The sequence below is a fragment of the Trachurus trachurus genome (genome assembly GCF_905171665.1).
Source record: "Trachurus trachurus genome assembly, chromosome: 22".
Taxonomy (NCBI): domain Eukaryota; kingdom Metazoa; phylum Chordata; class Actinopteri; order Carangiformes; family Carangidae; genus Trachurus; species Trachurus trachurus.
Genome location: NC_139907.1, coordinates 21,750,116 through 21,811,063, shown reverse-complemented (window position 1 = coordinate 21,811,063; position 60,948 = coordinate 21,750,116). Strand labels below are relative to the sequence as shown.

The following is a 60,948-nucleotide window of genomic DNA, read 5'->3' as shown; positions in this document are numbered from 1 at the left end:
ATGCCTAAAATGTTTCTGTCGCATGGGCACCTGATACAACTAAAATAACTACTGTTACTGTTTTGCATTCAAAATGTGACTTCAGTAACAGTACATCAGTATTATCAGCTACATCCCTAAATAAGTAAACATGCCCCTCATGTCCATTTCTTTTAGAGTCATTAATCCACTATTATGATGGTTATGTTTTGCAGTGGTGAAAGTGGTACAGATACTAAGAAATAGTACAAAAATCCTTCATTTAAGTACATTATCAGCATGATGCAAAAAATACTTAAGTGATTTGCACTAAACATCATGGACGGATGTGGATGGACCAGGCAAGAGCCTGTTCAGATATGGTCCGGGAAGGTTTTATTACTCCATGATACCATCAGTTTCTCAGGAAATAATATTTGGAGTTTGATACACCCAAAACAATTGAGACAAACTATTATTATCATGTTTGTACAGTTTCTTGCAGATCCTGATAAGAATCCGTATCTGGTCAAATGTTTGACCTTGGTGGAGACGTGTGCTCTGACTGCCTCTCTTGCTGCCTCTAAAATCTAGTAGAAGTTCAAACTGCAAACAAATGTCTGTGTAGTTTTAAAGTAAGTGTGTTGGGGTAAAAAGTATGACTGTGGTAGGTTAAAGGTGTCTGGAGGACATTTTACTTTGTTGTCAAAGTAGCTCAAATCAGAAATAATGACCCTCAGCCCACCACCCATCATAATTGACTTTGGTACCTTATGCTTTGGTTTTCACACCATTAAACTGCCACACTTGTCTTCCAGTGCATGGAAACCTTATTTATCATGCCCGACCTGAACCAAACACAGTTGCATCATTCCATCTATTTGACAGCTCTAACTGTAGCAGCTACCGAGCCTTCATCATGACAGATTGATCAGTTATTTGTCACAGATAGTGAACTGCAGTGATTCCAGAGTGGTAAAGGAGCACGAGATGCTGCCCCTGTCTGCCAACACGATCTGTCAGAGCATATTTGAATGCTTCATCATGATGCTTGGCTGTCTGGTTGCCTTCCACAGAAACTCACTATATCTTGTCAAAACGTTATGCGAGTCAGTGTTAAACTTTGCTAAGAGAAAAATACTTATCATGGTTACATACTGTAGCTGGATAGTGAACAGGTGGTGGGTGTGCAGCAGGTTGTAAAAAGTGAGTAAGAGGAAATGTCAAAATCAACATATTTCTAATCATATATATATATATATATATATATATATATATATATATATATATATATATATATATATATATATATATATATATATATATATATAAGATTAGAAATATGTTCATCCTACAAATAATATGTGGCCTTCTATTACTGCTGCAGCTGCTGTTATGACCATATAGCTACTGTACATGACGACTTAGAGCTAATTTTATTGAATTATTATTATTACAGTTTAGCAGACGAGTCGGTTAAATTATTTGTATGATGCATCTCTGTATTTAGGCAACATGCTACAATTAGCATGAAACCTAATTGTCACATTTGGCTACAGTGGCAGTTGATGTCAAATGTTACATCACCTACTTAAATGCACTATAATTGAAGTTAGAAAAATAAAGCTAAAACTAGTGTAGTCCAAGACTAAATGGACTGAAAAAAAACATCCATTAATTAATGATTAGGTTGTTTTCAGTCTGCTGACTTTAAGATAATTAAGAATAGAAAAAAGAAATTATATTTGTGGAGTTGCTAAATGTGCTTAGCCAAGAGAACATGTCCCAGTATACAGCACGTGGAACAGCACACATCAAGGTACTGCAGTGAAGCTATTTCTCAGCCTTTCTTCATATAACTGGCCCACTTCTGTCATATAATTATGTATTCTGTTGAGGATATGCCTTTCCTTCAGATACTAGGATGTAGAAGTGTGTGCTTCGTATGACAGCTAATCAGGGACTGCTGGCAAGTCTAGTCCTGGGACTGAACCTGATAAGACACTTACAGTAGCTCCCTGCACTGCTTTACCTGTCAATAGAACATAAAAGATATGCAAAACTGAACCAACAGACTTTGAAACTGAAGTTGAAAGCACTGTTCTCCAGGTGTCATTCACAAATAAAACTTTTATTTATAAAACAATTCCATAAGAACGGAATAATGGGGCATTCACATTCATTGGTATCCTAGCATTAAAGGCATGGTAAAGTTGGGCTAAGAAGGTAAAAATGTAGTAGTGGTTTGCCTTTTTCATAGCACCTCAACATTACTTTATGCTATGGCAAACAATGCTTTACAAAAATATCAGTTGCATTTATTGCAAATTCCTGCCTTGTTTCTCATCTGTACAGTGTCAAGTATGTGAGAGAGAATACATAAATGTGTCAAAGATAGAAAAGATTATATATATATCTATATACAGGACACATAGAAACATACAAAGAAACATTGGGTTTGAAACATTATTGCAGTTTAAAATCATTCAATTAAGCAGCCATTCCTCAAACATTTGTACATTCAAATGCAAACACTGGAAATTACAATCTTCAGCAAAAGACCGCCAAAGTCCAATGGGCTACATTTAAAGAAAATAAACGCCAAACTGTATTACATATGTTTTTTTTTATTATTTCAGAGTAGACCAAATCTTTAGCCAAGTGTTCAAGCCTTCACCCCAAAAAGTTACTTTGCTAAGATATACATAATCAAACCTATTAATAAATAAAAAAACAGCATTAATAACATTAAAACCTGTACAAATAAAAAATATTTCAACTATATAGGCAAACAGTGTACTTTAGTGCACAAAATACCGCAAAAAAGGCTTAGTTGCAAAAGTCGGTCTACTTCCTCTCAGCTGGAGGTCGGACATGACGGCCACAGCTCTTTGTATTAGTCTGTGAAAGCTTTTACCCACTGCCTCTTTTCATTTAACGTCTGGGAGAAATTACAATTTGCAGTAAGTGGTGACCTACAGTCTTTGGCTCTGTGAGACCAAACATACAAACAAAAACTTAACCAATCCTGAACCCATGTGAAAACATGCTGTGCTGAAACTGCTGCCAAATCACCAGTGTGGATGGCTGATAAATCTTATTTTACCTCAGTATCTCCCATGATGCGCTGTGGGACTGTGGTCGCCCTCTTTTGGGACTGACAGACCAAGGACATTCTCCTCACTTCTTTGTAGAAAAAGGTCAAAAGCTGAATAAAAACTGCCAGTCAGTGTGAGCTGCAGGGGAAACTTGGATGGAATACGTCAGTCAAGACAGTTTGCGGGGAGGAGGGCGAAGCCCAGAGAGCCGAGGCGATCGCTGGGTACGCATCAGTGCTTGGCAGATTCATTGCAGTCATCATCACGGGGACAGAAATCACCTCGCTTCGCCTCTCTAGGGAGAAAAACTGGGTCTGTCAGCCAATGGGTTTTCATTAGAATACATCATTTACACCTAACCCTTTAGCAGGCAGGAGTGAGGCTTACTAAACCGACTTTAGAATCGAGGCACAGCTTCACAGCCACTCAGGTGCAGCCCACAGTGAACGACAAGGGCTTCCCCTGTTGTGATGTATGGGCTTGGGTCAGCCCCCACTGACCTCTTATAACCACTAGCCTGTGGCCAAGGTACAGTCCAGTCTCATCCGCCCCGCCCCTCCTAGGAGGAGGAGGTGGCGTTTCCAGAGTCAGAGGCACAGCTCTCAGCCGGGTCATAGAAACAGTCTTCATTCACTACGGATGTCAGACTTTGAACACTAAACTCTCGCTCCAGCAACACGTTGAAGTCCACCGCCCCAGACGATGGGGCCGCATCCGTCTGGCTGTCCAGTGACCTGCTGTACTCCTTCATGTTCAACAGTGTAGTTGGCTGGCTCCTTCTAAAACTGCTGGATTTCTTCTTAACAGCATTGCAGTGCTCATGTGTGAGTTTGGGTTGCGTCTCCGGAGTGTCCCCGACTCCCTCGGGTTGCACGCAGGGTGCCGGCGCACATTTTGATACAGCGTCCTCAGAGAGCTTAAGTTGGAGGAATTGAGCCTCAATGGCGCTAGTTGGGGAGTTGCTGTCTCCACTTTCCCTCCTCGTTCCCCCCTCACTGAAGCCGTCATCATCCTCATCACTTAAGATATCAGACTCCTTTACAGAGGTGGAGCGGGGGGACTGAGAATTTGAGCCAGATGTCTGAGACCAGTTCTGCTGGACAGGAAGAACATGAGAGTCCGAGGAGGTGCAGGGTGTTGCGGCTCCAGATAAACCGCAGCTTCCGCAGCTCAGACTTCCCTCGTCTGAGTCAGGCCCCAGCTTGATACTCTCGGGCTGGGTGGAGAGATCTCCAAGTGGCTGCTTACACAACCAGGAAGCCCTGGAGGAACCTGGTAATGAAGGTGGAGACAGAATTTAGAAATGCCACTCTTATCTGAGCAAAACACTTGCACCATAAGCCCCCCCTAGCATTTTATGGCCTAAAAAGTAAGATATGATCATCCGCAAAGTACACACATACTTAACGTTAACACAGCTGATGGTTTTTTTTTTAAGCCAAATGACCTTAAAGGGTACATGCCAGTCAGCAAGAATCCCTCCTGTGTGAACATGTTTTTTCTAACAGCGTTCGCAGGAAGCAGCGCCTGGTACGCAACGCAACCGTCAAGTGTTTTCACAGATGTTTAACTAGAAGAACCCTTTCCATATAACAGAGATATGTTTGGTAAGAATCCCTCTGAACACCCACCTAGCCTGGCGGAGGATGGCCGGGTGCTGCGCAGGGGGGCCACCCGCTCCTTCCCGCTCCGGTCCATTGTGCCCTCGCTCTTCATGTTCCTCCTCACGTTCTCCCTGAGGATGGAGCGGATCACCTTGATGATGTTGACCTTGCTCTCCGGCAGACTGAGGAGGACACAGAGGAAGGTACCACAGTAGCATGAGCACAGGCCACGTTAAACTTGATTTGAGAAGCTAAATATAGATTAAGAGGATTGTGAGAGAGCTCCATTGTGTCTCCCCGGTGTCATGGGTGATTTAATTCATTAGGAGTGATCCCAATTTCACAGTCTGTAATGAGAATTACCAATTTGGTCACAGGCTTCACCCACACCACAATTCACAATGTAAAAGGTTTTCACTATTACATGGTAAATCCACAGTAAACATGGCAGAAAATGCAGGTTACTGTGATGTGATTTGTGTACTTGGGGGACTATGATATGGAAACAAGTAGCTTTACAAGATTAGATTATAGGAATGTATGTTATATGAATGGGGACAGAGTAAAAGGATTAACTGTATTTTCTATTGAATTTTAGTGAATTTTTGTATTACAAGTCAAGAAATACATGGGTTCCTTTCTTGAAAGATAGATGGATCCCACATATCTGGTCACTGGCTATGAAACTAGTTTATTTTAGCTTTTTTTTTTTTTTTTAGCTTAAATGCCTAAAACTGATTCTTGTTGAAACACAGATCCCTCTCCCAGGACACCACTCACTAAAACATCTCTCATTTGTTTTATCTGTACAACAACAAAGATAATGTGGACGGAGCCAGGCTAGCTGTTTCCCATTTCCAGTATTCATGCTATCTAGAGCTTCATATTTAACATATTTGACACATATGAGCAGTGTTGTGCAAATGTACAAATAAGAAAAGGTATATTGTCCACACATTTCATAAAGTGATACTTGACTCCACTGCTGTGTCCCTTAAGAACACACCCACTGTAATACTGGTTTACCTTAAGGAAGGAGCTATTTAGAGAATGATGATTCCAGTTTATCGCAACTTGGATCTTTTATTTTGGAGCCTCTCCCATCCTTTCTGGCAGTAATAGCAGCATTAAGATCAGGAAACATGGCAACATTGCTCAAAAGAATAGTTGTGTGTGTACGGTCTGCACATCCTGAGTCTGCACTCTTGTTTCTTGCCATGTGTGACTTCATTTGAACAATGCCACCAGGCTCCCAAGTCTCAGTAATTACTTTGTTGAGCACAATGTCATCATAAGCAACATGGTGGCCTAAAACCACAAAAAGACCAATGTTGTAATTAACTTCAATTACCCCTTAAACTTGCCCTTATTTTATTATATGTAATGGATAAAAAACAACTCTTTCTGAATGAATCAGCAGTGATTCCACCTGACAGTTTAATCTCTGACCTGCTATACAGCTGGAAGACAGTCTCCGGTCTCCCTTTCACTTCAGACCTGGAGTGAATCAGCTCCCAGATGCAGCTGTTCTCCGTGCCTGTTCCTGGGAGAGCGGAGAAATAAAGGAGAAGCTTTTAATCACACAGTCCAAATATGGTTTATGGTTTCAGAAGGAGATAAAGACGGAGGGGAAAGGAAGGGAGGGGAGGGGGCTGAATGGAAATGCCAGAATAAGTGTGTGCATACGTGTGTGGATGTGTGGGGAGAAGGAGAATGAGCTTAAGGGTGTGTGTGTGTGTGTGGAGGGGGAGAATTCGAAGCCAGAAAAAGAACAAAAAGATTTAGAGGATGTACTCTGTGAGTGATTTAGTGGAGGTAATGTGGCAGTGTGCCGGGCGGCCCTCTTACCTGCAGTATTTCCCAACCTGACCTGCAGTGCAGAGAGCGGGATGAGCCATCGGAACTTAAACGGATCCGAGTCCGCGTGAGAAAGTGCTGAACGAGGGTTTGCCTGGTGATCACATGAAACAATGCCACGTAAGGCGCGGGGGAAGAGAGAAAAATGCATTTTTTCACACCAAAGACAATATTTATAGCGTGTGAGAGTAAATGAGCACAACAGACACAATACTTACCATCTTCTTTTTCAGCTTGTTGTTTTCCCTGTAGACCAATATCACCGCTTTCTTGAAGACTGCAGAGAGAGAGCACATCAGCATCTTAGTTCTGACTGCGAATGCCTCTTGGGGAAAGCCGACGAGGAGTGCAACCCACAGAAGCATTTTAGATGCCAGCTTGAAGCCTTAAAGCATACAGTATATCAGCGCTACAGCTGTGGATATTGAAATTCACTGAGATCTGTTTGAGCGCTGCTGCAGACAGCTCCTGGTCGCTCTACAGTAAACCCAATAAACTTGGTCTGAACTGATTAAACATTTTAACTGCGAACACGGGCGACATTAAAATGTCTTTTTTGGTCATTTGTGCTGAGAAGAAACAGCATGTAGAATGAGTGAGTTGGCAATAAGAGCCAAGATATCAGTTGCCAAGAACCCTTTTGATTTCTGGCGAGGTGGGAAGGGGGACATGCACGTTCCCACAATGCAACAGTAACAGTGGCGGAGGTGGTGTTGCAGACTCACCAAACACGGTCATTTCAGGGTCTTTTCTCATTCTACCCAGCGATGGATGTGGGTTGAGCCAGACGACGGAGGAATGCATGAGAAACTCTCCCATCGAGATCTCTGTGACCTGAGAGAGAGAGACACACATGAAGGAGATGTTTTGGAAGAGAGCGAAGACAGAAAAATAACAAGCCAGACGTTTTGCCTTTTGACTGCTGTATGTGAGACACATACTAAGCGTCAATGTCTGTGAATTGCGTTTCGACAGACACTGGAAGTCGGTGCTGGTGGTATGTAGGGTGAAAGCTGATTTTCAAGCAAATCTTCATTTTAACTTTTTAACTGAGAGCTGTTTAAATACATTGAAAACATACAGTACCCTAGACAACATTATTTAGCATTCACTTTGAATATTTATACTGCAGTGCTTACCAACTAAATATTCCATCAATTTGTAAATATATTCAGTCCCTAGAGGCAATGCACAGAGGACGGCGTAAACAACATAAGAAGCTACACAAGTCCACACTCATGTTTTGATTGGTTGCAAGTTTGATAACCAGCTGCGTAGTAGCACTTTTGTGCTGAATTGCCATCGGGACAACCAGAAGATGTCCCATCAGCGGCCCAGCCAGTAAGCCCAAGTCAACTGACCAACAGGTTGCCCTGGACAGCTGTGTGCCAGCCTCATTGAGTATAGGCTGATGTTAGTCATTCATGTTCTCATGAAAATCTCCAAGGTCTCCTTGGATTATTTTAATGTAACAGTCCAACCATTATTTATACCACTTCTTGCCTCTCTACATCTCACTCATGGTTGCGATAGTGACGCAGACTCTCATCAATCCAGCCTACTAAATGATTTTTGTTTAGCCTCCTATCTTTATCTAATTCTTTTTGTTCAGATACCAGAATTTTCATGACCAAACATAAAATAACCAGCAATGTTTGTTCGTTCTTAAATTAATGTAGAATGGTGCAAAGCATCATGGTTAATGGGAAACGCGCTAGCCTATCACTGAGAAAGTTATCATTAAACTAGCGGCTACGGCTAAAAAATAGAACGACTCACGGAAGCCAAACAGCAAAGCATATCAGTCCTGCCCGTGTGTCGCGTTATTTATAAGTTATATTAATTTAACAAGACAACACAGTCCGTGCTAAGTGGGCCGGTACGTCGGTACGCGGTACCGTTACTTCTGGGTTGGTGAGTAGGACAAGACCCGAAACCGTGGCATTTGCAGCGCGTTGTCGGTAAAATCCATTCGATCCGACAAAGGCACTTAGGAACATCGAACAAATCCATGATCTAACTGGTGCCCACTTCTGAAGGAAATAGCAAAATATAGGCCGACCCATATTTCTTCTTTTGCTAGCCTATAGCTAGATAAAAGTAACATGTGTTAAAATGCACCAGAATATGGGAAATGGTGTCTAGCCTTTATAGGCTATTAAAAATTCTGGGGGAGGACACCCAGACCCCCAATTAAGTTGTTTCACCCACATTTTTTTTTTTTTTTTTTTTTGCTTCTGGCACCCATAGACTTTGCCATAATGTCACATAAGGCCACCTTATTGTCCCAGCTCTGTTTGAGCAGTACAGAAATATGTAAATGGTGTGTGTGTGTGTGTGTGTGTGTGTGTGTGTGTGTGTGTGTGTGTGTGTGTGTGTGTGTGTGTGTGTTTTGGGCCGACGGTGGGCCAGTGCAATCAGATTTTTCCTGGTAGATTTTGGTGCCCCCCGACTCCGCCCCTGTTGTTAAGTCTCAAGTAGGCTATTTAATTTAATCCTTTGTGAGAGACCCCGTGTAGCAGGTGTCCTGTGAAATCCAATGTGATATCAATGCAAAACTGATGCTAAGCCAACTTTTTTAATATACAAGTCTATTCTTGGTGATTATACATCCGATTCTGAAAACGTGTATCTACCTCCTTATCCAGGCCGGTCTGCTCAGTAACTAGCTGATCAAACACGGAGCCGTAATCCTCGTAGATCTTCTGCATCTCATTGATGTGGCTGGCCACCTTCTCCATGGCTTTCAGAGCCTCTGCAGGGACGAGAGCAGAGCACAAGTGTTGACTGTATATGTAGCTGCTTTGCATTACAGTCGCAGATTGTATTTGCTCATTGTGTATATGTGTGAGTGTATGTGTGTGCATTGTGTGCGGGAACAACTCCAATCCTTATGTGCCAAGATCTGTTACTTAATGTTCCTACGCATGGCAGCATAACAATGTGACACTGAAATGACAAGTGTGAGTGCTATGTATTTTTAGGAGGATGTGCGAGTATGTGTATGAATGTGAATGTATATGTATTTCCCTCCGTACCGGTGAGGTGGTAGTGCTCCTCGCTGTCTGCGTCGGTGAGAGAGACCAGCTCCCTGAGCAGCAGGGGGTACTTGAGCACCCTCTGCACCGGTTTAATCAGGTAGGACTCCAAGGTGGATGAGTGCTGCTTGGTGGGGTTCCTCGCATCCAGGAATTCCTTGAAGGCCTGATCCGTCTTAGCTGAAATAACACATGTATTGTGTTAATGGGGATCTGTGGGTGGTCAGTGTGTTTTAGGACAAAACAAACAAACTCAGAGTCATGCGGCTGCGCTGTGAGCCCCACAGTGTGATGTGATATAGAAAACTGTTGCATGTTATTAGTCCTAGTGCAGAATGATGGTGCAATAACATGTCTCCAGCAGGGGGTGGTGTAGCCTTCTCCTCTGCCCACCACAAAAACTGCAGTATTAAACTGTAAACATCTGTTAACGAATCTATTATACCATCATGTCTGAGTATCGTAATGAAGTAAGTAAGAGTTCTCACGTGGCTCAGTGAAATTAATATCCGTCAGAACTGTGGTGAGTTATACTTGGAGAAGCTGTTTTGTTTACAACCTGGTGAAATGATCACGTTGGGACTGCTGAGTTTACACTGAAGTCAGCAGCATGGTGCCAACTAGCAGGTATAATAAAGAACAAGCCTTCTGTAAAGGTGATGACATTTTCCCAGAACAGTATGCTTCCACGACGCGTTCCGAGGGGGGCCATTAAAGTATTAATTATAGCACTCCCAGCCACAGACAGGCAGCCGCATTGACACCTCCCTGAGTAATTGGCAGGCAATTAACGAGTCGACAAATAAACAGAGAAACTAAGGCAACTCGGGGGCCTTCGGCGTGATGAGGAAGGGAGGGGAGCGATGAAGACGGCAGAGATGGGCATATAATTACTTAAAGGGTTTACAAACGCCCACAGATTTCCTCCCGGTGTCCTTGGATCAGCTGGTTGTGACCAGACTGTGCTGGCTGTTCTGTATCATGCTGAGCCACCTACATACTGAGTGTAAGCGCCGTGCAGCTATCGTCTTGTTATACCCGACTGTTCTTATCTGTGCCGTGCAATTATTGCAGTGCATGTTGCTCTAATATTACACACGCTTAAACATTTAAAGCTCTGGTTAGAAGAACAGGGTGTAAAAAAAAACCCTGTGGATACTGGTGCTTTGAGTCTGGCATCTTTTCTCAGCACTCAAACATTTGGAGCCATTCTGCGTCAAGTTGGCACTGCCCACAGACTGAGGCACTTGACAACAATCATTATGCAAAGACTTAAGTGGTGTTTTGAAAAGGACATCCAGTCATTTTTTCTCCATATAAAACCTTAGACGTGAGAGCTTTGAGTCTTCTTAGTAGCAGGGGTTGCCCTTCTGTTTACATTTCACTGTCAACAGCTCAACAGAAAGGTTCTCCTCCTATGTATTTACAGCTCTTTGGTGGGATAATATCTCATTAATCCTCATTAATATTTTTTATATATACATACATACATACATACATACATACATATATATACACACAGTATAATATGTATGTATGTATATAAATACATACAGTCTATATAACTGTACAGAAATCCTTCATTGCACCAGTGTTGCTTTGATAACCACAGTCCCCACATGTTATTCTCCTCTAGATGATTCTGACCCATGAGAGACTTTTCATCAGCCTGTCTAATCCTATTAAACATCAATCCTGCTGCTTACTTCGAGGAATATCCTCTGCAATTCTGGTAATGGGGCAGATTTAAGCAGCACAGGGGGGACAATTTGCCCCCCCTCCCCCCAATGTCAGGAAAAGAAGCCAATCTTCATACATTTCCTCTCTGTAGTGGGCAACATTCCCAAGTAGCGGCAGAGAGGCTGGCTTCTCAGTGCACGTAAATCAACTTTAAAATTTCCACTCTGTCACATGCTGAGGGAGACGCAAGGAATTATTGGGTCTCTCAGGTTGTCACGGTCACATATCTGCCATTAGTGGACAAGGTTATCCAAAGTCTGTGCATAAATAGATGCGTGTATTTGTTTTAAAGTCCCCCTGCTTGAATGTTAAGAAACCACAAATCACAAAATGATTTTTTTGCAATGCTAATATCTTGGCTGTGTCTTGTGGATGATGCTGGAGATGGAACAGGGTTTGCGGTAAATTGGGGAGACATCACTCAGCTCACTGTCACCCACTGTGTTTGTCTGGGACATTTGCTTTCCTATATAATTGATCTGTCTCCCGAAAGACGGGACAAAATCTGTGGAGCTGTGAGGTGTCTCTGATGCAACAGAGGTGCAAGGAAGCTGAATTTAGCAGAGGTGTGGTGCATTTTGGATTAGTATGTGTCTGCAGAATATGTCTTTATTTCATGCCAATCTTCACCTCCCACCTGTGCAGCAGGACTGAAATCAGGTCACCATGTATACTTCATGTGCTTAGGTGTGTGATGTACCTCTCTCCAGGACCTTCTGGACCTTGATGTGGTTGGCACAGAAGCCGCTGTAGAGCTTGAAGTGGTCAGCGTAGTAGAGGAACGAGCCCCCAAGAGAGAACAGCAGCTTCTGTAAACAGAGGAGGGTGTGAGAGGAAAAACAGAGCGTGTGAGCAAGTGCTGCACACGGATGGAGAAAGAGCGATGCTACACAAGGCTGGAGAGAGGATGAGAGAGTGCGAACATGTGAAGTCGTAACAGGACCTCTGTCTTCCCTCTCCTGGGAGACTATTCGTACGCCCCCTCTGTCCTCGTCCCTCTTGCCTAACCTTCTGAGCGTACTCGCTTTCAGCGGCTCGCAATTCAACCAGTGAACCACTGCCTCAATCAATAGACCCCACATCTTGTCATGTCAAGGCTATAAATCAGCTGGCAGTGCTCATGTCACATCTCCTCTATTATTTATAAACCTCAAGATCACAAAGATCAGGCATTTCTGTGGAATAGCAGCTAAAAATCACCTGAGTTTCGGTATAATGATGTTCTGTATCAGTCTGATGGAATCTAAACTGAATCTTTGGACATTTAATCAATAATATAATACGTTACTCTGCGTTTGTGTGTGTATCTCACCTTGAACTGTGAGGGAGTCTCCAGGGTGCTAAAGTCAGGCGAGGAGGCGATCCTCTCCTCCAGTGTCTGCAGGAAGACCCTCTGGAAGTCCAACATCTCTGGCAGGCTGCCAAACAGGCTCTCCATCTGAGGAGGAGAAACGGGGGTAGAGGGAGGATGGAGAGACAGGCAAAGAAAGGAAGAGGCAGTTTGGAATAGTGGGGAGGTGATGGAAAAGGATGTATGAGAGGAAAATAGGCAAGAAAGCGTGAGTGGGAGTGTGGGGGGAGGAGAAAGAATATGAGGCTACAAGGAAAAAAGAGCCAAGATAGCTTGTAATTCATAACAATCAGCGAGACAGGCACCCTGGAGTGATATAAAACCTCCTCTCTCATGGCTCCATCTCCGACAAAGGCACTTAGGGACAAGCTATTAGCCCCGCTAGAAATACTCTGCACACACGTGTACAAACTTTCTGCAGCCTTACACCCCCTCGCCAACACACACACACCTAGGGTTAACACTTCCCTTCATTAAAAAGCATTCGAGGGCTAACATGCCCTTGTCCATTTTGTGTCTGAACACGTTCCACTGTCCCATAATGGCCTTTTAATTTGCACCAGTGCTCAGTGGCCTATCGACTAGTGTGTCTTGGGAGAGACGTCCTGTGTTTGAGGTCACACCTGGCACAGCGCTGCACACCACAACACTGAGGTCATTAGCATGCTGCGGTTCCGCTATATGTTGTCACAGGGACTCAAAATCTCACTTTAAAGTGTTATTTAAATGAAGGGAAATCACAATTTTCTTAGTGAAAAGGATACTCTGAGATCAGTGGACAGCTATAAGGTGGTAATGAAATGCGAAACAGAGGTGAACGCTCACAGGGTAGGCTTCTTCTAAAGCTGGCCTTTATTAGTGGGTCCCACAGGGACACTAGAAGGTCAGTGTAGGGGAAATGCTAATTTGTCCTCCAGCCTATCACAGTGGTAATGAGAGATATGCCCAAACAGAGTTCATCACCACCACCTTTAGGTAATAAACACTCAATGAATTCAATGTCCCATGATATGCTTCTGTTCACGTTTTATTCTTTGTGCAAACACACACACACACACATACACCACCACCACATACCTCGTCCAGTGTGAGGAAGGTTTCATTCTGCAGGGGTTTCAGGTAGATCTCAAACAAACAGGCCAGGTCCTGCAGCAAAGATCCAAAAGGTTAGTGACAAGGAATCAAACACCGAGAGTAAACATTATTCCTTAACCTGCGTGTCCTTTAACATCCCTTTCATCATCAGATGCCCCCTTATTTCTCACTTCATAACCTCTGTGCGACTGCCTCCCACAATCCCCCATCTCATTCCTCCACCATCTCCCCTTGCTCTCCCCTTCTCCCACCCCCAGCCCCCTCTCCTTTAATGTGGCTGTAGCTTGTCTTGGTATCAGTGGGAATATTCTCATTAGGTTGATTTATGAGCTCCCTCCTGCTCCTCCACTTGCCTCATCCCCCACCCTTAGCTACCTAAGGCAGTAGTGGTGCACAGATTCGGGTGAACATTCACTCTGGGAAGACAATCTCCTCCCTCAATTACAAATCAACAGCAAGTTGAAGATGAGGGGTGCATGGGGAAAGGAGCTCAATGAAAAATGAGGAGATGAAGAAGAAAGGGGAAAAAATGCCAGACACCTCATGTGCCTCAGTCAGGAGAAGATCATAGATGCGGCTCTTTCATGTACACCAGGGAGAAAAAGGTCGGGAAACCACGAGGGCAGCAAAATGATTGGGCGGGAGGAAGATGAATTAGGCCAGATGGGAGGAGGAGCAATATAACTGTGACACAGGAAACACCATCTCTTTTGGTTCATCTTGATCTTAATGTCCCATATCATTTCTAAGCACAATATCTTGCATTAAGAGAACAGCATGACATTGTGAAATATACTTGTTCGCCTTCTTGCTGAGAGTTGGATGAGAACATGTCTGTGTGATGAATATGTAGCTGCAGCCAGCAGCCATTTGACAGAATGGAAGGGAAGTAGAGGGAAACAGCTAGCTGGCCTGGTTCTATCCAACAGTAATTAAATCTACAACGCACCTCAAAAGTTGACTGAATATAATATTAATTAATTAATATTAAATTATTAAATCAGTACAAAAAACCAAGTGTAAAAATGAAAACTTGACATTTTATGGAGTTATATGCCAGGATATTTCTTGGCCAGGGGCGGCAACTTCCTGTAGTCTTTAATGTTGCTAGCCAAGAAGTAGTCAGACACGTTACTCGCCATAAAAGCTCTGAAAGTAGTTGTTTTTACACTTTATTTCTTAAACAGGTTAAACTGTTTTAAAAAAGGCAGACTTTTCACCTTTGAACAGAGCCAGGCTAAGTTGAGGTCAGTGACTATTGGCCCCTGCTACATATCTTCAGGCTTATTTTGGTTAATGTAATAATATTGAACTAAAGGAGTTAAGGCCAATAAAACATCTTCCATGAAGATATGCTGAGAGGACACTGAGCTTTGTGGTCTCACCTTCACATAGGACTTTTCTGTGTCCACCAGCTCCTGGATGACCTTGCGTAACCTCTCAGTGGCGCTCATGTGCTTGGGGCAAGGTCTGATCAGGGTGGCCTCTCTCGTGGAACCCAAACCTGACTCCCCTCCCTGCTTCACCCGAGATTCCTTGTTGTCCTCCATCAGGCCGCCGGCGCCTGAGCCCGTCCCTTCCTGGAAGGACTGGTAGAGAGTGCACACTGTGTCCACGCTCTGTAGGGGGCGACAAAGAGAAGGGGGGGCTATTTAGGTTAGGTATCTCAGGGATTATAAACAGCCAGCTGGATAAAATGAGGATCACCCTTGTGATAAGACACTACTTTGCATGCATGCAAACACGTTTGTGCATGTGCCCACAAACATATTCTCTGAGATGCATTAAAATGCCTTTTACCTCCTTGATTTAACTATTCACCACTAATGACTTCAGCTCTGAAGCTGTATGCAGTAATGATGTATGTACAGTAGTTGTACACTATACATGGCCAGCCAATCCCCGGAGTATACTGAGGGCGTTATGGAGATTTAGTTAGCACTCTATGCTAATTGGCTTTGCATCAAAGACTTTACAGCGCATCTGAAAGACTGACTGGATATCCCAGCAGATAGTATTATACCACATTACATTCTTCTAAATCCATAACGGACAGTTATGCAGCTTTGTGTCACATCGGTTCCAGAAAATTTGAAATGCCAAGAGATCCCCAAGAGGTCATGTATTAGTTTGTAATAGTTTGTATTAGAGGGGATTGGAGGAGGGGTGTTAGTGGCATGTAATTTTCTAAATTTCATTGGTAATACCTCCGCTCATTCACAAAAAAGTACAATCTCCGCCAGCTCCCTTTGTACTTCTTTGATAGGTGGAAACCCCATGACGAACTTAGCGTCATACCATTTACGGAGGTGTTTGACTGAAAAAGATAATCCGCATTATTTTATACCGGACTGCATTGACTGGGGTAAGGAAATTAACATCAGCTCTGGGCGCCATACTGAGAAGCCTTGCCTGTGGCGGGTACAATTTTGTAGTCTCTGAGCAACTGTGGCAGAAAATGAACCATTATCAGCCTCTCTGTTCTTATTCCCTAGGACATGAAACAGAGGCAGTGGGGAAGAAGTCTCTCCTTCCTCTCTACGTTACACCATGGTTACCATTCTGCAGAAAATGCTTTTCAAATCCTACAGCAAATGTATGCACAAAATACAATCTAATTCGTTACCGGACAACTGCACCAAGCTCTGCTACACTATAGTGTGCAAGGCAAGCCATCAATTATCATTTCTGTGCTAAAAATAGCCCCATGATGACCAGTGCTTCTTATTCCAAGTAAATGACATGATGTAGCATTATAATCTGTGGCCAGGCACTAGAATCAGCGGAGGCTGATAAGTGCCCGTAATAGCAGGTTCCAATCCGCTGCACAGCAACACAGTGCGGTGGGATGGCCACGATGCCAGGCAAAACAGCTGCTCAGCACTCTCCATATGTGTGTGTGTGTGTGTGTGTGTGTGTGTGTGTGTGTGTGTGTGTGTGTGTGTGTGTGTGTGTGTGTGTGTGTGTGTGTGTGTGTGTGTGTGTGTGTGTGTTGTGCTGGTATTGAAAATATTGCATGAGCAAGCATTCAAGTACAATTCACCGCTGAAAGACTGCACAGGAACACACATGGATCAATGCAGCCTTCTGACACTGCAGGCATCAGTGCGCACACATGCACATACACACACACACACACACACACACACACACACACACTGGGCAGTCTGTCTGAGCCACTCAGCTTTGATACTGGTGTGAGCTACCACCCACACACCCCCAAATTCCACTCCCAGGGAGCCCAGAGACAATCACGGCTTCCGTTAATAAGTCCGCAACTCATCAGCTAGCTCATTATAACATGGTCACTCAGGAGACAGACCCTCAGTGCTGCGACAGACTGCGTGAGAGTGACAGACTGAAAGACAGAGAATAGAGAGAAAGAGACAGAAGGGGAAAATTCCTCTCCGTGTCCTCTCCATGTCTGGGTTAAGACTCTTTCAAGTGATCCACCACCCACAGCAGCGCTCCTCTCTGGATGTCTTTGAATGTGGGCTGATAATTACAACTGGGCCTTGATGCCTCCCTGTGCTCTGGTGGAGGGACCAAACATCTGAGTGAAGACCCAGACACACTCATACACTACAAACAGACGTACCTGCAAACACGCTCGCACACCGGCTCTGGGTCAATACTTGACAGTGTTAAGGTGTTGATGGCATTTTAGCTTACTGAAATCACTTTATTTTTAATATATCCTATTTTTATTTTTATTATCAAAATTGCTGCTGTCTTTTTTTAAAAGAATTATTGTCTTGTCTTAAATGTGTCTCCTTTTCATATTTGTCGAGCATACGACATGACATACGAGGGCAGCAAAATGATTAGGTGGGAGGAAGATGAATTAGGCCAGACAGGAGGAGGAGAGGAGGAGGAGCAATATAACTGTGACACAGGAAACACCATCTCTTTTGGTTCATCTTGATCTTAATGTCCCATATCATTTCTAAGCACAATATCTTGCATTAAGAGAACAGCATGACATTGTGAAATATACTCGTTTGCCTTCTTGCTGAGAGCTGGATGAGAACATGTCTGTGTGATGGATATGAAGCTGCAGCCAGCAGCCATTTGACAGAATAGAAGGGAAGTAGAGGGAAACAGCTAGCTGGCCTGGTTCTATCCAACAGTAATTAAATCCACAACGCACCCAGGCTAGCAGCTCTTTAGGTTAACACCAGCATGCCAATACTGCTCACAATGGCAGTGTTGTCAGTGTTGTAGAATGGCTTCTCGCTTCCATGTTAATGGGGTTTTGGAAGTTACATTAAAATTTAACTGAATTGAATTGAAATAAGATGTTCAAGGTGGTCTACATCGAGGGTGTCAAACTTGAGTCCTGTAGCCAGAGGGTCCAATCCAGCCCTTAGGATGAATTTGACAAGTGTGGGAGATTTGAAAATGACACATATTTTTATCAAGAAATTTCAAGATACTTCATCAACTGTAAACATCTTAATAAATCTTAACTTTTTTTTATTTATAGGTTATCATGGTATTATTTTGCTGGTCCAGCCCACTTGAGATCAAATTGCACTGTTTGTGGCCCCTAAACTAAAATGAGTTTGACACGCCTGGTCCACATGCTATTGTTTGCTAATTAGCACTAAAGCCACACAGCTAGTTTTTGAGCTGCCATCTTGGTTTGAGCCATCTACTGCAATTTTCTGTTAGAATAGGTAGTATTTTCTGGGATAGGCTATAGCTATTACCTGCCATGCATACACATGTAATCCATAAATAACCCTATAAATTCATACATGTAAGTAGTACAGCTGCTGACCCACATTGTCCCACTACAGATAACAAAATGTGCTTCACACAGGGATGATGATGCCACACGCAGCGCCAGTCAACCTTCATTCACTGATACATGCTCTGGGAAAACTCCATATTGCACCAGGCAGGCAGACAAGGGGAGATTGCCTGAAGGAAACACAGGGGTTGAAGGATATCAGAGTGACATAAACATCAAATAGGCCACTGGTAGCTCCAGACACAGGAGAGCAGCTCTGTGCAGACAGATAACAGTCATATCTGCCATTCATTTCAGCTACAGGCGCCCAGACAGGAGAGTGGAGGCCAGCCCAGGTCTTTAAAGTTGTGCGTGTGTGTGTGTCTGTGTGTACCGGTACCACACACCACTGCTCAAGTGCTGAGTTAATTCTCATCACACCCACACACACTGGAAGGATGTGGGCTCAGGTTCACAAATGAGATGATAGAGGAGCCACACGTCTGGGGCGAAAAGGAACATATATGCTTGATTGGACGCTTGGGGACTTGTACACAGAGAAAAAACACTTTCACCTCTCACACAGGAATCCAAGTAAATAAGATATCCTAAATGCTAAATGGCAGATACCTGCAATGAAGCGTGACAAGACGAGGTGGGTAGGGAAAGAGGAGGGGGGAAAGGTGGGAGCCCACATGTCTGTCGTGACTCAGGAATTGCAATTGCTTCACAACAACCCCCCACCAACACGGACTGACATCCAGCCCAAATAACCAATTAAGAACGGAGGACATGAGCCAGCAGAGGCGGGAGAAAAGCCTGGGAGCGCCAGAAAAGACAAGTGGATTCGACAGCACCGCCGTTGATTCCTATTCAGGTTTTCTCACTGACAGCTATCAGCTCTGCGTCGTGTCTCCACCTCCTCCCTCTGCTGATGCCCTTTAGTCAATTTAGTAAAGAAGTCTCTGTCAACCCTTGCAGGTTAAACAAAAACAAATAAAAAATAAAAAGCCCCCGAGAAGCTGTCAAGTTATTTTGTCTCCATCTGCACGGTTTCCTTTCTGTCGACGTCCAGCTGTATTTCTTTCATTTACAGTCAGTTGTCATACGCGTGTACATGATGTTCCATGTGCTAGATCCCCTAGGACAAAGTGAGAGATTGCTATACTCGCCGTGTCAAATAAAAAAAATCCTTGTTTTTAATAATCCCCTCACATTTTCATTCCAAACCGGCCGAAGAAATCCCCTTGACATGAATTAAGCTGAACCTCTACACCAGCCCTCGCATCCCTCTGAAATTAAACCACATCTATTCATCCCAGAAAACCCCCCAGTGAACCTTTTCACTATAAGAAGCGGTCATATTTCCAGTTCCGTTACTGAGGACTTTCTACTGGGTCTCTTAATGAGGCCTTTTCATAAATTGCATCGAATATCAGAGGATAAACCGTGTCAATCTTTCTAAATATTTACTTGCTCTCTTGGTCCTCGGCTCACCATGAAGAGCAGTCTGTAGAGCAGCCTCCATGCTGCTGTGGCCTGCCGCTGGGTCCTCCGGGCCAGCGAGCAGCCCTTCCTACGCAGCCTGCCCCCCCTGGATGCTGGCATGGCGGCTCCAGAGACAGCGTGCGATTTAACAGCTCGACCAAACGAAGAAGAAAAAAAATATCCGTGACGGAACAGAGAAGTTGGCTTGACCGTCCCAGTGATCTTCTCGCTCCGTCAACCTCCTTATTTTTCGTCTGATGGTCAGTCAATCTCTTCAACTTTTCTCACCCTCCTCCTCCTTCTCCTCCTTCCTCTGCTCTGTCTCTCTCTCTAATTTGCAGATGCCCTTCTCTGTTAGGCCTGGGGTCAGAAGCCTCAGCCTTGAGTACGCCTCAACCTCTGGGGTGGAGCGGGCTTTGATGGGGATCGAGCCATTGATCCTGGGTCCTGCCGTTCTGTGGGCGTAGGCAGAGTAAAAGTGCTTGCTGCTGGCTTGTTTTGCATATCAATCAGTAGTGGACGGTCTGGCCACTTGGTTTGTTAAAACAGAGGGAGAATTCTTCCCCTCGCATTTGTCCTCGTTCGCTATCCATCTCTTAGCATCAGCGCCGGCCAGCCTACGTCTCTACCTCCACATCCCGCCATCCATCCTACTTCTCTCTGCCCATTTGCCTCCAGATATCTCCATTTCTCCTTCCTCTGGGTCTTCCGCTCCTTTTCGGCTCCATATGACCTCTCTGGTGTGATTTCCAGAGAGCTGAATGGAGAGGCCCGGGGGTGTATCAGTGTCCAGTCTCTCAATAGCAGCAGTACAATGTAGACTGTTCTGGCTTGTTACCTCCACACACAGAGGAATGGCTGACTCAAAAATGGGAGGCTCTGAGCCGGTGGGGGTAACAGGGCAGGAATGCTAACTATGGCCTTGCACTAGAATAAAACGTGACATGTATCGCACATTGCACAGACTGCTTTCACATGGAGTAAATAAACTAAAGAAGGCCCTGCCCTGGAAAACTGAACTTGATTTTTCGAACTTATTTAATTATAGCCAAATTGAGCTCATTGTTCATGAGGGTAGCCAGTTGATTGACGGTGTTCAGATTCAGGAGGTAAGACTTTGGCTCAGGTATATTCTCATCTGGCATCCTGGGAGAAGACAGTTCAATGTCAAGGTGTTTGTGAAGCTCGCTCCAGCTGTTCCTGTCTGACTGTGTGTTGTTAAACAATCTTTGTCCGTTTTATGTTGTCATTCAAGACACAGGGATGATAAAATGACAATGGACAGTCAATGCAACAAAGGTCCCAACCATGAACGTGACATAAACAAGGGTCAATGCAGTTCAGGGTCAGTACCTGAACTCCTAGCCATCAGTCAGTAGTTAGTTTCTATAAGGCCTCAGTATGCTTTAAAGTTTAAACACAATGTGCACCTGGCCAGATGCTGAATAAAGTATCCCAGAATCCATAGTCATAAAGGAGGTTTGATGACTTGTAAAAAAAGAAAATCCAACACAAAAGTTGCTTGAATCCTGTTATGTCCTTCCCAAGAAGAGATTTCTCAGCCTCATTTGAGTCATACTCAAATACTTGTTTTTGTTGGGGTTGGGTATAAAAAAAAGAAAGTTTAAAAAAAACAGACACACACACACACAGCTCAGCACTGTCAGACTGGGAGGTTGCAAGATAAACACTAAACACTGTCTCCATCTCCCTTTAACGCTCCGATGGAGTCATTATGTTCAGAGCTCAGATGAAACGCTGCTCAAATCAAAGGAGAAGCCTCGCGCTTTACAAGTGGAGGGGCTACATCTTAGCAGAAATAAACAAACAAACTTGGGAACGGAGAGGATAAAGAAGAGGGGATGAAATACAGGCGTGTCCCTGGGGGAGGCTTTACCATCCCTCACAGGGAACAGCCATGTCATGACACTATAAGAACGAGGGCGAGAGAGAGAAAGGGAGAGGATGAGAGGGGAGAGAGAGAGAGAGAGAGAGAGGAGGCCCGGTGGCCGGTAGGCAAGCCAGTGATTCATTTGCCATGTTAGTGGGCTATAGTGCCACACTGCCATCTTCTTTTCAAAGCCCAATAAAAGAAGACACACGCTCATAAATCAAACAGAGTGGAGGGGAGGAGAGAGGAAGACGAGGGGGAGGGCTGGTCCCGTCGCGCTCCGTTCAAGCCCATTTACGCCTTTTATTATTCAGCCTAAACAAATATTATTCCACAAAGTCTCAGAGGACTTTGGGAGAAGAGTGTGTTTTAATAATGAACCCAGCCTCAGATTAAAGCACCCATTCTACTGAGTCCCCTAGGCTATTCAGATCGACTCCTCTGCATGACTGCCAGTACAAAGGCAAAGTAGTGCTAGGACTATATGCTATTCTTACTGCACCAGGATGCCTAAATGCAAATGAAAGGTTAAGTGGAAATGCTTGCTGCCAAAGTTAACACAGCCTGATGACAAACAAGTCTTTGGAATAACTAATGGCAACCTCTATGCTGCCGCACCTATGCTTCCTGACCAGTAAAACTGAAGCAAAAGGACTCATCACTATCACCACTTATCTGACACCAGCAGATAATACAACCACAGGGCACACAGGGCAGCCATTTGAGGGCAAATACATGCCCATAAAGACACTAACTGCTGGTCAAAGCGATAAAATTAATTCTAATGGGGCACATAGTACTGTGATAACATCATGTATTGCAGCAAAGGCAGGGGAGATAGGGCAAAAAGTAACACTATGACCTTTTGACCTGCTCTGTTTAGACCATAAACCATGTGAGAACAGTGGGACTAAAGATCACTAGAACAGAGCTGTGTACTGAAGAAAAACAAAAGGAAATTCTGCAGATAGCTCTGTAAATGACTAGACACTAAAATAAGCACGCTAACATGCTCACATTGATGCAGACTACCATGCTTTGTTAGCATACAGTTGCTAATTAGCACCAACACGAAGTCCAGTGAGAATGTCATTGGTTTTGTATAGTCACAGATGTGGTGAGAGATTTAAATTCTCGAGTGCCACAGTACCAGTTCAATTCAGCAGATGAGAGTAGGCTCCGTGCTCAATCCTCTGGGCACCACTGGTGCCACACAATTTCAATCCATCCCATGGTTTTTGAGATGTTCCGGTTAAGTGGACTATCAATCTGACTGTCATTTCCCCAGCACTAGCCTAGCATGGCTAAAAACGTAATGAATAATTTATTCATAGTGGATTTAATGTTGTAATTTTTGTAGCCTACTCTGTAGAGTAATGCTACAGTGAAATAATATGCATAAATATTCTGACTGTAAAATAAAGTGCAAACTCGAGTTATATTTACACACAGAAGGTCGTGGGAGTTGTGTGAAGCTTTGCAGCTAAAGTGTGAAGATTCATAGTATCAGCTACAACCCGTAGTTACCAGTAGTTTGTCCCCTTTAGCGTCTCTCTGGCAGGACAAGCAGGCTGCCACGTCCTGGGCCAGGCAGGCCAGCTTGTCTTTGACGAGCCGTCCCAAACTGAGCAGCGCGGAACCCAGGAACAAGTCCTTCTCCTCGGCCTCGCAGCCGGACGGCCAGAACCAGCACATGGCCAGGAGGGAGCACAGGGCCTGGGCGGGAGACTGGTCCCACATAAAGAGCTCCATGAACGTAGTGATGTAGAGGCACGACTGAGGGGCTTCATCGTTGACCGGTGGGGCCATGATCGGTATGACCACTGATGTGGCTGTGCCGGGCACTCCCTCTGTGGTCATTTTAGCCGGATCTGGTTCATGTTGGATCTGGGTCCCTGTCGGTCCCTCCGTCGCTCCTTCCTTTCAAGTTTTTATCTGCGTTTCCAAGTTGTTTTCAGTGGAGTGCACCGATGAGAGTGGGCTAGCATTAAGGAGACTGACAGCAGTAAGCTTAGATTATTAGTCTGCTCACGGCCAGATGGTGGCTGATGGGCTTAGTCATAACACACACACACCCACACCCATCCCACAGACAGACAGACACACACACCAGTCGGGTGAGGGGGGTTGCTCTAAAGTTTAGGGAGGGGATGTTGTAGCTCTGAGGAAGAAGGGATCATGTTTGAAGATGATGATCCGTAGGCATCCACCATATCTTTTTGAAGTCTAGGACTCATAACATGAGAGGAGAATCAAAACTGATTAATTCAGTCTCTTAGTCACACACTTTTATGAAAAGTGTTCAAACACCTCAAAGACTCCTCCTGTCCCCTGAGACAAGTGAAAAAAGGAAGGTTGAGTCCAGAAACAGAGGTAACAGAGGTAACAGATCCAGCACAAATCAGTACAGTCTGCTGATGTGTATGAAAAGAAGCAGAATAACATTGAATTAAGCCAGTTAAGCCAAACAGTAAATTGTGGATTGGCTCTAGCCATAGCTCTCTTCATAAGACCATTTAAATGCTCTTACTCAAATGTCTGGTCTGGACAATAGCAAAGAGGCTTAATACGTCTGTCTGCTGTTTAACCTTTAGTTTTACACAAGACATAAGTAGCTAATTTATAATGTGTTCTAGCATGAATTTATGTTTTTTTCATGTGATTATCTAATTTTATATCCTGGTTCATCTGCATGTGCATGAATACACGTGTGTGACTTCACTACAGTGGACTGGTGCCATGTGGTGAAACCAGACCGACCGTGCCAGATTACTTCCCATGTCCTTCCATCTGTCCATCTGGGATCGACTGGTATCCAATAGATGCGTGCGTGTTGTGTGCGTCTCCCCCATGTATGCGTGAGAATGTGTTGACGACCTGCCAGCCAAACAAATCCCCCATGAAGCCTCTACTCGAGCCATCTCACTTCCTAAACAAGCCCAGATTAGGTGAGGCATGAAAACTGGGTGCTGCAGTTTTTTGAAACTGAAGGTAAAAGGTACACACATCCATAGGACTGCTTCTCCTCACTTAAACAACTGCATGCATGTCAAATCAATTCCATTTCCGGTGGCCCCATGGGAGTTATCTGCGACCAATTGAGTTGACTTCTGCAATCGATTGGTTAAGCTCATAATCGTACCACAACATTGTGTTAAACCAATTACTATGGCGCTCTATAGCCAAATGCAACATTGAGGAAGGAAACCCAATCATTATCCAGACGGTAAACAACATTATCAGCTGTGGCTGGTAAGCGCTCCACCTCAAACAAACAAACACACACACACACAAATCTCTTGTGCAGTAAGTGCAAATTTGAATGTGACGGACCAATTAATCAAAGGTAGCCGGCCTAGTGAGGTAGTTGATTACAATGTGCGACAAGAGGCTTGAAATTAGTCTTTCCCTTCCATCCATCTTTATTGACTCCCACAACGCCCTGTGCACGCATGTGTGCACCTATATGCTGATACATGGCTGATTTTCTACCCGGTGACTCGATTTCTTTCTCCTCGCCCCAGAGAACAAACTGATGGCAGTGCCATGATTAAATCCCGCTCTTCGTGACGGCAAAAATCTGATTTACCAGCACCAATATCTCACCCTGTGTTTTTTTCTTTTTTCTATCGCCTTCACAGTGGCTGAGTCTTCCCGATGGAAGGAGTGAGATTTTTTTTCTTCTTATGCCTCAAATGTGCATGTATGTATAGTGACCTAAGCACACACATTCACAAAGCTCCCCTCCCTCCCTCCCTCCCTCCCACACATACACACACCTATGTTCTATTCTTCCATTCATTCCCTTGCAAAAGACAAACGGCAGGGAGCTGAGCAGCAGCAGCAGCAGCAGCAGCAGCAGTGGTGCAGTGCAGATCCCAGCGCAGTGGGACTGACTCATGTCGCCGGGCAAACAAAAAGAGAGTCGAATAGAGCGAGAATAGAGAGAAGAGAGAGGAGAGGAGAGCTAGTTGTCCTCTCTAATCCACCTCCTGGCTGACCTCAGGTCAAATACTGCACGGCATCTTCTGACACAGGCAATTAGAATAAAGCCACGCCAGCCACAGCAATTAACGATGGTTTCTGGATATTTGGCCTGGATTTACTATCACTGAATCAGTAATGAAATGAGCACAACACTGCTGCCTATTCCCTGTTCCTTGTAGCTCATATTACATAATGAGCAGCTTGTTAAAAGTGCATCAGACAATCACTCACACTTCATGACAACCACATGGCTTCAAAGGACACGAACTTTCAGCCGAATGATGGAAAAAGGAAGGTGAATACATACGTGCGCGCACACAATTGCACATACGCTCTCAGGCTTCCATCGTGTGGCTATTTGTGACGACCAGATTGTCCTGTATTACATTTTCACACTTCTGAGGCACAGTTCCCAACAGGGCCGGTTCACACTCAGTATAATGACTTCAATAAAGTCGGTTTACACATCAAAACCCTGACTGGTTATTGAACAACAGACAGGATAGAAATAGGTGTGCAATCTGCCGGAAATCACGAGAGACAACTCAATGGCACATGCATAGAGGAGACATTCCTCTAAACCAGTTTGAAACACAAGAGTTTATTAATTGCAGAGTACGTTGATCCAAGACAGGACTTTTTACGGCAAAGACAAACACAGGAATACCGTATGTCGCCAGTAAAAGAAAGATATCTGCTTGTATAGAGTTTGCTCAGTAGAGACCCGTGTAGCTGTTTCTTGTCATACTAACCTCTTCTCTGGATCCCATCTGTATGGCAGTAATAGGTTGTGTTTATATTGGCGGCTATAATGGGATATCCTAATTATTATGGTAATGCTAAGGGTTGTTACTGAGAGCTCCACAGCTGCCACTGCGAGTGGGCATGAACTCCACACACTCCACAATATGCATACTGATATTCACACAAACAAACCTGGAAGGACAGAGAAAGGTACTGTGTGAAGATGTGTGAGAGGCAGAATACATACTCTCTCTCTCTCTGGCACACACACACGCACACATACATACATAGACTCCCACTCCCAAACTCTCGCCCCTCCTACCTTGCTATGCTGAACAGGCCTGTGTGCGCAGTGGGAGTGACCATTCTCCAGTCCTACGCACAGGGACTCCACACCATCAGCTGCAGTGCACACATCTGGAAAGAGAGACGGTGGGAAGAACACTTTCAGAATTAGGTTTAGTATCATTCTGTGTGTGCATGTGTGTGTTTGACAGTGGGAACACTTTCAGAATTAGGTTTAGTATCATTCTGTGTGTGCATGTGTGTGTTTGACAGTGGGAACACTTTCAGAATTAGGTTTAGTATCATTCTGTGTGTGCATGTGTGTGTTTGACAGTGGGAACACTTTCAGAATTAGGTTTAGTATCATTCTGTGTGTATGCATGTTCTGCTTAGACCACCTATCACTGCATGTGCACTACAGTGGTTCTTGTTACAGCACGTATCCTTCCTCAGACCATCAAACAGGAACAATGCTGGCTAGGTTTAAAACCACCACGAGCCTCTGCCAGTTGCACAGCATTTAAATATGTGTCTCCAAACTAAACACAGCAATGGCTTTCCTTTACAGAAAAACAAACACTCTGCCGTCCTAATTAAAGACTCTGTTATCTATTTTCTAAAACCCTGAAATAGCTTTTCAGTAAGAGTTCAGTGCTCCTCTCAGTAAAATGTATATTTGCATATGAACCCTCCTGACATGATGGCTATATTAGATTAACCGGGTGTTAAAATATTTCCTGATTTCACCTACTTCTCATTAAATTCAAGGTCCCAAGGACAAACTCCCTGGCAGTTGGCACATGAAAAGACTTTATCTCTGATTGTAGCCCGGGAGGCAGGCCAACGTGACAGCAGGAAACAAAAACAAAACTTCTGGACCCCCTGAGGAGCCGAACTTCTCTTTTTTAAGCTCGCAATCATAGTCGACCAAATGTCTGACTGCTGGAGCAGAGTTACTAGGATATCTAGTCATCTAAAATTTAATTCTCACATCTTAAGCATTTGCATTAGGCTGAATGAATCCAGATGATGGGCGCTTCCCTTGTGGAAATGCCACCGTGAAATCATTTTTGTAATTTGTGTCAGACAAGTGTTAATTCCACACTGTGGGCATTTGCCTCCCTGCCTCCTTATCAGCCTGCCTGGAATCATGTGCCCTCTAGAGACGGAGAAGAAAACTGCAGGAACTTTGATCACACCACTTACTATAATGAGGCCTTCAAGTCATTAATCCATTTGTGTTCAATTATGGCGGCAGAGGAAGAAAACACTAATGAATTACTATCATTAAGATGACGCTTGTTCTGGAACTGGATTTTCTTTTCCACTTGTTTTTGATGAGTAAAAAACAATAAGTAAAAAAATGCATCAAATGTTCTTGAAGAAAAATACAGACAGCAGAGCTTTAGTCAATTTTGCCTCCCTGTCATTATACAAACAACCTGCTAATAGATTATAAAGTGGAGTAAAGTGCATACAAATAACCCACAACATCCTGTGCTGCAAATCTGCAAGTCATACCATTCTTCTCTATTTAATTAACACCATCCTCCTGCTCTCTGCAACTTTCTCATGAACACCAAAAATATAACCTGAGGAAATTTTGAATTATCATACAAATTAAAAATCCCACTTGTACATTTCAATTCAGGCATATTTGTGAATCTACTTTTTTTTAGAAACAAACAGTTCTGTGCTGTACTGTCAAAAGACAAATTCCAAATAATCACAATGGTTTGAAATATATACGTTTTCATTTGATTACATCCTTGGAGGAAAAAAAACATTATCATCTCAAAAATATCTCACACAAATCTTAAACCTCACAATACCACAGACCATTTTCCTCTGGTTGAATTTCCCTTACCTTCAGTGCAAGGCTTGAACAAAAACAGCTGGGTATCAGCTGTGCCTGTCCAACAGCATGGACAACCTCACTGTGCACCTCTGACACCTCGTACCCACAGTGAGTCTGAACCGAGCCGACAGAGCACTATACATTCACTGTGATAATGAGCCCCCAGTGGTCAAACCCCTCTCTCTCTCCTGAGGATGCACTGAGCTCTGAAACTTCATCTGAGGCTTTTTATACTGCCCTTAACTTTTGACATCCGCTGTGTTTTCTCATGCTTCTTGTATGAGGAAGTAGACAAGAACATTACTGGAAGGGAAACGTGGTTGTGGCTGTGGTGAGAGCGAGGGCCGGCTCTCTCAGCTAATACTAATAATGTATGTCTGAACTTCTGCATTTTTAGTCAATAGGTCCTGACGATGTCAAACTTAGCCAGATAATTAATAATTTAGCATGTGACAAAATAAAACACGACACACCAGATCAAACACTACTCTAAATGAGGAAAGTAAATGTGCCCAGCACAATTTATAACCTGAACCAACTGAAACCAAGGAGTTTATCAACTTTAAAGGGATAGTTCAACATTTTGGCAAATTGGCCGATTGCCATAATCCCTATAGCAGTACGTTCGTTACCTTTAATTGTCAGTGCAAGCTATTTTTAGAACGGTGGAGCAGAGCCGCGAGCTGCTCAGAGGTTGACTTGGTTTCCCATTCCCTCATCAAACAATACACAATCCAACAACTCCAAAACGCTCTGGTGGACAAGTTGTGATCTGCACATTCACCACACTATGAGATAATAATGGAATGTTAAGAGACTAAGTTGTTTTCGAGGTTAATTCATGCAAAACAGCTGATGCGTGTACCCTTTAAGTTTTGCTGTGTTTCTTAAATATATAAAGTTTTTGTACATATACAGTCCCTAGTAATACATGTTTGAGGATTTTTGTGTGTTTAATGTTTTTATGTTATCTGGATTTAAGCACCTGAGGAGGACTTGGCTCGGTGGTGCTTGCTGCGAACCTCCTGGTTCAGTTTGGAAGGAGGGACCAGGTGGTTGGAGGCCACGTTTGGCGGCAGGGGACCGTCCCGCCTCAGGCTCAGGTGCAGGGTTTGTTCCGCGAACAATGTCTGAATGAGTGCCAGGTCCAGACCGGACACACAACGATTGTTCAGCACCAGGATCTCGTCACCTGGGCGCAAACCTGGCAACACAACCCACACACAGTTCAGTAAAGAGGTCGCACATATCATGTTGTTACTGCCGATTTAAGTGTTCACTGTCAAGCGAGCACCTTCGTTGAAGGCCAGTCCGTCAGGAAGCACCTCACTGACAAAGATGCTGCTGTTCTTTTGGCTGTCTATGTGTCCTGTTACTGCAAAACCTGCGCGGAGGAAGAGAAGCAAAGATGCAGGGACAGAGAGAGACAAATTAGCCTGACAGAATGAGAACATGAAGCATTGTGAGGTATATAGAAAATATACAGCTAAATTAATCCACATCTGAGGCCCCACTCACCAAAGTCCCCAGTGGAGCTGGGCCTGCTCATGTGCAGTGTAAACACATTAACCGGCGAAACCTCCAACTGATCATTGACCTGCACGGTGATATCAAACAAATCAATACCCATTAAACAAGGTTCAGATAATGAAGAGTAAGCAGAGTGTATCCATGTGTGAGCCTCACCACGTCGCGGACAAGCTCTCCATGTGCCACGTATCGAACCTCCACGTCCTGACCCGCTCGCCTGTGCAGTCGAAGGCAGTGCAGGCCCGGGTCCAGCTGTTTCACCTGTTCACACAAGAGCCCTTGATGTTCAGCAGACTGCATGTACAGAATCATCCCACATATTTCATGCACCGATGCTTAGTATGACAGCTGCTGCGTGGCGAAAGCATGAATTATTCAGTGACTTTACACTTAGTGATGAGAAATTTGCAGTAAACAAAAAAAAAAAAAAAGTTTTGCCCAAGGGACTACATGCATGCATGGTGTGTGTCTCTGTGTGTGTCCATCTATTTGCAGTCATCCTTAGAGGACTGTCTGGAGTCAGATGCTGCATGAATAGGTGTGGTATTTTAAGCCCTTGGGAGAATAACAAAACAAGAGCTCCCTGTCCAGCTGCTTAAAAAACCTTTTTTTTTCCCATTAACAATAGCACACCTGGTGTAGGTGCACACTCTTAGAACATTAACTTTGTATTCACATGTAATCTGATTGCACATGACAGGAAAATATGCGCTTTCACCATCAAGTGTGACGGGCGGGGTTCTGTTAAAAACATAAAATTACACTTGGCAACTGAATCTAAATGACATCACTGCTGCCTTTGTTTGGCGTTTTGTTCTGTAGCTGTCAGGAATATTGTTCTCTCTTTCCGGTGACATGTCATCATGTCTCTGAAACTGGCGTGCCAAACCAACCTTGCAGGCTGCAGAGAGAAGGTCGGCCGCTGTCTGGTCCCTTCTGATGGGGAGTTGGACTGTCAGGCCGTCTGGCATGTGGACACACGTCAGCACGTCCGTGGCACAGCTGATGCTGTCCCACACACCGCCCTCAGGGGGCGACATGGAGTAGATGCTGGTCAGCACATCCAGCCTCTGTGGGAGAAGGGAAGAGGGGGGAAGAGGGGGGTAGAGAGGGGAAAGACAATATTTAAAAAAAAAAGTGTGAGCAGCATTCGATGGAGGAGACAGTAAACAGAAAAAAGAGGAGGAGAGGGAGGTAAAAGGAGAGAGAGGGAGAGACTCGTGAATGGAGAGAAAAAGAGGCAGAGTTTGAGTAGCAGCACACAAATCAATAGAGTTCCATTAGTTTAAATGCTTGGCAGTGGATCAAGCAGCGGAGCAAAGATGTCATACAATTAGCCTTTCAGAAATTCATTTGACAACACAGACGGCAGTTGCTGCACATAATAGTCACCGTAATGACCGTGTACACAAGAGGCCTGGCAAAGGTCTAGACGTCCAGATGATATCTGTGCACTTCTCCGAGACTTATTTGGTTTGAAAAGCCGCAAACACACTTGACTTCAGTGATGTATCGGGACAATTTATTTCAAAATCAGTCAAACTTTCAGAGGGTAATTACTCGCTGGTGGCACTAACAGTGAGGTTTGAGTCGGGTATTAAGGCTGAGGGGGGGTTAGACCACCGCTCCGCCTCACAGGCAGTCATTTGGGGGTTTTGGTTGCGACTCTGTGTCTCTGGAAGGGAAAGCACAACTGCTGCGTTTTGGGGCTGTGGGAGACGCCACAGTGCAGCCTAAGGCCACAATTATCAAGAGCCTAGATCTTGAAGGAAGGTTCAGTCACACCAAATATACTGAAACTCCTGTGTTGAAAAAGCCAGCCATCTCTCACATCTGACAAAAAAAATATGTAGACTCAAGGACCAAAGAGGAATAACTGACTTAGAGAATATGTCTGGGTATATAACAATGTTTTAAATGCATTATGGGATCATGAAAATAGAGAGTGCAGTGTATGTGAGGTTTTCTGTCTGATGTGCTTGTGTGTGAGCTTTTCTGTCTGTTTCAGAGGCAGGATGCTTGCTCTTGATGAATCACCTCAAGAGGAAAAAGACCTTTTTTTCCTGCCAGACAAAAAAGCCTAAAGGGACAAGCTAAGGTCTCTGATTCACAGCATCACTTAGCGTCACACATACACACAAGTAGCTGTGTAGCTAAGAAAAACAGAGGCACACAGACAAACATTCGCCTCATTTTCCACCTTAAAAGTCCCCTTGATGAGTCTACTTTAGGAATCAGTGGAATAAACGCCACCAATGTTCTTACCGAGATGTTTCCCGAACCTGTTGGTGATGTAAGAACACAAGGTGCCTCTTCAACACCGACCTTTTTCAGGAACATGAGGTCATCCTTACAAACTGAGGATGAAAAATAAAGCATCAAGGCAACTGGTTGCATAACCGCCATGTTTGCGTCCCAGGAATATGGTGTGACCGGAAAACAAAGATTTGGTTGCCTGCACTGACCTGGGCCGGCGGCTGACTAACACTATACACTCATTCATTGGTCAGAGAGGGTTGTAACAGGGCTGACGGTTGCCTGGTCAACGTTCCATGAACCGCTGCCAGGCACGCGCTGGTCTTCAACAAGTGCTCTGTGTGGCCAGCGTCTATTCTATTTACGTTTGCATCCAGCCAAATAATTTGATCCAATACTTCAGTTTTTCCCTCTCAAGTGTGGAAATTATTTCCAAGCAAGTCAACCTCCACCCTGGAGCTTCTAAAGATGGAATGTGGAGCTGCGGACGGTTTTGGTGGCCGCTGCACAAATACACCCTTTCTGTTCCACTTAGCAACTGGGTAACACAAATATTACAGCGCTGCCTTGAATAGATACGATGACCATGAAGAGGAAGCAGAGGAGTAAATGTATCAAATTTCCTTCTATTAAATCTATTTAAGGAAAATGACTGTTCATTTCCTGAAGCTCTACCCAATATTCCTCTTTCATCTGCTGGGACACACTTGTCTGCACAATCACACACACACACAAGGTGAGGAGACAATAATGGCCAACCAGACTGGCACTGTACGAGTGCCTGCTCCACAGCAATGGCTTCAAAGTCAAAGAGGAGGTGTGTGTATCCGTGGGTAGCGGAGGGTGGTGACACGGAAAACGGGATCAGGAGGAGAGCGATGGTGTGGAGATCACAAGCCAATAAAACATAACCACAGAGCTGCTCTGGCCTTTCCTCAACAGAAGCAGGAATCTGCATACATTTAAAATGTGTGAATTGCTGTGAACACGCAGCATTAAGTTAGAGAAATCCCTGTAACACAGCAAGTTAAGATATCTTTAAGCCCTCAAAACATATTCATTCTCGCCCATGCAGACCTAGAGTGGGCGAATGGAGGATGCAAAGAAAAAAGCTAAACCGTTTAGTATGACCTGTGTAACCTCCACGGAAGTCAAGGCAGCTGATATGGTGACATCCTATATAGATATTTATCTCTCTGCTTTGTGCAACACTCACAACCTACAGCTCGACAGCGTTAGCACATCTCCAGCCTGTTGAAAAAGGTGATTGGTTCAAATGGCGTGGGCTGCACAGGGACCACATATAAGAACCCACAAGGACAGTCGCACGCTATACAAGTGCGCACAAGGCCAGTGCAGCCACAACAAAGCTCGGGCGCACACACTCACACAAAACGTGTTCTGCCACTCGACTTCACCCCGGAGGATTAGTGGGAGATGGTTGCTTATTAGAGTAATTTGAGGGATCTGTGATTCAAGTAGTACAGCAGGAACAAAGTCATCAAGACAGAAATGAAGAACCGTCTGTGCAGACAAAAATCAATACAACCGAGCTAACCTCCTTCTCTCTTTTTTTTCTTGCTTCCCACCCTGAAGAGTCTTAATCTCCACTAAATCAAAATGGATCCCTGTGATGGGCTGTTTTCCACATTCACATCCAAAGCAAGGAGAGATCCAAGCATTCAGCTGAGGGGAAGTCATTACATTAAAAGCAAAAATGAAAGCTCCGACCCAATGAAGGCCATTATTGTTTCCCAAACCACTTCCTGTTCTGAGTCCATTTCTAAACCCTTAATGAGGGCAGTTTTAACACTTGCCACATTCACCACAGGCTCACACCATGAATCATTGCATCCTGTGGAACAGCCATCTTCATACAACCCATCCTGCTCTGTCTAAAAGTGTCCATTATTCTCATTTGTCAACACACATTCACATCTGTTCCACAAGGAAGGCTTTGATGAGATTGTATTTGAAAGACAAAATGTATTTATAAAACATTATGTAATAGATAACTGTAAAGAAATTCATATATTCGAGCTGCTTCTCATATATTTTCAAGCTTCCTCTTCACATGGAGAACAGAACTCAGGCTCAGCGACGGAGCAGCTCCATTTGAAGCTATTTCAGTTTCCATTTCAAAAGACATGCTCGCAATATTGGTTTGTCAACAAAATGGTTCTCTAATAAAGGATCATTTTGACACTTGAGGAAATATTCTGATCTGCTTCCTAGCTGAGAGTTAATTGAGAAAAAATCAACACAACTGTCAAATATGTCAGGTTAAATATGAAGGTTTACCCAGTAGGTGGTTGGCTTATCTTAGCATAAAGTGAAACTGTGGGAAAAGCTGGCCTGGCTCTGCTCAGTGGTAACAGGTCCATACAAAAAGCAACAAAGTGTTCATGGCCTTCATGAGGGGTTATGTAGCCTACTGGGCTGTAGGACAATGGGCACACTGACTCAACTCAACATTTGTACAGTTTAAAAGAACAAAATGTATCATGTCAGCCAGACCCTGAACTTTTGTGGTGCTGATAGGTGAATTGTGTCCAGGCTGAGTTCCTCTTTCATTCTTATGCTAAGTTAACCACATGCTAGCTTTGGCCTTGAATTTAACAGACACAGAGACTGATCTTCAACCTTAACTCTCGTCAAGATAAAGAATTTTCCAAAATGTGAAACTGTTTCTTGGGGGGATAACCGCAGTTTATTAAAAAAAGAAATCTGGGCAATTTTCCTGAAATCTATGAGACTCAATTTCTAATAAAGCAAAATGATCCCTCAGAGGGAAGTCTCATTAAGCACATCCAAAGTGTCCAGCTACTAATGTAGAAAATGATAAAGGCTGAACTAGGAGACAAAGAGACATGGACAATTGAGGACAGCAAAGGTTGGAGCTGAAGTTACAGGACAATTTCCTGCTTCCTTGATGGAGACATGTAACCACCAATTAACCTGTGAATGAGGCCGCCCCTGTGTCTAACTCCTCAGATAGCCAGAATTCACACTCATCAATCATTCAACACTTTGACCATACACTTACACTTTCAACAACCAACACTTGAATCCAACACCCTCCATTAAGTCATTCATGGTGTGAATCGGACCCCTGTCCACAGCCGAGTATTACATGGTTCTACTGCTGTAAAAATCTCTTAGACAGATATGCTGTCTGTTTATATTGCAGACACCTGCAGATCAACATGAAAGGAGACTCTGCTTTGATCCCAGACGAGTAATTTACACACATACACACTGGCAGAGACACACACAACTTGTGTTAAAAATATCTTTACACGACAGACTATCAAAGCCGTGACAGACAGCAGAGGTCAAAGCAACAGCAGACTTGTTTCTGCCACAGCTACTTCACGCTGAAACTGATAATTCAGCACATAAAACAGTACCGCAGGATGGGTATGACAGATGGCGCTGGAATTTTTAAAAGATATATCAAAAGACCCTCAAAACCGTAATGGACGGGCAAAGTTTCCGAACAATGTGACTCACCTCGGTGCTCATGGGGGGCAGGGCGTACGTTTGACCTCCAGCGTCGCCGTCAAAGATCTGAAATCAAGAAACAAGACAGTCAGAGCCACAGACAGAGGGGCACCACACCGATTGACTCATGAGCGATTAAGTGCCACTACACGATAGTAGACACATACAGTGCTATTATGTAGTTAATTAAAAACTACGCATGGCGAGTGCAGCACTTTGAGACCGCTTACAGACGGATTTTTGGCCTTTGAAGGTGCAATGGTGGAAATATGGCCTGTGTGCTGGTGGATGGGGAGAGGAGGGGTTCTGAGTAACAGGGAGATGAAAGGGGGTAAACAGTCCAGTTACAGATGAGAAGAGGATGATCTCTCTCCCCCTCTCCATCTCCACATTCACTCTTCAGTGTCAAAATCTTTCACTTCTTGATCCATCCCCCCCACCACCACCACCACCACCACCGTCTCCTCTCCAGCTCCTCTCCCTGACGTGTGATTGTAAGGCGTGCTGTGTCTGGCTAAGCCTCAGAGCTGGAGGTGACTCCGCAGCCTCAGAGGGCTTTAACAACTCTATAATACAGCAGTGACACACAGCTATCCGTTATGTGGGGGTGTAACCCAGGTCCTCGCTCAAACCGGCTGCAGTTATCAGCTTTTGCTGAGACACTTTGTCACTGGGCAAGAGAGACATGATGGGTGGCATAGCTGCTGACAGAAATGGGGCATTTTGTTCTCAGTGATACAATCTCACAGGTGTTTGTGTTTTGCTGTGAAATGAACTGAACTGAAGCTGAATTTCCTGCAAAAAAAAAAAATCCCTTCCACACATTTAGACATCAGGGTAGTCTCTTTCCTCCAAAAACAATCCCAAGAAAATTCCTTTACAATTAGAAAAACTCCAGCTCCTGTTATGGTAGTAAGAGCCCTCATCTGACCTCTGATCAGCAGACTACAGTCGCTCTCCCTCCACAACACAAGTACATTTACAAAGTGTCTGTAAACAATGCCGCTACGCCGTAAACTGACTAATTTTAGAAAGCTTTACCAACTCTCCTACAAATCCTCAGACCTTCCTGGCCTACTTCCCACAGCCGACTGCCGGCCAACTCCTTACTGTATACATAGAACTGCTAAGACGGATGAGAGATGGGAAAACGAGAGGGAAGGAGACGGGTGGGGGAAGAGCATGACTTTGGAGAAAGGTTGTCAAGCGCAGCGTCGCAGTGGTAAATGGGATTTAGGCTTAGTCAACACAGATGAGTCAGTATGGAAACTGTGGGAGAAAGACCGCCGGGTAACGCTGTGATGTTTATGCTCTGTGGACCAGGCTGTAAGGGGCAAAAAAAAAGGGGAAGACAAATGGTAAAAGAAATCTGGGGAAGAGAGTGAGATGAAACTAAAGGTTTAAGAGATTAAATAAGCAGGGAAGAGGAAGAACTGAAAGATAGTGGGTTTGAGCTGGAGGTAGGGGGATAAACGGAGAGCAAAAGGGAGGGAAAGCAAGACGATATCTTGACAATCTTGCAGAAAAGCACAGTCTGACAACCTGAGAAGTGAACAACAGATTAAGCGCATGAAGGAGAGTTTGGCTCCCGAGACGACCTCGCTGTCCAAATCCTTCTCCGGGCAAACACATGTCTCATCAGAAGCACATGAGAGATCAACCAGGGAGCTGATGATGTCACTTCAAATGACCAGGGTTTAATTTCCCACAGTGCGTAATGGACAACTGAAATTAACACTACAATGAACTCTCCAAAAATGAAAGGCAAACAACACCAAAACAGCAGATGTGCGGGAAAACCCAACACTTTGAAAATCCCTTGAAGCACTAAGAGCCATTAACTGCTCCTTATTAGCCTCTGTGTAAAGAAGAAAACACCAGAAACGCACTAAAAAGAGCTTGTAAGAGAAGGAAAGTAAGCGAAGCTGTTTAATATTTAGCGTCTTTACACCAACCATCTGCCAATGTCTGCGGGGCTGAGGAAAGAGTGGAGAATGCCATCTACCACATATGGCTTTTAATAATTCATGTGTGTGCTGCGGAGCCACCGCGGCCCTCTGCACTGTGAAATGTAACCGGGCCTCATTAGAAGGCCGGCTGGAGTCCCCCCCCCTGTCCCCCCCCTCTCTGAAAAATAATAATAATACACACGCGCACGGAACTAGTCGCTGACAGACGTGTGCAAATGCGTAAACATAAATATAACCGAGCAGGTGGTTGGGGTTGGATGAGCGAGATAAGAGCAAGTCAAACAGGACAGAGAACATTTCGGGAGCAGTCAAGAGACGGGGGCTCACCGACATGAGGAGCATGACTGCGAAGCTGCAAGAGCAAAGAGCCAGACCCCATATTGACACCGCAGCATAAAGAAAAATGAAGGTAGACTGTTGTTAATCAAAACCACACTCTTCCTCCTAGTCTCAACTAATGAACAGAGGTCCATAAAAGACTTGTGCAAATGAGCATTTCCTGTGGCGATTCTTAAAATAGACCACCAGGAGTAGTGTACTCTCCAAGGCCGTACCTTTAGTGGTGGATTTCTGTATCAATAAATAACCAGGCTGCATGAGTCTAATTACAAACCTGAGAGGATTTAGACCCCCCACCCCCCACCCCTCTGCACCTGGGTAAGGAATGTTCCCCTGTGTTTATGTTGATGGGAGGTTTGCACTTAAAGTTACCGGGAAGCAGAGGGGGGAACGTGAGCTTATGTGCTTCTAATTAATAAAATCTCCTTAGGGGGAAAATGTGCTGAAAGCGCTACATGACTGCAACAATCTCTGGCTTTCTTTCATGTCAGCGCAGGCATTGTACAGTACATGCGAGTAAGCAATAAAGGAACATGCTTTCAGGTTGTTTCACTAACAAATATTCACAGTGTGCACTGAGGGTGTAAGTATCAAGACACAGTTTTTCTCAGCAACGCGTCCCAGGAGGCCGCCTGGGCTCAAACTCACGCATGTACAGCAAACGTGTGCACGCATGCTTATGAATTCTACACGCTTGTGTGTGTGTGTGTATGTGTGTATGTGTAGTTCCCCCTGCCGCTGACTGAAGTGGGTGATCCTGCATTAGGAATCCACTAATCCGGACCACCTGAAGAGTTTCATTAGTCTGGGGAATCGGCTGAGATTAGTTAGTGTCACTTCAAGGTCTAAGGTGCTGCTGTCAGGTTCCCAGCGCTGACTAAAATACAAGAACACATAGTTTGTTATGTAATCTGTATTCATCTTATTACCATATCTGTTTTTGACTGAAGTGATCGCTCGTGGGCTCGCTACGAGTCACATTAAAAAATCCCTCTATCTTTCGGTAGTTCAAAAAATGACACAGCCGGAGAGCACAGTAATCTTTGTGACAAGAAAATCGCTGCAAAGTGCACCAACATCTTCAACCTAAATGAAGCGCTGTGTAGTGCACAATTTTATCCTAAGGCAAGAGAGCTGCACTGTGTTTGACTACAAAGAAAAACACCAATAGCACTACATTTTTAATGCAGTGTTTTACATATATGCATAGAAAACTCTGAATAGTTGCTCCTGAAAAAGTTTCAACATATAAAATATGAAGATATTGAATATTTTAACAGTGGCAAGTTTAGAAGTTATGAACACTTTGCCACATCCTTTCCACTGTTTACATATTGAAAGATGATTTTAGTATAGTGAAGTGTTACCTGGGACGCAGACGGCCTCTTGTCCCGGCCTCTCTTTGTGAGGTTGTCGAGGCCTTTGAGTGAGGAGAAAAGACCTCTCTTGCGATGTTTGTAAGTCAGGGACAATGAGCGCCTCCTGAGCGCGGCCTCATCTCTGGAACAGATCTGAACAGATTGCACAATATCAGGACTGGGATCAGTTAGCTCAACAAAAAAAAAGTCTTCTAATCAGACCATCTTAATTAAGTTTATTTTCCTCCAGGAATACACAAAGGGAGCATCAGAGGGGTGCTTCCTGGTTTTGAATGGCGAGGAGATTTTAAAGGTTACTTTTAGACATCAAGTAATTTGAAACTGAGGGATGTCATTTAGAAGAAGAAATGGCACCCAGACAGGACACTTTGTTCTATGATTCTAATTTTGGCACATTTCCCAGTGCCCGTCCTGAAGTTCCTCACCAGTGCATGGAAGGAGGAGACAGAGAAGATCCCCAGGCGTCCCAGGGTGGTTTTGGTGGGGCGGCTGGCGATAGCTAGCAGGCTCTTTGGGTTGGGCAGCTCTCCGCCCTGCAGACTGGCCAGGTAACATCGCATCCTGAAGAGATCCATGTTAAACCTCTCCAGGTTCTGCTCCCACTGCTGGATCTGAAGGAAAAGGAAGAAGATTATTTTTGGTGGGTTGGGTTGAGGTTCTCAGTGTGAATTTGGGTTGTTGTTTTTTTTTGGGTGGTGGATGAGAACAGAGAGTTGAGGGGAGTTAATGGAGCGGGCTGGGAGAGGGGGAGCGTGTGGAGGGAAAAGGGAGAGTCAAAGAGGGAGATCTAGGGTCAGTTGAGTGCTTTCCATCAGGCCGCAATTGCTTGCAGATGTTGGTGGAGGGCATAAATTGGTGGAGGCTTGATAGTGAGGGGTGACTGCATATCTCACAGAGGAATGAGTGCGTGTGCAGTAAATCCAAATGCCCATTTTTTTATGCAAGTCTAGAGAGGATAGCGATGTTGCACAGACCACCCGTTAAACCTCCACACACAAACACACAGTTTACCCCTGCCTTCCTCCTAACCCTGTTAGCAGTATGTAAGCTATGAGAACGTGCCTATTTAGTTGGCTGGAGACTTGTTTTAATGAGAACGTTCAAGTTAAACAACGTTCTGTAACAACTGACTTTAATGGGTCTGGTCTGCACTCTGAGTTCATTTACAATAACACACCCTATGGCGTTGTCCCATTAGGTCTCATTAACATTACGAACAAACTGAGGAGGGATGGGAGGCTCAGGTTTTATGAACCTCTGAGTTAAACAAATTCATCTTGAACAAGGAACTTGCACAGAAATCGCCAAGGGACCATACTGAGCAATGTTATGTGCCAAACCTATGAAAATGCCTGTGTATGTTGCTTTGCAGGTGGCCTCGGTTAACAAGTCTTGAGTCAATGACATTCACCCATTAATAATCCCATTCCAGACTATGAGGCCAGCTGCTTGAATTCCACATGGTGTGGTTAAAAAATGACCTTGCGTTTTGGCATGCCAGTTATTTAAAAAATTGAGAAAATGTTCAAACGCTAGAGTGAAGCATTACCAGCATCCACATCCAACTCAATTTCTAGGAAACCATTTAAAATCTGAAATAGATTAATCACAGCAAAGTCATAAAAGTTTTTGACTGTTCCGTCTCTTGCTTACACAAAAGTCAAACTAACTTTTAAAATAATATGTGACATATGTATATAAATGACATTACAAATGAAAAGTTGAATTCATGAGCAATAAAACACACCATTCCTTAATTGTATATTAGGGGTTTTATCACTACAGCTCTACCAGGTCTGGTTTTATAGTAGCTTTTAGTGACTAGTAGTGGTGAACGTTAGGGAGCTATACATGTATAAGAGCCCTTAATGAGTCAGTTTGCTAACTTGATGAATTTGTCGCTCTACTTGTGCTATTTCTGTGTGTTTAAGCATTTAACATTACCCTGTAATTGTCACTTGTGGCCACAAGCAAGACAAAGTTGCACAGTCTCGTTTAGCTGTGTATGATAATTACCAGCTAATTATCTGCAATTGTTATTGACTGTAGGGAGAACATAGGCAAATGGCCTTGTCTGAAAAGTTACACCAACCTAAAAGGTGGGTAGTCTTATTGTGACAATGTTCGTCCCATACATTATAGCACTGGCATGGTTAGAATGGGGGTGAATTACTGGAATAGATATTTTCTCATCACTTAATAAGATGTCAGGTCTAATTTGTGGTCTAACTCCAATTAACCTGAGCTCAAACAACATGTACATAAATCCTCTGATGTGTTCCAGACTTCCAGAGAGTAGTCTGAAGACGACTTTAGATGAGGAAGGAGGTATTACCGACTAAATCAGATAAGCTCCATCCTCAAAAGCTAAGACAAATTTAGTGAGAGTTGCTGCTTTGGATAAACTCATGTCTATGCATAACGATCACACAAGATCCCAGCATGCATCTGATTTACATTCCATCTGGATGTGTTCGTCAGCAATCAAATATCTGCATTTTCATTCAGGGATGTTCAAAAATAGTTCTGGGCAGAAAATTCGATTTGATGATTCTTGCCAGGGTGCATCACGGAGGAACAGATTTTTTTTTTTTGAGAAAGACCTAAATGCAGTCTGCTGCTTCTTGTGTTTAAGCAGGTTTGAATCAGCACAGTGAGACTATCACCCAAAATCAGTGAAAAGCAAGGCATGTTTGGGCCCATCTGGCTACAGGCACCACTTATTCACATCCATTTCAGAGCCATTGGGCTCAGCAGTAACAGGCCTTCCTTTGAACAGATTCTCATCTTTTCTTATTTGCCCTCTTTAACATCTGCTGCCCAATCTCTGTAAAAGCCCAAATGCATAATAAGTCTTTCAATGCAACTTGATCGGTGTGTGTGTCTGTCTGTGTGTGTGTGTACATGAGCTTGTGTATGTGCAAGGGGGATGTGGGGTTAAAGTCAGACTTCAAAAGAGGTCTACTGGCACTGATTTCAGCAGACATGGGTGGGGGTGGGCGGGGACATCAAAGTAGTGCCCTGTTGGTGCGAGACAACCCCACCGAAACCTTAAATCTATCATCAGCCTCTGGGCGCCTGTATCAGAGTCGTGTCCCATACCCCTCTGACCCTATCATTGACTCCAACCCTGTCTGTCTCTTTGTCTACACTGAGGTGGCATACCGGCTAATTGGAAACAGATCCCAGCGCAGTCAGTCAACTAAAGTCAGGCAGTGACATCTCCATTTGTCATTACTGCAGTGAGCTGTCCAGCTTCTATTTGCTTGTTCTACAAAATAACACTCATATTTCCACTCAGGTCACTGTGACTCCAAAACAATTAAATCTTTTTTTAACTTTTCTATCACATAACCAGTCAGTGCACATGAACGTGGGCAGCTGGTGAAATGTGACCACGCAGATGCAGTGAGTATAAAATTAAATTACGTCTCCGGTCATCTGAGTTTCAGGTATGAAACATCAGCCACATTTTCACCACATTCCACAACAAGCACTAGTTTCTTGTAAAAGTATTTCTTGCTAAACTATAGGTTATAGGCTTTTTATACCCGTCTGTAATCTGTTGTATGTAGGCTACAGCGCAGTGCTGGGTGCTTCAGATTCTCCCCCAGGCTGTGAGGAGGAGGAAGAGGATAATGCATGTTGAGAGCCCATTACCAGGAAACATCTGGAATCCCAATCTGATGCTCAGGGAAGCAAGCTGCTCCCCTGGGCCCCTTGTGATGCGTTTGGGGACTGATGCATTTAGGCCACTTCACCCACCCACAGACAAAAATAAAGCACTGGCTTGTCACCACAGTCACAAAAAAATCAGAAAAATTAAGTAGGGCACATCATGTGGTTGTTACATGTATCATGCAGAACAATGACACAGAGAGGTCTACAGATCAAAGCTTAGCATGAGAAGAGAATACATTACTGTTACTAAGAGCCTGTGTATCAATACTGTAGAATAATGCAGCAGATTCTCTGTGAAACTCATCCCAAGGCCATGAAATGCAAATGTAACCAGTAAACAACACACCAGTGGCCTCAAATATCCAGCCTCCAAACTCCAACAAATTCAACAGGTGCCTCAGTATCATCATCATCATCATCATCATCATCACCATCACTGCCTTACCTGGTTTTCGATAGCTTTGCGGTTCTTTGGGTCGCTGACCACGGTCAGCTGCAGCTCAGCCATCTTCTTCATCTTCCCGTCCATGTCGATCTTCTGCAGCAGGCCTCGGACCTGACTCCGCAGCAGACGCACCGTATCCTCCTTCCCCTGGCGCTTGGCCAGCAGCGAGGCGCTGGCGGAGTGGATTGCTGTCACCCAGTTCTCTAGGTCAGTCTGGTTGCTGGCCTGGAAGGTCAGGGATGGAAAGGGAGTTAGATTTGATGAAGTACCAATAAATCCAAAGCCCTATAAATCTCCCAGGATTACCAGTGTACTGCTTTTATGCTGTTTTATTATATATCACAATAAGATCATGGGGCTGCAAGCTGAGCTTTGCTGGATCAATAAAAGACCCCTTAGCATTTCCTCTTTGAGAAAGCACAGATTATGAACTGCTCCTAAAATTAAACATGCATTTTTCTCTGTTAATAATTCATTTCATGTGCTTCAATTTAACAACAGAACACTGGTTGTGAACCCCCTTTTTGAAAGATGAAGTCTCATGCTCAACAAGCCAAGTGGAGTGGAAACAAAAGGATGAAACTCGGGCTCTATCTTCATGTTACAGAGGTGATTTTTTCTTCCCCGCTTGCCTCTGGGACACGTCCCAGCACTATTTTATTAGATGTAGGTCTAGACCCCACGACACAGAGCAGTCTGGGAAACCTGTATCTTGAGTGGAAGAGGACACACGGAGGGAGACGAGGCTCGGCATGAATTTGGTGCAGAATATGTAGGTCAGTAAGCACATTGGGTAAATAGGATGTTCCCTCAGACCCTTTAGCTGAGATGTTTGGGCAACCACAGGCCAAATTTCGTCATTTCATACGAAAAGGAAGCAAAAGTGTGTCTGGTATGTTTCAACCACATCCGTGTGCTGTAAACATGCTGGTTTATATCTGTTTCTGTGTTGGCCTACCAGAGATACATATATATTTATAAGATTTTAGTTTTATCTTACAAATAATAACAGTTTTTGTGGAACACATGCTGCTGACGTGTTTTACCTGAAAGAGGTAGACATCTCCATATGAGTTGCTAAGGCAGAAGACATTCTCCTTTTTGGGATGTTCGGGAACAGCCTGGACGATGCTGTCTTCAGCCAAGAGAGCGTAACGAGGAGACATCTCCTGCTCTGGAGAACCTTTACCATAAGTCTCATAGAACAGCAACGTACATCCTGGAAGGGAGGGAGTGGAGATAAAGACACAAAGACAAAGAGAGAAACATAAATTTCATGAGCAAGTCTTAAAGAAGGAAAGTATAAATCATCAAGACAAGTTTCTCTAATATTGTAGAGTATGGGGCTTTTACAGCTGTCACTTTGTGTTTTACTGACAAAATGACCTTGTAAAAAAAACTCCAGGAAAGCAGGGATAACTGGGATATTTGCAGCACTAGTGAAACATAAAAAGTTTTGCACTTGGCCACTTGGAATCCTCAAAATGATAAGACTGTCTTTGCTTGTACCCTCTCTCTTTTTTTCTAACTTCCAAGAGGTAATCTTCAGTAAATACCTAACAGCACACACATTTGGTGGCCGGTATTTTATCTGTTGGGCTCAGAAGCTTTAAGGGCAGGAGGGAAGGACGAACACTCAATGTCAAGTATGATGTCATACACAACTGCTGTTGGCAACAAAAAGGAACCTGTGCTCCTCACACACCTGACTTTAGAGAAGTCCAACTCAGATAATCTACTTAACTATTAATTTAAAAGCACAAGTCAGCACATTCTTAACTCAATTTCAAGATGAAAAATTGCTTCCTCCATCCACAGACGCCAGCTCACCTTTCAGGGTCACCCAGTACTGCTTCCACTTGCGGCGGGTCACCAGCTCCAGCTTCCTGTCCTTGTGCAGCGTGACAAGTGGTTTGAAGGAAAGCCATCCAGCCCGTCTGACCACACCCTGCTCCTTCTCAAACAGCAGGTCCAGCTCCTCCAGGGAGCCCTCCGCCGACTCGCTGCTGCTCTCCCCCTCCTCAGTGCCGGTGGACGGGTCTCTTCTCTCCCCTCCTCCTCCTCCTTGTCCGGTGCCCGTCTCCAGCTCCCTCATGAAGTTCTCATAAATGTTCTGTCGGAGGGCGTCGCTGGTTGTTTGGTGAATGGCTCCTGAGGACTGGGCCCTGGATGCTCCTGGGAACCAGAGGAGGCTGGAGACCTGGGAGGGGGAGCTGGTGTCTGCAGTCAGGCCATCCACCCCACTGTCAAAGGCATCACTCAGGTCCTTGTACCTGGTTTCCTGATAAGGCACAGGAGACAGGAGAGAGACAAGATGAGTGTAAGCGGATGCAGAGGGAAGATAAGACTTTCATGATGCAGCAGCGTTATTGATTAGTTGGCATTGGGCTTGTTTGGAAATTTCAAACTTAATTCAGAGCTTGATGGTTCCCATCTATTGAGGCAAAAACCACTACCTGTTTACCCATAAACGTTCACACCTCTGCGAGCTTAAACCGAAACCAAAAATCTAACTCTTTTCAATTAGCCCCAAGGCATTGCAAAATAGTGTGAGAAACTTAAAAAAAAAATCCAGTCAAACCACTCGAAACTACTTCAAAGTCTGTATTACAGTCTCGAAATCTGAATCTTTCGCAAGGCTGAGAAAGTGGGACAAATTTCCTGTGATGGCACCTGGGAGGTTGGAACCCTCCAGGCTCTGACAATTTCAAGTCATTTGAGGTCTGCCGTGGCTTCCCAATTCCCCAAATGAACACTTGATGGAATTGCAGTCTTTCATGCCTAATGACAGTCTACCTACACTTGACTAGATTGCAACATCGATTCTGCCCCCGGCAACGGAGTGGAGTGCTCTCGACATGCAGACACGCTGTATGTGCCGTCGTCATGGAGCTCATGCTTCATCTTTGTTTGTCCATTTCTATCCTTGTTTTGTGGTATTCAATTCAGACTGGACCTCCTTGATAGGAAATTAATCATCTTTTAATTGTCAGTGGGTTAGTGTATACAAGGTATACTGTGTTCTGAATTCAACAGCTTTCCCTTGTTTTACTTCAGTAGGCACAGCCCATGCGTATCCACCCTCGCCCTCACCCTCTTCCAGCTGCCTTTCATTAGAAGCAGGTTCTTGGTCTTTGGCATCAGGGGGTCACGGTTCGACCTATAACCCCTCCAAAACAAAAAACCCTGGAGCCCAGGTGGAGGGGAGCCAGAGCCAGGGCTGCTACTGATTTTAGCTGACTCAAATGAAAGGAGGCACTGTGACTGGCCCTTGACAAAATATGCCATGGAGATTTGGCAGTCAACAAAATGGCCCCCAAAGGACAGAGAAAATTCAGTCTGAAAACAAGCTTCCACATAAAAACTGGTTGCATGTTTTGTCAGTCACTTTGTAAAGAGAATCCCAGGTGTAAAACACAGATTTTTTTTTATTTGCAAGAAAAGGCCTGAGGCTTTAATGGAAATCGAGTCTTAGAATTTGTCTCTAGAAAACAGATCCCAGCTTGTTGGAGTTTTTTTCACCAGTACCTGGAGCTGCCAGTGGACTGTGTTTGCTTTAACTAACCACAATTCCTTTTAAAAGTTTCTTGAGAATTTTTCTGCACGCAAAAAAAACACAGCCTCCTATCAGCCTTCTGTCTGGATAAGGAAACAAAGGCTTAAGCAAATCTGTGCCCCCGAAAATGGTTAAGCACCCACACATGGCCGTAGATTAGCATGGCGTTATGGCAAGCAGGAGATTTAGAGGCAGACATTACTAATGTAAAGTGAAAGCAGTGGAACACTCAAAATGAATACTGCCCTGTCTACTAGGTATTACTCATTACGGAGGCAGGTGGCAGAGTCAAGGTAAAGTATCTCATATATTTCACTCAGCATTATGTGCTGTTTAAGTACAAGGAGAAGCTCACAAATTCTAAGTAGAAAAAGCCACAACGCTTGTTATGTTCTGTCCCTTGGTTTTGTTGTCAGACCCAGCCAGCTGACTGAACACCAATCCCTATTAGCAGATTTACTCGCAAAGGATCGAGAGGTGAGCCCAGAAAATCTGCACCACACAACAGCCAGAACAACCATAAGTCATTAATTACCATTAGAGGAGAGGTGGAGTTAAATCTTCAGCTAGGATTTAGTTTCTCTCTAACGGAGCCTCTCAGAGGCTTAAAGCTATTCTCTTGGCAGAGCCCAAACAGTGTTCTGAAAACTTTTACAAGGCAAAGCTAAACGAATTAATGCAGAAACAACGGCTTTCAAGCCTGAAAGACAGAAGGACACGAGTTCAGGCTCAGTTGGAGCACTTTCCTTTTCTCTTATCTCAAATTAGAGCCATTTGTAAACGGAGTGGTCGTAGGACAAAAATCACATGCTTCTTAAAACATGTGCAGGCAACATGCAGACTAGCCGTGGTTATTTCCAACCTCTCCTCTGACCCGTGTCTGTATGGTACAAGTATCATTTTACTGCAGGGAAAACATATCAGCAGTCTGTTCTGTATGTTAAGTGTTGCGCTGCAGGACCTGTTACATTCTCTCATTTCTATGCACATCAATGAGCCACTAATCCAATGTCTGAAACCTCCAAAACCTTTTCCAATAACATGTAAATCTTAGCCTAATGACCACTGGGGCTAATAATACACTCGATCAACGCCCCGACAGCCCAACGTGTGCATCCATCTCTAGACATAGAAGCTAAATACATTAGCATTAGCAACAACAGCTAATCACAATGCAATAAAACATCATATGTACCCACCCAGATACAGTCATTATAGCATCTGCACACCAGCCTGCGACTCCTCATCCTCGGAGATTCATCCATGTTTCACATTGTAATAGGTAGCGCCTCTCATCTTTGTTCGAGCGTCATGAAAACAACAAGACCCAGCGCTGGTCGCTTTACAAATTTCATTTTGTGCTGCCCCACTGTGCCCTGTGCTCGGACAGCTGGTGTTGTGGTGCTAAAGACCACAGGACGGTGGTTGGTTAGTGACCATGCCAGGACAACCGCTGTGGCTCACAATCAAAGGAACCTCGCCAGACAGAAAACTGTTTGTGCATGGCTGTTCCCTAATGTCCTCTTCTGTCTAATAAGCTGTTTTTCTATGTCCTGTGTTGGAAGAACTAATAAAGGAACACATTTATCTAACTGCGTGCTTGAAACTGCTACAGACGGCTACAAACACAACATCTATGCAACCTACTGTTTACATACCATGTGGATAAGGTCCCTGTATGAACCCTGGGGGGGTGATAAAGAAGAACATTATTCATCAATGACTAAATAAGTGTGATTCCCAAAGCCCATCCTGACTGGACCTACCTGAGACTTCCTTTTCTTGCGGCTGAGGCTGCCTGTCCAGTCGCTGAGGCGCCTGATTCGGTTTTTAATGGAGTCTTTCTTGTGGAAGACGAAATCTGGCGCACCCTGGTCCTGGTTCTGTTCCTGGTCCTGGTCCTGGTCAGGGTAGTGGTCCAGGTCCTCGCTCAGGGTGTGGGCTTTGGACCTGCGACAGGGCAGGGTGTACGATGAGTACGGCCGGACCTCAAGGCATTCTTCTTCCAATGGCACATCCAGGACGGACGCGAAGGAGGCTCGGTGCGGCCTCGGGCCCGATGGAGCGTCCTGGAACTGGGACGACAGGTCTCTGGCTGAGGGGAAAGTGGCAGCCATTGTGGGGTCTCTATAGAGGTCCGAGATAGACACAGGGTGAGACTGTTCGGCGAATGCGTCGAGCTGGTGGATGGGGGAGTGAACCAGCGTCCTGCCGGCAGAGCAGGGTTGGTCTTGCTCACACAGCTCTGCGCTTTGCCCCCAGGGGGAATCGTACCATGAGCCATCAGAGCTCAGTGAACTGCCTTTGCTGGTCCTGGCCGTGGAGGAGGTGGAGGCCGGCGGCGGACCACCGCTGCGGTGGCCGTCCTGCCTACTGCCACTGGAACCGGGCAGACTGGGAGTGGAGGCAGCCTCCAGGTTGGGAGAGAACTTGAGGAGCTGTACGGGACCAGAGGCCTCGTCCAGGAGGAGAGGACTCCCGGAGGTGTTGGTGAACTCCACCCTGAGACTACCATCCTTCTTAATCACCACCCGTGGGCTGCTCTGCTCCTCCAAAGCCTCATGTTGGTCACCGTGTCCATTCAGGGCGTTCCCATTGAGCTCAGCCCCGTACGGATTATCTTCATATTCATCCGACACATGACGCCGTCGTATACCGCATCCCGGGGACCGATGCCAGCGATCGGGGCTGCCCCTCACTCCCTTGGACACGTAGTCGTAGTGTCGTGCGGAGTACGGCGGGCGGCTTTTCGCTGGGGACAAGCAGCCGCGGCCGACGCACCTGGCCTTGTACCCCGAGCCCACCGGGGCGCTTTTCCACCACGTGTGAGGAGACAGAGCATCGTCTTTGGCCGAGCGCAACTTCAGTGAATATGGCTTCTGTTTCCCTGGGAAGACGAAGCTGGTGCCTTTGGGGCCCTGGATGCTGTACTGGCTCTCTGAATTTCCCATCTCTGCCTGGAAAAAAACAGACAAGGAAACAAAACTGTAATGTCAGTGCCATGCTGGAAAATTCATGTTCCCTCACACGTAAGGCAGTATATATATCACATGATGGTATGACATAATGCCTGATCATCACAGACATAAAATTAACATATTACTAATAAACAATAATGGCTACACTCCCATAAAACCATGGCATACATAATCGTTTTATTTGCAGTGGCTGTTTCCAGGGTAAAACAGCAGCAGCTCTTAACATCTTCCTTGTGCCTCTAAAAGAGAACAGTTCTATGTAATTCTGTCACATCTGGCCATTAACCTATTTGGTCTACCCCCATTCATTTTTTTTACTACATTCTTTCTCTGGAAAAGTCAAGTCAGATGATCAGGCTTTAGAGTGTCATGGCTGTTATGTGTGACAGAGTTCAGGACATTGAGAAAAAGAAAAATCACTCCCAGACCGTCCACAACACTCTCATATTAGTAACGGGGAGCCATGACCAGACAGATATTTTATTACAGGGTTGACGCTGCAACTGGCAACACGTCAGCTGCTGCCAGTGAGCGACAGTGCTGCATCTGTGTCTGGGTGTGATTACATAACAGGTCCAGGTAAATACTCTCAACGGTTTTCAAGTCATTGAATAAGCACATCAAGAAGATTAGGAACTAAAACAAACACTTCTACAACATGTGGAAGAGATAAATAAGAAAAACAGTTAAGATAGACACCCTGTAATAAGTGCTGACAGTTTTAAAAAAGGACAAATATATTCAAAGAGAAAGTCGCACATCAGACACCAGTACTTCTATGCCATGGTGAAAAAAAAAACATTATAATGTATAAGGGATATTTTTTAATATAACCAAGCACAATAATAATACTGACAGCCCAGACATGAAGGCCACAGTTCCCAGACTCACCTCTCTGAAGGTCTTGTGTCAGACTGGAGCTCCTGTGCACAGTTCGGTCTGCCTCATTTCTCAGGACAAACTCATTCTTCTGTCGTCTGGTTCATCTGAAACACACACAGAGAAGTGGACTTAGTCTCTTCCCACAGCACTGTAATTTAGCTCATGTAATGAGCTGCATGTTTGATAACAGGTGTGCCAGTTTAAAGAGCAGATCCTAATCCCCGGCATTTAGGGAGAGGACGGTGTTGGGTAGGCGGCGGTACATGTTTCTCACTGGGATCAACAAAGCCAGTGCAATGTTGCAACAGAAGTAAGGCTGCTCAAATATCTGTCTTACATTTTCTTCGTGTCTGGAAAAAAAAAACATTGTTCACATTGGCAGGTTTGGAAAAGATGATACAGCCAATATTCCAGAGATGAAAACATTTCCTCTCAAAAAGTATGCAGCCCTAAATCAAACAGATCCAGAGAACAGCTACGTACTGTACAAGACAGCACAGTGTCATGCCACCCTGGCACTTCAGTATGACTAGTTAAAAAATTCACTCCACCCCCCCAAAAAAAAAAATTTAACCCTCCTCAATCAGGCATCCAAACTAAACATTAGTCACATTTTTCCACCTCCCCACAAGTAAATGACGTCGTCTTTGATCAGGGTTGGGAAAGTTTTTGAAAGCCGACTACAGTTTGCCCGTCTGTTTATTTTTAAATCTTGGAATCCTTGCTTGTTCTCCCCCTTTTTTTTTCACTCGTCACCGCCAAATTTGTCAGGGGGCAGGATCCAAAACCAGAAACGGCACCGGACATCTACTGAGAAGCAGCGCGACTCTGTCCTGTGAGTGTAATACAACCCACTTACATGGAAGGAAGGCTTTGAAATAGTGCTAACACCAATAAGCCTCGCAGCACACGTACAGCATGTGTAAGGTTGCAATGTAAACAGCTGACTGCCAAATGCCCTAACCTTCAGGATTAAGTGATCTGCAGAATTAAGAGTTTATCTGCTCCTGCTTGAATGCACTTCGACTGTGAGGTGAGATTAAATGCTGTTGGCCGAGCAAATGGGCTACTGTAAAGAGTGTGTTTAATAGATGAAGGTGAGAGGGGAACTCCATAAGACTTGATTTAAGTGTAAAGCACACGTGGCGTTAGATCCTAAAGTCCAAGGACGAGGCAAAAATCCAAGGAAACATTATTAAAAACAATCGAACATGACAAGGAGCCAGACGAGGAAATTTCTCTCTCTTTGTTTTAACTGTTTAGACTAAGTGTGAAAAGGCAGCACTTGAGAGTTCAGCGGAAACTTGGCCAGACACATGTAAGCTTGGTAATGAACTTGAACCATCACTCTGAGCCGATCAGAGGATTAACTAAAACACTTGCTTCGTTCGTCACGAGTTAGAGGGCAAATCAAACCAAGGAAGGCATGGAGAAGGAGCAGCGTTTATAGCAAAATGCCACCAGAAATCTTGAAGCCACCGAGTCAAGCAAGCTTTTTTGCCACAGACACTTTAACAATTTCCAGCTTTGTCATGCTAGTTGAGCCGGGGGGCCGGGGGTTCCCACGGACCCTGAGCAAGGCCGAGCCAATAGCACTTATGGATCCACGGTCAGCTGCACTTGGCATTTGAGTCCACTACATTATCCTAGAGAAAGCTGTGAGAACATTTTTGGACTGGATTTGGATTTCTCATGTCCCCTTTATGTCCTATGTCTTAAACTTTCCTTCACCACCTGACCCTAAACTATTAGTATCAGCAGTCTGCAGTGAGCCTAGAAAGCATTGGTAAGTTCTAAGTACTCCTACATGAATGGAGAGTAAGTTAACAATGCTCTCTCTGGAGTAAAGAGTGAGGCAGCAGCTGCCGACAGCAGCAGGAGTCAGCATAAAGCTGCTTGTCGAACTTGTCACAGTGACTCCTTCTTTTTAACGCCACTACTGATGCTTTTCTTGCAAAGTGTATTCACGCAGCGCCGGGGCCGCCAGTATGAAAGGCTCAAAGGCGTGCCTGCCAACGCACAAACTTAAAGACACACACGTTCGCCTTCTGCTGCGACTTGAACTGGAGTATTGTGCGGCTGTTTTTTTGGGAGAACAACAAGACAAGTCTTTCCTTTTAGCTGCAAAACCACGGTCGCCCGGTCTGAACTCTTCCCCTCCCCTCTTTTCCCCTTCGCTCCTCTGTTCTCGTCAACAGGGTTTCCTACAGGCCATCTGCTCAGGGGGCCAAGAGACCACTGCCACCCCATCGCTCCTCAACACACCCCCATGACCTGGCATTCTTCTCCCCATGCTCCCTGGGTGACTCCCACGTAAGCTTCATGTTTAGTCTGGCACTGGTCATGTCTTGGGTCTAACGCCGTGGAATGAGCCACACCTCGACATGGTATAAACACAAGTAGGTGCGTGAAGTGTTAAAGAAGTAACCGTCTTTTTTCCCTGGTGAGGACCACCGTGCATCTGTGGAAAAGAAGAAAGCCACAACCATCCACCGCACGTAGCCTACGGAGCGTCTGGAGGGCTATACGCTTGCGGATCTGACCCCTCGTGTCCTTGAATTCAAACTTGAGAAACAAAAGCAGGAGGAACAAGCTATTGACACAGCAGTGAGAAACACACAGTGATTCCCCCAGAGAGCTAAGCCACACAGTAATATCATGATGCTGTTAGTGCAGTTTTTTTTTTTTTTACTTACTCTACCATAAAAAACCCTGGGGAAACAGAAATCTTGTTTGACTCAAAGTTTCCCACAAGAGTACATTCAATGAGCAATAACAGAAAATATGAACTCTGCTTATGTTTAATTAATCAGCGGCTCTGACAGAAGAAATCATAAATCAACAATGCGGATGATAATAAAGTGGCCAAAATAATCTCACACTAACAAGCTTTCATGCATAAGAATTATTAGCCTGTGAACTAGAAATTATGAGGTCATTTGTTATTGGTAGTGTGGCTGTTAACACAATCACACTGCCTTCCTCCTGTCAAATCACCCATGGGACGTGTCGCTTATCACTTCCCTCTGGCGCCGTGACAACTGAGCTCTTAAAGGAGCAGCCATGCTGTAAGCTTCACTTTTGCTTTGATTCAAACTTATGCAAAACAAATGACAAGCGCAATCAGCACAACAAAAAACAGGAAGGCAAGAAGAAGAAGACGAAGACGAAGAAGCAGCAGCGTTAACTGGAGCCAAAGAGGAGGACTCCTGCAGAGGTTTTGTCATATGAAGCAGATTTAAAGTATCCTGCGGTCGTTTGCTTATGAGGAGAAATGTCTATCTATGAATCACTCACTGAAAGCCTATATTACTGTGTGGTGGATTCAGCCAAAGCCACCAAACATCTATCAAAGTGCTTGTTAAGTGTCTTTCAGGCTTTTTCATAATACATTTAGAAGCTCTGTGCCTGGCTCCCCACCAAGAATGACATGGCAGCCTTCTGAATGATTTATACATGTATGCCACTGCCATTCCACTGCAATGCCAAGAAAATGAAAAATGTGTGTGTCCAAATCTGTAGTATGAGATGCAAAGTTTAGAGAAGTTAGAGAAACACACTTATTTTTACGAGTGAACGTGATCTGGGCATAACAACGCTGACAGCCCTCTGAAACACAGAGCAGCAGAGGTGATAAAAGTCTGAGATTGTGAGAGGTCACTTTGTTCATTCACATGGCTACATGAGATAAAAAGTGAAGCACAGTCTGCTATCTGACAGACACAGGTGGAAACTAAACAGCACTCACACATGCAAACACACAGCGTAACCCGCACCTGTGTATCTCAACAATAGGAAACACAATGCAACCTCCTCACCCCGGCCTTCTCTTCTTACAGTAAATTGTAAAAAAACAAAAAAAACAAAGAGAAAGATAAAACACAAGAGCACACACCATCCCTTACCTCTGTGGCCCCGGCTTTAATCTGGAAGCTCTTTGAAGAGCTTGCAAAGGAGAAATCTAGCTGGTGTTCTCTGATCTCAAAGTGGATTCTCCCTGTGAAGACTCGTTGAGTCTTAAAGCAGCACACACATACACTCACACACACTCCATCTGACTCACACACCCAGACACACTGGAGGACACGTGGAAACTCCCTCCCGGCTTTCGGAGCAGCAGCAAATCACAACCCTCCCGGGGTAACCCTGGGTAACGGAGCGCCGAGACGAAAAGCCAGGGAGCAGGGAGGAAAAAGTGAAAAGTTCTCAACAGAAGAGCTCTCTCAGAAAAAGAGGCAGGATTTTTTTTTTATAGCACTCATCCATTAGAGTCTCCACTGCAAAAAAAAAGGCTCCACTACTCCACAGTGTTGTTTTTCCTATATCCTGCTTTTCCGTTGGCTACAAGAAGGATGCAGGGGCTTGTTAGAGCCAAGGCGGTTTTCCATAGCTGTTTGAGGCGATTGGCTAAGACAAGCTGGCGTATAATGGCTGCAGCGCTGCCTGGGAGGCACTGGGGAGGGCGCAATGACTGGGGCTCTTGTCTGACCCTAAATACCACAATGACCCCAGGAGGAGGCCAGGGAGGCAGCCAGCTACTGGGTAGACAGAAAGAGAGATAGAGAGAGTGTGTGTATCTGTGTGTGTTCATAAAGAAAAAAGTTCAGTGAGTGAAGACAGAGACTTGGTGTGAAAAAGAGCAGGGCCAAAGAGGAAATTACACAGGAGGAAACAGAGTTAGCGACACGGCTAAGCTGTTTGAAAGTTTCCAGGGGCCAGAGGGGCCACATTTGCATCTCATTTTGAGTCAAAGTTAATTAAAGCAACAAGAAAATGAGTCAAAACTCCTCTGGAGCTAGAATCTCTTAAAAAAAAAACTGTGACTAAGCCTCTTCCCGAGCAGAGACGAATGCGAGACCGCCGTCAGTCTAAAAACACACGCACGCCTCCATTTGTCTATGGTTCGCATAACTGTGGTCGTGCAGTCAAACTGGACCGGTTCAGAAAGCCGCACGAGAACAACAACACGGCAACCAGAAGTGGACGGAGCGCGCCAGAGCTCGTTCCAGAAAAGCTGCTCCCGAGTTTGTTTGTTTGTTTCGGAGCGAGTGAACACTCTCAACGCTCAGGGACGTGTCACAGCACTTCCTACAAAATAGAAAACAAGAGAGGGTGTGTAACTAGGATGCTCAAATCAGGACCTTCTTTGGAAATTCCTCTTGGTCTGAAAAAGCCATTCAAAGTCATGTCCATGCCACGCTGTAGGAGCAGCTGTGGAATAGTCGGCCTGCTCCACAGAGACATCAGCTCTGGGGCACAATATCACCAACGTTCACTGGGGCTAAACAACAATTGTTGTCAACACAATAGTCCTGCGCTCCTCTTAAAGCCCTTTGTCCTGCCATAGACGGATGCAGCTAAAAGGTTGGTCAACAACACGCCCAGAGAGAGAGAGAGACTGAGAGGCATGACAAAAAGTTGAGGCGCTGAGAAAGGCAGGGAGAGGGCAGGGAGGGCCGTTGGGATGCATATTCATACAAAGCAGGTGTTGGCTTTAATTTCACCCGTCCAAATGGTCTGACCCCTAATTAATGTCAATTAATGGTTCGGCAAGCTCTCTGGAGCCAAATTAAATCCCTTTATATCTGAAATCTGGCCAGCTAACTCACTCGAGCAGCCTAATTTCCATTCAACTGCAGAACTTATCCTGAACCTGGAGGCAGAAGCTGAAGGTCACACTGCTCCACATCATGATAATGACCTAATTCAGCAGAAATACTGATGTCATATTCTGCCTTTCTCAGGAATATCCAAGAAAGATGAGGAAAGCGCATACCCAAGAAAATTCACACGAGGAAAGTAGGAGTACTACACTGTGTGTGTGTGTCTGTGTGTTGATCCAGGTTTCAAAGAGTTTATCGGCACAGATTTGATTTAGGATAATGCTCTCAAACACCACGAATCCCCTCTGATACTGAGGCCTAGATGGCCCCTGATGGCCTTGGTGTCGCTCTGCTCAGTAACACAGCAGTGTGAAGAAAAATCCACATCCCCGACACAAATCCTCTTCTCAAATTTGAGAACAGTTAAAGTTTAAACCAACATCAGGGGCTCTGTAGGCTCTGTAGCTCCCCTGGTAGAACCAGGTCAAATCTGGCCCTTTGCTCCACGACATTCCCCCCTTCTCTCTCCCCCTGACTTTCCTGTCCACCTCTGCTGTTACTATAGAAAGAAAATTGAAAAGCAACATTATGTCATAAAACAATTTGCATACAACCAACAGGAAAAGGTAAAGGTCTGACAAAGTCACACTGGCGTCTGGAACGTTAAAGGTCAATTTCACTATGTTTGACATTTTAAAGGAATAGATTAACAATGGAAATAAACACAAGTTGCAGCCCCACTGCTCAGCGAGAGATGAGACAGCATGCAGCTTCAACTCACAGTGTTGAACTTTTCATCACAGAAATCAGAGCAATTTTTATCCAACAAACCGGCTCGAGCAGCTCAGATGGATGTATTCACATCTATTCACAGCCCGCGTTAAACTGCAAGAGGACAGCACCTTAACTTCCTATGGAAAATGAGGTTTTCATCCAAAATATATAAATTATGTCACATATAATCTCAGACAGATTACTTGCAATAATCCATGTCTGATGAAAAACTCACACTCGTCGAGTGATGTTCATGGGACCGTGCTGATAAATGGGGGTGGAGGGTAGAGTCGGGGGGGAGGGAGGGAGGGAGGGGGACGCCAGAGGGAGAAATATGAGTTTTGAGTCGGCATGCTAATATTTCTCGTCCCCCTCATAAATAGCTGTGATGGAGCCGCTCTCGTGGCTGGAGGCCGTTTGCCGTTTGATGCCATTGATTATCCTGTTCAGTGGGGACTGCAGACTGCGGCAATTTGTGAGCAGAACATCCACTGGGAGAAAATAAATTGATCTTAATTGCTCATTGAAGCAGAGATTAGTACACTGCCACATCCAGAAACTGTTTTTTTTTTTTTTTTGTCTGGAAATTTATCAGAAATTATAATTTGTAGACTGATGGAATTTACTTGAGCTGGGATGTTTATGTCGGGGCGAAAGGTCAAGTCTTGTTGAGTGTCTGGCTTCCTCCTTCATTCCCACTACACCTGGAAATGTATTCAACTGAATATCCTTGCATATAAGGAATAAATTCAGACCGATATCACATAAACACACACGCATGACTTTACAGAAACAATCTATAAAATGTAATAAGTGTGTCTCTTATGTTCTGTGACATTCAAATCACTCAAAGGTTATCACTCCCACTGTCTGCATTCTATCCCTCCTCTTCCACCTCATCCGTCTGTGCCGTTCAGTCAAGTATTTTCTGCCAGCCTCCCCTGCTGTCAGCTCAGTTCATTTTCTACAGATTGGAGCTCCTGTCAACCGACAACAAGAGTGTCCGACACCAGCTTTAAATTAACCAGGCTATGTCACCACACGCAGGCTTTGTGCGTGCTGAGTGAGAGTTTGTGTTTTAAGGAGGACAGCGCCAGAGGGTTTCGTCCCTGCTGGCACAGACAGTGTAGAAGTCTAAAACGAGAGATGTGGTGTAAACATGTTGTGATTCTCTGTTTGGAGGAGACACTGACTCAGAAGATCCTCAAGGAGATGGTGTGTGTTTCTTTCTTTGGTTTGTGTGTGTGTGTCCACAGACGGAGGAACGGGTTAACAGCTCCCATAAAAAAGATGGTGAGAGTGAGTGAGGAAACAGTAAACAGCTGGATGACTGCAGGTGCAAATCAGCTTTCCATCAGCTTAATTAAGCAGCTTAATGGACAGAGGAAGGTCGTGTTGAGGGTTAAATCTGGGAAGGAAAAAGATATATACACACACATACACACAGCATGTACTTGACTTTCTTCCAGAGCTGCAGTATCTGACTTCCCAACTTGACTGATATTCCCATAATTTAGCTTGATTGATTTTCCAGTGCAATCAGCGTGCTCTCCAGCCCACCTCAACATCTGTGCAGAGCAGACCATCTCTGCCTTGTTGTTTGATCAGCTTCCTTCCATTATCAAGTTTTTACGAGTCCCTGTTCTTAAGCTGCAGAGTTATATAGAGAAAATACCTGGAGGTGATGGGGGAAAGGAGTGACAGGCCGTGCATACGGAAACATGTGGAACTAGAGTCTTCGGAAGCCACAGGGTCAGATAAGAGACCCTGAGGCTGCTGGAAAAAAAAGAAACACAAACAAAAAAAACCCAGCCCTGCCCAGGAAGGCAAGGCAAGGCAGGGCAAGGCACGACAGCTTCCTTGCACAAAGGGGAAAAGAGAAAGATACCTAATTATCTCCCTGACGACGGGAGATAGGGAGGGGAAAGCGCATTTCGGGAGGAGAAAAAGGGAAAAGAACCACATCAGTTGTTAACCTTCAGGAAGGTCGGTAAGAATCTTGTGCATCATCTGTAAAAGGTTCACAGTGACTTTGTATATCCTGCACATACGAGTGCAGGCGCCTGCATAATGCAGCCGCATTAAACCCATTCGCAAACTGTATTATCTCCAGTGGAATTGACTGTGGCTGTCCTTTGTGCGCTGCGGGATAATCTGTCACAGGCTACGTGGTGTGTGAGCACTAGTGATTAATACAATCAGCCCAGAGACTCACTCACTCATTACCATAGCAATAGCCACTGTAGTGTTACCGTGGCAGTCATGTGAGACACACTCCAGCCTCCCTAAGGTGATCCATCAGAGATCATTGACCATTGCAGTACAATATCCATCATGCTGAGCCCCACTGTTAGAGGTCACGTACGTTCACCAGAGGTTTTCTAGGGGAAACAATGAGGCACAGAGGATTTGGGAGCAGGTAGATGAGTGGAAGTAATACATACTGTACACATCCAGAACCAGATACACGCACACACATGCAGCATCAATCACTGGACACGACAGGAAAACAAAAAAACCCACAGAGGGAGCACAAAATCGATTAATCGGCGATTTGAAGAGGACAAAGTGAAACTCTCAAACTGCCCCAGGTGTAAACTTGCATGATAAAAGCCACGGCTTTGAATCAAAATGGCACGCGGCTGGTGAATACGGCTCTATGTGGGGCAGTAGGGCAAACAACCAAGTCTGGCTTCATCCCAACACACACAAACACACACACACATACACACCTGCTAAGCTGGCACATGCAACTGCAGGGGGAAGGCCAAACAGTCTGCATCCAGATGCTTGGTGGGTATATACAAGTCTGTGTGTGTGTATGTGTGCGTGTGTGTGTGTGGCTCTTAGTGCCATCCATCACTGCCACAGACATGCATTAATCCCTCTCTGCATTCTTGAGGAGCCCTGACGCCAGAGGGAGTTTGCCCTTGTGGCCTCCCCCACCCTGGCTGCAAAACACAGCCCCCCCCCCCCTCCCTCCCTTCACAAGAGTGACACTTTACTCAAAAAATCTGTGTGAGCCGATGGGTCATGTGATTTCAGCTGGAAGCCAGAGGACAGGTTAAAGCTAATGGATATGGTAATTCCAGTGTTATCTCCCGTTTGCCAAGGCGAGCATATGTTGGTGGTAAACTTGCGCTCCAACTGGCAGCGTCTCTCCTTTTTACGGCCTATTAAGAGCCAGAGAGAACATGAATCACTCAAGCTCACTCTGATCTCATTCATCACTGTTATTCTCTTGACCACGCAGGTTACAGGACCATCTGACTGATAACACACATAAGTGACCTGGAAAACAAATCAGTGCAAAAATGATAAG

General features: G+C 44.7%; 1 protein-coding gene across 1 annotated transcript; it reads right to left on the bottom strand.

The window, feature by feature from the left end:
- Positions 1-2,141: 2,141 nt before the first annotated feature.
- Positions 2,142-51,788, bottom strand: tiam2a (TIAM Rac1 associated GEF 2a). The gene is made up of 28 exons (XM_083998312.1): positions 51,587-51,788; positions 51,259-51,353; positions 49,156-50,346; positions 49,048-49,074; positions 45,664-46,114; positions 44,880-45,052; positions 43,834-44,058; positions 40,133-40,318; positions 39,696-39,839; positions 36,029-36,085; positions 31,153-31,329; positions 30,416-30,520; positions 30,248-30,326; positions 30,024-30,113; positions 29,715-29,933; positions 26,909-27,003; positions 15,127-15,360; positions 13,724-13,792; positions 12,608-12,733; positions 11,996-12,104; positions 9,556-9,735; positions 9,154-9,272; positions 7,243-7,351; positions 6,736-6,794; positions 6,509-6,611; positions 6,110-6,203; positions 4,688-4,842; positions 2,142-4,328 (listed from the first exon to the last, which is right to left on the bottom strand). The coding sequence occupies exons 3-28, from the start codon at positions 50,338-50,340 to the stop codon at positions 3,616-3,618; spliced, it is 5,283 nt and encodes a 1,760-aa protein (XP_083854438.1). The 5' UTR covers positions 50,341-50,346; positions 51,259-51,353; positions 51,587-51,788; the 3' UTR covers positions 2,142-3,615.
- Positions 51,789-60,948: the final 9,160 nt, after the last annotated feature.

Bases quoted from the DNA above. Each gene is read 5' to 3' on its own strand.
- tiam2a (XM_083998312.1), bottom strand. From the start codon at position 50,340: ATGGGAAATTCAGAGAGCCAGTACAGCATCCAGGGCCCCAAAGGCACC. The intron at 30,327-30,415 runs GTGAGGCTCACA...ATCACCGTGCAG, and splicing joins GAGAGCTTGTCCGCGACGTG to GTCAATGATCAGTTGGAGGT. The intron at 12,734-13,723 runs GTATGTGGTGGT...TCTCCTCCTCAG, and splicing joins CCTTCCTCACACTGGACGAG to ATGGAGAGCCTGTTTGGCAG.